This window comes from Protopterus annectens, chromosome 1.part1 (assembly GCF_019279795.1).
Source record: "Protopterus annectens isolate FY-2018-M chromosome 1.part1, PAN1.0, whole genome shotgun sequence".
Lineage (NCBI taxonomy): Eukaryota > Metazoa > Chordata > Ceratodontiformes > Protopteridae > Protopterus > Protopterus annectens.
In genome coordinates this window covers 1,970,775,586-1,970,847,674 of record NC_056726.1, presented here as the reverse complement: position 1 = coordinate 1,970,847,674, position 72,089 = coordinate 1,970,775,586, and the positions used below count along the sequence as shown (strand labels likewise).

Here is a 72,089-nt window from a genome sequence, read left to right as displayed (position 1 = left end):
TGAATGTGAATGGCCTTATAGGTATAGACAAAAAGGTAAGAGTATTGAATTATATTAATAAATGCAGAGTACAAATGGCAATGCTATAGCAGACACATTTGGAAAGAACTGAACATGTGAATTTGATAAAAAAATTATTTCAGGCTGGATATTCAGCAGAATGTCAGGAACAAAGGAAAAGGGGGTAATTATACAAATTGCTAAAGAAGGTCCAATAGTCATAGTAAAGGAAAATATAGTAATGGTAGATTTGTGGTATTAAGGGGTTACTGGCAAGGGTGAAGAATTATGCTGGCATATATTTATATTCTACTTAAAACATAAAATAAGTTTAGGAGAAATGATCAGCTTTCAGCAGGGAATATTATAAATATAAATAAATAAATAAAATAAAATAAAAACAAGAGAGCTTGTAGAGGTAGTAGAGATATTTTGGAAATGTTATGAAAATATGTATAAGGCAGATGTACAATTCAAGAAATGGAAATATTTATGGAAGACATAATTAAGTATACCATGTTAGAGGTAGATGAGGTTCAATAATTAACAGTTAAGAGGATGAGATGAGATAGAAACAGTGATGTATAATTAATCTGCAGGAAAGTCTCCAGGAATAGATGGTATTCCTATGGGAGTCTGGAAGCTAGGAGGGAAGAAAGTGAAAAGAATGTAAAAAGTGTTATTTAACAGTATTGTAAAATGAGGAGAAGCACCAGCTTCCTTGAAGAAAGCTGTGGTGGTTGTGATACCTAAGAATGGCAAAGATCCATCAGATCCAGCTAAATACAGGCACATTTCAATTTTAAACCATGATTATAAAGTGTTTATGTCTATAATAACTAAAAGCATGGCAATATGTTGTCAAAATTGATAGATATGGATCAATGTGGTTTTGTGGAGAAGAGTCAAACATCTGACAGCATTAAAAGAAAAATGATCTAGAGAGAAGCCAAATGTAAAAAATGCTGCTGCTTTTGTTGGGTCTTGATTCAAAGAAAACATTCAACACAGTAAGTTGGGATTTTATGAGGAGGGCAGTGGAAGCATTTGCATTCCCTGATACAATTAAAGGTTAATTAGGAGAGTATATGAGGGACATGAGGCAAAAATTAAAGTTGGAGGGTTCCTCTCTGATATGTTGTGCTGATCAATGGAATCAGGCAGAGTATCCTATTTCCCCTTTGTTATTTGTGTTATATTTAGAGGTATGGGTAAAGAATATAAGGGACTCTAAATTTCAAGGATATAATTGATATGGTAATTGAGAAATGTTTTGCAAATGATATTATTTTGTACCTAATAAAACCAGAAAATTACATTTCAGTGTTGAACATTATGCAACAGTTTCAAGTTTTTTTCAGGATATAAAATTAATGAAGACAAAATAAAGACTGTAGCTGTGAACCATGTAAGCACATATGAAGTGTTTCATCAATACTCATATTTATGGGGACACAGTAAAATGAAGTATTTAGGAGTATGGGTTAAAATGATTCTGTTATGGCAATTAAGGATATGTGGGAATAAATTAACAATAGATAATACAAAAACTGAGAATCTGGAAGCTCATGTTCCTTGACAAGGATAACAAGATACAAGCAGTGAAAATGTTTTTAACCCTTTAGTTTTGTGTGTGCATGTATATATATATATATATATATATATATATATATATATATATATATATATATATATATGCATTTATAGGTCAAGCATACGTTTATCAACCAGAGGAGATGGTGCAGACAGTAAGTAATTTAGTTTAGGATTACCTGCTTTAAAGGGATATCTTAGAACTAAAAAGTTAAGGCTCATATACATAACACAAGCAGAAAGCTATAATTCAGAGTGGAAAGGGGTGGTAATGAAGCAGGAGAAATTTCAGGAAATAAGTAGAAAGTGAGATTTTTTTGGATGTAGATCCTTAAAGAGAATAACAGCAGCTATATAAACTATTATATTCATAAAGTAGCAGAAAGTATTCTAATATGCCAACATAAGAATGGAGAAAGGAGATTCTGGTGACATGGATAACTGCAATTAAGGGTACAGAGAATTTGCAAGAGGAAGCTAGAATTTATTGGAGAAAACATGTAAAGAAATCATGGCATTAGGAGCAAGCGACTACAGAGAGGAAACACTAGAATGGGAGCAGGCCACGAAGACATTTGGACTGCAGGGTATAAACTGCCTTCCCTATCAGGGATTGATATCAGAGTATAGGAAAAGAGAAAGGGACTGGGGAATCCTAAGTGAATGACCTGCTCTGGTAGAGTTTTTATTTGAATCTAGAGCAGAAGCTGCTATTAAAAAAGGGATTATTAGTAGGGCATAAAAATGTTGGAAGGGTGATGGAGAAGAAAGAAGTAACTTGATTCTAGGCAGAATTATTGGATGTGCAAATGGATGGAACTAAGGAAATGATTTTTTGAGCTGGGCTGCAGGATCAGAATTGCCTAACGATAGTAAGGCCTTGTTAAGTTTAATTCTGGTGACTGCCAAAAAAGACATTGTTAGAAAATGGAAATCAAAGTGAATATTGTACAGAAATAAAATAACTAGAAGCAGGATTTTTAGAAATGGGTGGGAACAAATTGCATAGAAAAAAATGGAACTTGTGGGAACAATACATGCAGAATAATGCTTTGGAGAAGGAGTGAGTTTTAAGGGAAGGCAGGAATCTGGCAATATATGTGATGTTGGACTAATGACAATTATATAAATCAATGTATAATGTTTGTAACTGTGAACATGTTAACATGATTTGTTTTCTTTCTGTTTGCCTGTGTCTTAAGTGATAATTCAATAAATGTGTTAAACATAAAAAAATTACAGCTACTGCAGTTATTTATACTACCACGGGTGCTATGTCTGGCACAGGTCATTTGGGGCTTATTATAGGAGGATTTCCTAAAAAATGGCAGAGGAAATGATGAGGGATTACATAAGGGGAGGGGAAGTTAAGTGTAGCCTGAAAATATGTTGTGTATGAAAAAGGGTAGAGATGGGGCTGCCAGATCTGAAAAGCTGTCAGTTAGGTTTAATCATGAGGTTGTTGGAGACACAGTACAAAACAGACTGGAAAATATGGACAGGGAAGGAAATGAGGAGCTGAGTAGAGGACAGGATTTGGTGAGGGTGCTTTAGGAATATCTGAGGGAGTGGTTGAAGCCTAGGTTGTTGAAGTCGTGGCTGGTAACTTCAAATCAAAGGGGGGCTGCAGGAGACAGCTGAATGGGTGGGCCCAACATGAAGGGGTATGGCCAATTAAAAATGGGCAGAGCTATGCTCAAAACCACAAAAACTGGGACTTTAATTAAATTTGCTGCCTGGGTGCCAAACCATCATTATGAGAGTCCAATCAAGACAAAATGAAGTGGAGAAGAAAAAAAATATTTAAATGGATTGGCTACATGACAGCTTACTTAATATCTAGATGGAAACAAAAAGGTTCTGAGGCATGAAAAAATAATTACTTTTTAAATACATTGCTGGAATGCGAGTCAGAATCAAGTATAAAAAAACAAGCAGCACTCAACTCAAACCACTTCTCCTTGCACTACAGTTCTAATTATAATTTATATTCAGCTTTATAAAAGTACCAAGTAACATGATGAAAGTAGCAATCTCTGTGATACCCCCACTTGTAAAAATGTTTCTTATCCAAAAAAGACCTGCTGCCTGACAACAACTATCTACTTGGTTCATGGGGAAAACATGATCAAAGTAAAAAAATGAACAGCAAACAAGAAACAAGCTCAAGATAAATTGCTTAAAGGATTACTGCACAGGTTATAGACTATACATGATAGCTTGACATTCTGTTTAGTTTATGGGTAAAGCCTGCAAAGATGACTGCAAGTCTTCAACAAATGTAATGAGCTTCTGAAAATACTGTAATCCTGTCTTTTATTACAAATACTGTCATATGCATTTCAATACCTAAGGCTTATACGTTGTCTAGTTATGTAAATATTCTCTGCATGGCAACAACAAAAAGGCTTTCAATGTCGATAATTATTTAACAGTATGCTTATTAAAGCTTACTTGCATCTTAAAATCTCAGACAAGCTTACCTGATCATCATTAAATTATTGCTACTTAAACACAGAGCAACAGACACTGCAACAACATGCATTTTCTGAATAATAATAAGCATAAATCTACAGTACAGAAATATGACAGAAAACCAGAACATTCTGCAAAATCAAGGACAGATGAAAAGCCACTGTAGTACTTGTGTCTACCTTGGATGGGGGGATACTCTGCACACTTACACTGCATAACTGTTCCTTGCCTTGCTTGGATACATCCAGAGTCACTATATGGGGGAGTGGGGTACAACAAGTATGCCACAATTTGAAATGTCTCTGGCTAATGGCCCTGACACATTTGTTATTTCTCTCAACCTCAGAGCAAGAAATCTGGACAAAGCCATAAATAGAAGTGGGAGAAAGGCCCAAAAATAAGGACAATTTTTAAATATTGCTCTTATAAACTTAGAAAGATAATAGAATAGTAGTTCTTGCGTTAGTATGAATTTTCTGAAGGGTTTGAAATCTGAAACTCAAATGAATGTCATTATTTTCTAACTTCAATCTTTAACAATTTGCAGCTAATTTGCCAGAAAACAAAAATTTTATGAAAAACGGACCAAAAATGTGATGCAAAATATAAAATAGCCACACAATACAGCTGGGAACCTGTCAAAGAAGGGACACTTTTTAAAATATTAGTACTGTTAAGTTGAGCAGCTGACAAAGTAAGAGAATCTACATGCATTTCTGAAATAAAAGTATTCTATAACTCTGATCATTACAATTATTTATTAATTATAAACCCTCCATATTTTCCTCCAAAATTGCCATTTTGCTGTGGGATTATTAGGGGGAGAGCAATATTTTGAGCCAAAATTGGAGACAGTTGAGAGGTTTGGATATACCTAATTCTATAAAGTGATTTATTTGTGCATGCCTCCCAACCTCTTAATGCAGGAAATCTGGACAAGGACAAATATATTGGGGGAACAAACAAACAGTACTAAAAATTGCTCTTGAATAAACTTAGTTGATAGAATAACAGGTATTGCTTTAGCATGCATTTTTCTGAAGGGTATGAAGTCTGAAACTCAATGTCTGTCATTATTCAGTGACTTAATTCCTAAATGATTTGCCAGAAAGCCACAAATTTTATGAGGAAAAAAACAAAAATAAGAAGCAAATATCTACTCATTCTGCAAAAATCGGGACAATTGAGAGGTATAGTTCAGCCAGGGCTGTCTTTGAGTTTGCTTCCCTTCCACCCTTGCAAAATCATGGTTGAATAGGGCCTCCCCCTGCAGCCATTCCAATGTTCTTACTTGGCTATTTCACCCCATTTACCATAAACACTGTAATGTGCATACTGCTTTACTTCTATGATGATTTGGACTTTGTTTTAAAGTTTTATTTTACATTTTACAGAACAAACACTAATAGACATCTGCTAAACAAAGCAATACAGTCTCACTTTGAAAATAGACTTAGCATTAAACTTCTCTGCCCTTGAAACTCACATTCATTGAAACAGCATTGAAACCCACATTCAAAGAAAATACATCTGGCCAGTGGCAAATAAAGATTAACTTTGGGCTGTTTTCAAATCATAGGCCCCTTGCACACAAAACATACCCATGTTCTTTGATACACCTTCCTTCTTCTTTCGGCTTTTCCCAGTTAGGGGTCGCCACAGCAGATCACCTGTCCACTCATGATTGGCAGTAGAGTTTTACAGTGTCGCGTTGCCAGCCCAACGCCCAACCTTCCACTGAAGGCACACACATCCACACACTCACACCTAGGGCCAATTTAGAGTATCCGATCCACCTACAGCATGTCTTTGGGATGTGGGAGGAAACCGGAGCACCTAGAGGAAACCCACGCAATCACAAGGAGGACATGCAGACTCCACACAGAAGGCACCTCAGCTGAGAATCGAACCAGAGAACCTCTTGCTGTGAGGCAGCAACGCTAACCACTGTACCACCGTGGCTTGTATTAAATTACATTCCTTGTATAATACAGTACAGTTGTTAGAGGGTATTTTAAATTTATTGTTTTGAACATTTTTCCAGTAAGCAATAAAACAAAATGCATGTACCAATAATGACAAAACTGGCCAGTTCAGAACATTTCCATCATAAAAGTCATCTAATTCCACATTAAAGAGATCTGTAACTAATGAAGAGGTTGCTGCTAGCAAACAACTTTATATTTCATTGTTTCATCTGCAAATAAAGTGCCTTTTGCCCTTGAGGAATAAATTGCCTATGTCACATTAAAAAATGATAAGCTAGTAATATTGCAATAGGGAATGGATGGCAGACTGATAACAGGTTCATAGTTACTAGGTATCTCCACCAAAGAGGAGAGTCTCAGGACTGCAGCATCCACCTCCTTCAGGACTGTAGCATCCACCTCACTTAAAAGTACAACACAGTACAGTATCAGCAATCCATCTGCATACTGTGGGAGTAGAACCCACAGCCTTCTGCATCAAAAGCAAGCATTCAACCTGTTATGCTATTAACAATGCAGACTCAGCATAAGCAACACTAAACTTCTTTTTCCTTGAAGCTCTCAGCTCCTTCTAAAATCCATTTGACACTCAACTGTATCGCTCAACTTTGCAGCACAAGAAATCTGTAAAAAGCCAAAATTTATTGGGGGGGGGACAAAAGCCCAAAAACCAGGGACACATTTTAAACATTGCTTGTATAATCTTGGAAAGTTGCTAGAATAAAATGTTGTGTTACCACCATGTGTTTCACTGCCAAGTCTTGGACCCAGGACCCTGAACACTGCAGTCAGAGCAAAATACCACTATGCCAAATCAGCTGCTTCATGAAAGACAGGAGAACTGAAACTTAAATGACTATCATTTAGTGAACTCAGTTCTCACCATAGCTCTCAACCTTTTAGCACAAAATACCTGGACAAAGCCAATAATGGGGGAATACATCCTCCAAACATATTCAGTAAATTTAGTTCTCATCACAGCTCTCAACCTCTTACCACAAAACCTGGACAAAGCCAATAATGGGGGAATACAGCCCCAAAAATAGGGACAGATTTCAAATCTTGATCTTATAAACTTAGAAAATTGCTAGAATAAATTTTGTGTTACCATGAATTTTCTGAAGAATATGAGGTCTGAAATTCAAATGTTTGTCATTATTTAGTGAATTGAATCCTTCACTGATTAGAAAGATCCAGAAAACCACAGATTTTATGAGGAACAGAACAGAACAAAAATATGAGGCAAAAATCTGGATAGTTTTCACAAACGGTGGTAGAGAGGGAATTCAGGGTCTTGCTACCTGTACCCAAGGTACAGGGTCTGAGCCTGAATAACTCTAGCCACCAGCTGTGTTTAACTGGGGCATTACACACACACACACACACACACACACACACACACACACACACACACACACACACACACACACCTTTGTTCCTGGTGGAAATGAATATTCCCTTGCAGCAGCTTTGTTCATGCCAAATCACACACACAACATAATGAACCTTGAGATGAATATTCCCTTGCAGCAGCTTTGTTCATTCCAAATCACACACACAAAATAATGAACCTTGCAGTGAGAGTTGAGAGAGAACAAATCAGTAGCCATCCACATCATGTACGTGACTACAGACGTGGCAGTCCGATCCCCTTCCGCTTTCTGTGGTTACAAACTGCATAGACCTCTGAGCATCTGTACATTGATGCCTTTTCTTCTTAATCTGGACTGGTTTAACAACAGTCTGGATTTACAGAAACTAGTCACCAAGCACACATACTCAATTCCGGGACTTTAACAGTCAGTCGGACTCGCAGCTAGTATACTAATTATTTTATTTTGTAAAATTATTTTTCTTTCTTTTTACAGCTGGGAGGCTGCATTCCTGCAGTCTGATAGCATGAGCTGCACCTGGGTTGTTGAATTATTGGCAACGTTTTTTAGATGATTATGACAGCATCAGGACCTGAAAAAATGCAAGGTACAAAGCCTGCCTATAAAGGGAATAGTGAGAGATAAAAAAATCAAAAGAATATTATAGAGCTAGAGAAAGAGGCAAGGAAGAGTTAAGTAGTTAAGTACTTGTAGTAGTTACTGGTGAGGAGTGGGATAAAAACATGGAGGGAATTGAAGGAGAAATATATCCTACTAGATGAGCTGGAATGGGGGAGTATAGTGGGATAAAGGTAAGATGGAGGCAATTAAAGGGGAAGCAAGATGGTGAATGAATTGTCAGAGATATTACTGGAGATAGATAAAGGGAGATAAACAGGGTTCTGTAAGGGAATTATAGCTTAGGGATGTAACTTGCTAGCAGATAAGGAGAGGAGAGAACTGGATAGCTTGAAGAAAATTTGGGAAAAGGAAATGCAGGCATGGATTTGGAATAAGCAATGGGAATTCATCTTAAATCTGCCAAGATATGTTACAAAAGCAAATAGATTTAAACTATTTCAATGGCAATGCCAGCATAAATATTTTTATCTGCTGGCTAGATTGGCAAGGATGTTCCCTGAAGCTGTAGGCAATTGCTGGAGGTGTGAGACAATTGAAAGAGAAATCTGGAGATACATATATTTGGTCTGCAGGAGGAACAGAAAAGTATAAACAACAGATGCAGGCACTCTTGAATGAAATAGTTAAGAAAGGAATTAGGCTAAATAAGGTATTATTTTTACTGGGCTATAGCAACAAAATCCAGAAGAAAATAGGGACTGCAGCACTTTAAATGAAACAAATGTATCAGTGGTTGACAGAAAGCAGTACTCGATAAATATAAAAAAATGCATGCATACATGTGGTCATAGAGGTTACTTGTCAGAGTTTAATTTCATTATTTCATCTTGAAACATTATTCCTAAAAACACACAAACAATTGTTATAAATTTGTTGTTTAATCTATTTATTTGTTAACTTGGTAAAGGAACTGTTCCTTCTCAGATCCTTTTCAGTTTATAACCTTGACAAAAAGGGCATGTATATTACACACACACATACACACACACACACACACACACACACACACACACACACACACACACACACACACACACACACGCACACACGCACACACGCACACATGCACACACGCACACAACCAAGTACACACACAAGCTTACAATAAGTAAGAGTGTGTGGGTGTGGAAGAAATGCATGTTTGTGTTTTTGTTCAGACAGAAAAAAGTGGGACCTGAAGGCAGTTTGCCTTTTGTGCAGCTATTGTGTTTAGCAATTTAAATGCAAGTGTGTAAAATGCGTATTTCTAACTGTATGTGATGCTGTTATATTAGTGCTCAATCAGTGGCATAGTCGATATTTTGTGAGTGAGTATGTGGTGTCTGAGTCTTTGTAAAGTCAACCATTTCTTACACAATTACACACTCACACATATATTTATACAAATGCACACACACATAAATATAGGTTCAAATTCTGTTGCTATGTATCATGGGCTACTTTGACTTTAAAGTTGCCCCATTATGTATATGCATGTGGGGAACTGATGAGAATTTTTTTCAGAAAATAACAAACATCTGACTGTGGTGAATAAATACCATATCCCCTTCACAGCCTGGTTGCTTTTTTTATCAGACAGTGCAGAGACTGTGAACAGAAGATGTAATTTTGTATATTCTGGGCTAAAGCACATGAACTCCATCATAATAATATATGGGATGTATGTGCCACCTGTGTGGCTGCCAGGCATTCATAATGCAAAAGTACCTCTGTTCTTGGAGAGAGAAAGTGCACTGACCCAGCCTTGTAGAGGAAGATGTCACTGACTTTGTCATCATTTTACTTGTAGTACACAGCAAGAGCAGTGTTTAAAGGAGTCTGCCCTCTTTGTAGATTAAGAGCCATTAAAAAGCATGAAGCATTCCCTGAGTAATAACATAGTTTTCTAAGGTATGCAAATAATGACTGACACATAGCCAGGCTATATTATCATGCCTTAAGAACAGAGGCAACAGAGGCCAGCACAACAGATCCTTCAGCATTCTGAAGGTCCATCTGTAATCCCTCTTCATAGGTGAATACTAATGATAACTATTCTGAAGTGCATTTTAAGCTTAGCCAATAATCCATGGTCAGAATCAAATGCTGTGCCTTATGTCTATGAGGAAAGGACCTTAACCATTGTGCAAACCCACCAGAACATGTCATTGAATGGTGGGTTTAGGCTAGCAGAACAGCTATACAGCTAATGACTTCATGAAAAAAATACTTAAACTTATACACCTGCATGCAAGGAAGCTTATGCTGCCTAAACTCGTTGGGACCTTACTTAACAACTGTGTTTGTGTACTGGTAATACCATATGACTTGCATTAAACTAAAAGATATTCTCAGCAAGTTAACTTGGTTATCAAATACTAAATAGGTAATTAAACACACGTGCACACACACACACACACACACACACACACACACACACACACACACACACACACACACACACACACACACACACACACACACACACACACACACACACACACACACACACACACACACACACACACACACCAGTAATAATATAAAATAATATGTATGAGTTTTGCCAATTAACCAGAATGACTAGGGGGAGATACCAGGAAACTGGACCACAAAGATAAAAGTCATGTACAACCTACATACAGATAGTGACTGGAGATCAATACTAAACCTGATACCCTGGTACTATTTGCAGAAGAGATGTTACCTGAGTAACCATGCTGCACTCCTTCTTAGTGCATTATATGTAAAATGGTGGTAAGCTGGCTGAGTTTATTTGCATTTAAAGCTCTATGAAAGTTTTTAAATAAACCTCAGTAATGTTCATATTCACTGTTAGAACATAAGATATTTAGAGGTGAAGTATTAATGTCCCTGTGCGATCTCCCTGGAAGTGCCCTAATATGAGTTTTGCCAAACACCTTGGGAATGTAAGAGTCAGATAAATGTCTAAACAGAAAGTGTGTTTTCATATCCAGTCTGACTTTTTCTACCTCTGATGAATTGCTATGCTCCCACTATTCCTTTCAGGCACACTAATTTTCCATGTTTTAGGGAAAATCCAAAATTTGGACTCTTCAGTTATTAAAAGTCATATCTGCCTATTTGGATAGGAGGGTATATTCCTGTGAATTATAGCAAACCCATCAAAATGCAAAATAAAAAAATATATACTTAAGATCAAAACATTATATTGGAAGTTGTCTCTCTAGGCTTACAAAAATGGTGGTTTAACATTGTGACTGGGTTGTGTTTGCCATGTCAACAAATGTAACTACCTATCTGTTCAAAGTTCTGAGAGCCAAGCTGTGGCAGTGTTTAAATTAAGAGCTTCTCGATATTGTAGGTGCCTGATGCTGAGACTGAAGTGGGAGGGTTACTGGGTCAGACAGAAAACAAATCAGCTGTGTCTTAAAAGTATGGTGTTTAACACTGGTGGATAGGTGTGGGTCTAAACATAACCCTTTGAGTTTAAGTCTATTAGTCCATCTAGGCTGTGCAAAATGGAAGAACCTTTGTGTATTCTTGAAAATCCCCTGAAGAATCATTCAATGTGAGGGTAAAAGTGTGCCTTGGATCAACTTATGAATGATTACAAACCATGGTCACCCCACGTGTGTGGCATATTATCACAGCTGGGGAAGAATTAATGGAGTGCTTAATGTAAGAGTCATTGTTATATTTATGTTTATCTTTATTTTATATTTGTTTTAGGATCAACCTTATGGTCATTGTGAACCACTGGGAAGCACTGATATCCATAATGTATGAGGCAAGCTTTTGTGTGCTTTAAATAAAGTTGTGAGTAATTTCTAACTATGAGCCATCCACGTGTGTGTGGCATCTTAACAAGACAAATGAACATTGAGATTTAGATTATGTTTAAAAGGCAGTGTGCTGTTCAGCTTCTAACTTGTAATTTATAACTGCTAGCCATCCATGTGTGTGGGATAAGGCAAATGAAATTTAACTTTTGTGTGGAAGAAGGTTTGCCGTCAAGCTTGTAACATAATCTGACTGCCTAACTTATTTTTAAAGGTTATTGGGAGCTGAGGGGAAATTTAAGAATTATATACGAAGGTATGCTTTTGGGGGGGGGGTGTTGGAAGGGAAAACGATACATTATTAGGGCAAGCAGTCCTCATGTCCATGGCTAACAAGTACAGAGACAGAGGCAGCATACATTATATGGAGTGTCTGTACACGAATAATTACATTTTAAAATCGAGGGATTACATGTGAAATATGGTCATGTGGCAATGTGTTATCATTGGAAATAAAGTTAGCAAAACAGTTGGAGTCAGAGTGAACAGCTAATTATTTTTCTATCTAGCTGCACAAAAATTGGCAAAATGAGCGCTTACAAAATCCTCACTACTACTTTCTGGTTTCCAGTGAAATAGGACTAACATTATCGAGCATTGTGTGTGCATCTACTTAGGGGAGGGGGAATAAAAAGTAGGACCAGAGACAGGTGGTGGTTAAATGTTGCAGACAAGCCTGGGTACAGAACCAAGTAATATAGAACCAAATAAAATATAGTATATAGGAAGTGAGGTATCTTGCCCTGCATACAGTCCATTAACTATATTAGGAGATTCATGCCAGTATTAACTAGGCTGAATTACTACTATTACTACTCCTACTAATAAAAGTAATCATCATCATCATCATCTTCTTTCGGCTGTTCCTGTTAGGGATCGCCACAGCAGATCACCTGTTTCCATTTCTTCCTGTCCTCTGCATCTTGCTCTGTCACACCAACCACCTGCATGTCCTCTCTTACCACATGCATAAACCTTATCTTAGGCCTTGCTCTTTTCCTGTTACCTGGTAGCTTCATCCTTAGCATCTTTTTCCCAATATACTCAGCATCCCTCCTCAGCACGTGTCCTAACCAACGTAATTTTGCCTCTCTGGCTTTGTCTCCAAACCTTCCAACCTGGGCTGGCCCTCTAATATACTTATTCCTAATCCTGTCCAACCTCGTCACACCCAGTGCAAATCTTAACATCTTTAACTCTGCCACATCCAGCTCAAACTCCTGCCTTTTTGTCAGTGCCACTGTCTCCAACCCATATAATATAGCTGGTCTCACTACCCTCTTGTAGACCTTCCCTTTCATTCTTACAGGTACTCGTCTGTCAAAAATCACTCCTGACACTCTTCTCCACCCACTCCATCTTGTCTGTACTCTCTTCTTCACCTCTCTTCCATACTCACCGTTACTCTGAACTATTAACTCCAAGTATTTAAACTCATCCACCTTTGCCACCTCTACTCCTTGCATCCTCACCATTCCCCTACCTTCCCTCTCATTCGTACACATATATTCTATCTTAGTCCTGCTGACCTTCATTCCTCTTCTCTCTAGAGCATATCTCCATCTCTCCAGGGTCTCCTCCACCTGTTCCCTACTCTCACTACAGATCACAATGTCATCTGCAAACATCATAGTCCACGGGAAATCCTGTCTGATCTCGTCTGTCAACCTGTCCATCACCATTGCAAATAAGAAAGGGCTCAGAGCTGATCCTTGATGTAACCCCACCTCCACCTTAAAAGCATCTGTCACTCACACCGCAGACCTCACCACTGTCACACTACCCTCGCACATATCCTGTACCACTCTTACATACTTCTCTGACACTCCTGACTTCCTCATACAATACCACAACTCCTCTCTAGGCACCTTGTCATATGCTTTCTCTAAGTCTACAAAAACACAATGCAACTCCTTCTGACATTCTCTGTACTTCTCCATCAACACTCTCAGAGCAAACATCGCATCTGTAGTGCTCTTTCCTGGCATGAAACCATACTGCTGATCATTAATCATCACATCCCTTCTTAACCAAGCTTCCACTACTCTTTCCCATAACTTCATGCTGTGACTGATCAATTTAATCCCTCTGTAGTTACTACAGCTCTGCAGATTACCCTTATTCTTAAAAATTGGTAGCAAAACACTTTTTCTCCATACCTCAGGCATCCTCTCACTTTCTAAGATTTCATTAAACAATCTGTTTAAAAACTCCACTGCCATTTCACCTAAACACCTCCATGCTTCCACAGGTATGTTATCTGGGCCAATAGCCTTTCCATTCATCATTCTCTTCATAGCTATCCTTAATTTACCTTGTCCTCCCCCAGCTGCTGTGCTCCCTTGCTCCAGCATCTGCACCTAATACTTGTGCTCCTGCCTTCCCTGCCTAAATCTATTGAAAGTACCCACCTGGATACCCGGGCTAAGTACCACCAATAAATGGACAATTCCAACCTACCTGAAAAGGCCTACCACTCCCTGAATAACTTCCATTACAAGGATTTTTTTAAAACATAAAAGTATGTGTACTGCTCTAACACTTGGTAGTAGTTAAATTGACTATAACTAGGTCGCAGTACGCTTCCCTGCTAGGACAGCCAGCAGCTTCAACTCTCCCCTCTCTGCTGCTTGATTTTCCAACTTTTCACTACAATTTTCTCCTATCCCGACTGATGTTACCTCTCTTTACGTGATATCCCCCTTTCAGACCTCTACTGCATTAAACTGACAGGCCTCTAGGTGGCACTCCCCTACCTTCTTACTGTCTCCACTTCTGTATCCACACTCTCCTGTCTCGCCTATACTGCTCCTCGACATCTTTCATCTACTCCCTCCACTGTCCCAGGACTACCTACCATTCTTTACTTTCAAACACCCTTTCTCTGCCCTTTTTTTTTTATAAAGCCCCTATCTTCTATCTCTGTCCTTCATCTACATATATACTTCTCCCTACACTTCTCTGCAAAACTTACCTTGACTATCTCTCTTACTGATAGTCTTCCTCACTCTCTCCTCCTTCGGCTCTTCCTGCTCCATTCGCCCTGTGGGCTCACTCCGCTCCCCTACCCTGCCCCCAGTTTACACCCGCCCCCAGCACCTCTACATTTATTCCTAAACAGACTCCTCCCACCAAATCTACTATCCAATCATAGTCCTCATCCTATTCCCCTCCCCCTTATTCTTTCTTCAATCTACTATCCAGTCATACTCCTCTTACTATTACCCCCCCCTTATTCTCTCTTCAAAGTATACTCCTCCTCTTTTACCTCTCCCACTACAACTCCTCCTACTCCAATTCCTATACCTCCACACTCTCATTCTTCCACTGTCCTTTTCTACAATATCTAACTCTCTCTATTCACTTAGACCATCCCTTCTCAATTAGCATACCACCTTATTTCTCTCTCCACTATACATTAAACTACTCTGTCCTAACATGCCATACCAAATCCCCTTTACTATCCAATCCCCCAGCTCACTTCTCATCTTACTAATACCTCTGTATCTTGCTACTTCTTACTCCCATAAAGCTCCTCCATTCCTCCCTCCTACTCAAACTATCCCTAACACCCAACTACAATCTCTCCAACTCTCTCACTTTCACTCCATATCCTCCTCCCTTATTCCACCTAACCCACTACACCTCTTTTATCCCAAACTATTCTCTACCTCAACCAAAACACTCTCTCTGAAACCTCTACTAACCCCAGACAAACACCTACTATACAAACCTTACAGACTAAAACTTATCACCTCTAATGTCCTTGCCTTATCTGGAGACATTCATCCTAACCCTGGCCCTTGCCTCAGCACAAACCATCCTTTCCCTCCACCCTCTTCTTCTCCCACAACAAATAACACTTCCCCCTTTCTCTTCTCCTCCCACTTCCCCTCTCAGCACTCTCAAGATCTTCACTATCAATGCCCAGAGCCTTAACAACAAATCTCACCATGTACAAGCCTGGATTAATCACAATCAACCTGATATCCTAGCCATCTCTGAAACATGGCTAAAACCCCATTTTACTGACTCTGAAATCTTACCTCCTGGTTACCACATCCTCAGAAGTGACCGTTTAAACAAAAAAGGTGGAGGCTCTGCTCTAATCTACTCCAATCTTCTCTCTCTAATTCCTCTCCAAATCCCTACCCCCAAATTAAAAAATTCTGAAATCACTGCAAGCCTTCACCGTTTAAATAAACATAAAAATATCTGCTTCATTTCTTTATATATCTCCCATGGCAACAATATCTCCACCCTTGAAGATATTCTATACTGGGCCTCAACTGAAATAAAATAGGAAACCTGTATTCTAGGCGATGTCAATATCGACTGGAATAAAATCAACACGCCATCCCCCTCACTATCCATTAATCTTTTCAACTTCTCCCAAGTAATCCTTTCAACAACTCACCCTAACAAAAATGACCCCCCAGGGTCCATCATAGATTGGATTCTAGTCTCCCATCCAAACAAAATCACTCTATGTGACACTATCCCTGACACCTTCAGTGATCATCTCCCTGCCTTCATACATCGATCAGCTACCTCTATCCAACACCAACATCTCTATGTTCAAACTCGCAACCTCAGCAACTTCAACCCCTTAATTTTTTCTAACATCTTTAAACAAATTAACTGGCAACCCCTAAACACTCTCCCACTTGATAATGCTGTTGAGCATTTTAACTCTATCTTCATAAATACTCTTAACTCCCTAGCCTCTCTAAGAAATAAACGAATCAAAGCTAATTCTGCTCTTTGGCTGACCAAAGAAACTAAACAAATTATGCATCACAGAGACAAATCCTGGAAGCTCTATCAGAAAAATAAACTGTCCTCTGCCTTGCTCCAATGCACCCAACTCCGCAACCAAGTAAAAAAAACTTATTACCAAGGACAAAAAAAAACTACTATAATAAACTTCAGTCCAACAATAAGAACCCAAAACAATTCTGGAAATCGGTCAACTCCCTTCGCCATCCCGGAATACGAAACAATCCCTGCCCTGACCCTAGTTTAACTGACAGTGAACTGAGCTCCCATTTCAACACCTTCTTTACTGAATCCATAGCTAAGCTAATAAACATTCCCAAATAAGAATCCACCTAACTCCCTCTTCACAACAACCAGCAACCCAAATAATAATCCCCTTAATTTCCATCTCATATCTGTTTCCACCATTTTTATAAAAAAACTTCTATCCAAGCTAAAGCCATGCTCTAATGCCCCTGACAACATTCCCTCCTCCTTCCTCAAACATGCAGCTGAAGGTATTGCTCTCCCAATTAGTATTCTGATTAATAGATCATTAAATGAGTCATACATACCAAAACTCTGGTGTTCAGCCTACATTCTACCTCTTCACAAAGGAGGCAAAAACACCACTATTTCTAACTTCTGCCCCATTGCCCTACTCTCTCCAATATCTAAAATTCTAGAAAAATGTGTCCATCTCCAACTTTTGCCTTATCTAATTCAGAATCACCTCCTAACACCCTCCCAGCACGGCTTCCATCCTGACCACAGTACCATAACTGCCTTACTATCCTTCCTAAAAACTGTCAATCAAGCCCGAAACTCTGGACTCATTGTATCCACAGTACTGCTAGATCTTTCAAAAGCCTTTGACACCATCTCCCACACTCATCTTCTCCATCATCTCACTAACCTTAATCTCTCCCCTAATACTCTATCCTGGTTCTCCAGTTACCTGTCTGACAGATCACAAGCTGTCAAATGGAAGAACTCCTCCACTTCCTTCTTGCCTACACCTACTGGCGTTCCTCAGGGGTCCATCCTTGGACCCATGCTTTTCAACATCTTTATAAATAACCTTCACACTGTCATCCCTGACACCACAGTCATCCAATATGCTGATGACTCTACCTTGGTCTGTGCCGCCCCCAATTTTTCTGAACTACTGATCAAAACTCAATTAGCCTTTTCCACTACAGAGAACTGGATGCACCAAAATCACCTTTCCCTCAACTCCAATAAATCGAAAATATTAATTTTCCTCCCCTCCAAGGTTTCCTCCTTGGACAAAAACACTTTCAATGTCCTAAGCCAAACTAACACTGCCATTGAAGTGGTCCCCTCTGCAAAACTCCTTGGCATTAACTTAGATGAACACCTCAAATTCGATCTTCACATACAACAAAACATAAAGAAAACCCACCAAAAGCTAGGTATGCTATATAGGAACAACCACTTTCTTTCCAACTCCTCTAGGCATACTCTGGCAATCACCTACCTCCTACCTTCCCTGCTATATGGAGCCCCTCTTCTAACCAATCTGTCTGCTACCAACACCTCTAAGCTCGAAGCTTGCTATAATAAGATCTCTAAATTTGCCACCAAATCCAAAACATCAACTCACCACTGCCTCAGCCTACAATCTCTGAACTGGTTAGAACTCCCCAACCACCTAGACTATCTACAACTAACCACTGCTCACAAGTTAATATTCCCCCCTGATAAATGCCCAGCCCTAAAAAACGTCCTTCCTCCATACATCCCAAACAGATCACTGAGATCTGACCACCAAAACCTAATCTCCATCCGCAAACCCAAACGTCCCGCTGGCCAGCTTCTACTCTCCTTCTCCCTAGGTAAAAAATGGAACTCTCTGCTCCTTCACTTAGGACTATGCCCCACACTGAATCCTTCAAGACCCAACTTTTCCTTCACCTATCTTCCAAATGGAAATGCTCCTGCTTTCACCCCACATAAAAAACTGGGTTCCCACTAGGCTCTCCTATCTCCCACTCCACTATACTCTCTTACTTATTCTTATTGCTCCAAAGATCCAGAACTAGCAGACTCCAAGCATGTAAATATTGTAATCATCTGGGGAAAAAATGTTTAACTTTGTAGCTTCTATTGTATTGTATTCCTGATGGAGCTTTTTCTCACCTTGTATTTTAACCTTTATTGTATTGTATGTCACTTTGTAATCTGATTTGTACTTTAACCTTTATTGTATTGAATTGCTGATGGAGCTTTTCTCCCCTTGTATGTTGACCTTTATTGTATTGTATTGCTTATGGAGCTTTTCTCCCCAGTCCTCCACGAAAATGGGCACTTCTTGGCCCAGTGGACTTCCCTGGTAATCAAACTGATAATAATAATAATAATAATAAATAAATAACTTCCTCCTTGCTAATCCATTGTACTTCATGATTCACTATCCCTACATCATCCAACCTTCTCTCCCTCTCATTCTCTTCATTCAACAACCCCTCAAAGTACTCTTTCCATCTCCTCAACACACTCTCCTCACTTGTGAGTATGTTTCCCTCATTATCCTTTATCACCTTTACCTGCTGTACATCTTTCCTAGCTTGGTCCCTCTGTCTAGCCAATCGGTACAGGTCCTTTTCTCCCTCCTTAGTGTCCAACCTTTCATATAACTCTTCAAATGCCTTATCCTTAGCCTTCGCCACCTCTCTCTTTGCCATGCACCTCATCTCCTTATACTCCTGTCTACTTTCTTCATCTCTCTGACAATCCCACTTCTTCTTCGCCAGCCTCTTCCTCTGTATACTCTCCTGTACTTCCTCATTCCACCACCATGTCTCCTTGTCATCCTTCCTCTGTCCCGATGTGATACCAAGCACCTTTCTAGCTGTCTCCCTTACTAGCTCTGCTGTAGTTACCCAGCTATTTGGTAACTCTTCACTGCCACCCAGTGCCTGTCTTAACTCAACCCTGAACTCCAACTCACAATTACCCTTGTTCAATTTCCACCATTTGATCCTTGGTGCTGCCCTCACACTCCTCCTCCTCTTCTTGATCACAAACGTCATCCTACAAACCACCATCCTATGCTGCCTAACTACACTTTATCTGGTCACCACTTTAGAGTCTCCAATCTCCTTCAGACTGGCACTTCTACATAAGATATAATCCACCTGTGTGCATCTTCCTCCACTCTTGTATGTCACCCTATGCTCCTCCCTCTTGTTAAAATACATATTCACCACAGCCATGTCCATCCTTTTCGCAAAATCCACTACCGTCTGACCCTCTGCATTCCTTTGTTTAACACCATACCTACCTATCACTTCCTCATCTCCTCTGTTCCCTTCACCAACATGCCCATTGAAATCTGCTCCAATCACCACTCTCTCACCCTTGGGTACAGTCATCACCAATTCATCCAATTCACTCCAAAATTTTTCTTTCTCATCCATTGCACACCCAACTTGTGGAGCATATGTACTAACAACATTCATCATTACACCATCAAATTCTAGCTTTATAAACATCACTCTATCCAACATTCTTTTCACCTCCAAAACACTCTTAGCATACTGTTCCTTCAGAATAACTCCTACGCCATTTCTCCTCCCATCCACACCATGATAAAACAATTTGAACCCACCTCAGATACACCTAGCCTTACTCCCCTTCCATCTGGTCTCTTGCAAACACAATATACCAACCTTACTTCTGTCCATCATATCAGCTAGCTCTCTCCCTATACCAGTCATACTGCCAACATTCAAAGTTCCAACCCTCACTACCACAGTCCTAGCCTTTCTCCTCTCTTCCTGCCTTCAGCCATGCCTTCCGCCTCTTCTCCTTCAGCCAACAGTAGCCCAATTTCCACCAGCACCCCATTGGCTAACAGTACTGATGGCGGTCGTTGTTAACCAGGGCCTCGACCGATCCGGTATGGAAATATTTACTGGTGACTGCATGAAATGATTTGGCAAAGTTTTACGCCGGATGCCCTTCCTGACGCAACCCTCCCCATTTATCTGGGCTTGGGACCGGTACAAAGAAATTCACTGGCTTGTGCATCCCCAGTGCCTGGGTAAATAAATATAAAAGTAATAATAATAATAATAATAATAATAATAATAATAATAATAATAATAATAATAATAATAATGATAATAAAGAGAAAATAAAAAAGAAACAGTATGAAGTGAGATGACCTAAAATTGAAAATTAGGGATTAAAAGAATGAATCACTACCTTAGTACCTTTTGAGTCCATATATACTTGAGGTCCTGGGAAACAAAATGACAACTGAACATTAAGCTTATTAACTATTGACTCCATATTGACCTAAAGTCCTGGGGAACTTAGGGATCCAGAAATGTGTTCTAATTTCACAGTATAAATGATGGTCTAGTTTTCTTAGAGTTAGTATGCATTTAATAGACCCTGATGTGTTTAGGCCAGGGTATTTGTTCACTTGGAACCTAATTTGCCATTCAAGTTCCAGTTTTTCTAGTCTGTCATTGGTTTTGCCTTCATATGGATCTCCGGTTAGCTGTTCGATGATGAGGAAGAAAAATGTGTGGCCTGGATTATTGTTTGCATGCTTCACTAAAGCACAATTGGGTGAGTCCTGTCTGTTGTTTATGTAATGCTTTGCAAACTTTTTAAGTTTATTGATAGTTTTGCTGATGTAAAAAGCCTGGCATTTTTGGCACTGTGATTTATAAACCACAAATGCGGTGCTGCAGTTTCTGTAGGATTGACATATGTAGAATTTTTTTTTGTTATAAGTGCAGTAAAAACCATCTTTGCCACTCATATATTGGCAATACTCACAATAAGATAGACTACAAGGAAAGGTGCCTCATGGAAGCTCTGGGGTTATTGGGTTGCTATTATATTCAACAAAGTCATGAATGTTCCTATTCCTTCTGACAGGTTCATACTAGGCTAACTGCCCTTGCGAGCCATTTTAAACCTAACCAATTATCCCTTGTGAGACTCAAACTCTGCACGTTGTGTTTGTAAGGCAAGCACCTTAACCATTAGGCCACCCTAGGTTTAGGTGGAAGTGTTTTGCTGAGAGTGTTATTATCCTGGGTAATAATGCAATTTTCAGTGATGGTTTTCTTGACCTCTTGAAAGTCCATACAATACCTCATAATCATACTGATGTTATGTTTTTGCCCTTTCATTGCTGTTTTTCCTGAGCTGCCTGTGGGGTCCTGGGTTGTGGAGGCTGATGTTATCAGGAAAGTTCAGATCCATGGTTTTGTTGAAAATAATTGGGTCTAGTATTCCTTTAATAAGTTTTGAACTGTATCCTCTGATGAGAAAGTCCTTTTCTAAGTCTACGATGTTCCTAGTAGAGTCATCCAGTTCTTTAGATACCTCATGCCATCTCAAGCCTTGGGATTTGATGACGTTTATTTTAGTCTTAAAGGGATGCATGTTATTTTGGTTCAGAAGTAGGCTGACTCTGGATGGTTTGTGGCATAAATTGTTGGTAATTTTGTTTTTAACAGATAATTTGTTGACTTGAACATCAAAGAAATTTACCGTTTCTTTATTGTGGTTAGTGGTGAATATGAGGAACGGGGTGGATTTGTCATTATATTGTAAGAACTCACCAAGTTGGTTCTCATTTCCATTCCAAATGATGAAAATGGAGTAATACTTCTAATTTGAGATGTAAATTGTTCCCATGGCTCTTACAGGTAACCATAGAATTTTTAGTTTTACGTTTTGATTGTTACCTCCTCTGCCCACAACCGTCTTAGTTATTAACATCCTTATGAGAACATGGTATTTTGGCTTACTAAAATTATATCTACAGTTTACTGTATTAAAACTCTCATTCTGCATTGCTAAGTTTCAGCACTTAGAATCTAGGTCCATTCTGTGCATATATAAACAACCTATATTACACATTGAACTGATCACAAAATAAACAGTCTCCTTTTGTGATCAGTCAAGAACAAAAAAAAAACTAATCCTACTTTCAGGTATACTTTGTCTGAAAAGTAGTGCTGTTAGGGAAAGAATTTTCATAAAATAATTCTTGGGATTAAAAATGATTACAGCAGGCTCTAGCCAATTCTGATTCAAAAACTACCCTAGCACAGTTCTTTAACTCGAGGAGGTGCAGGATCACAAAGAGTTCTCTCTCTCTCTCTCTCTTTTTTCTTTGTCTCTGGCCTATTGTAAATGTAAATGAGGCATTCTGTGGAGAAGCATATGATAATGAGTCATGTGCATGCCCTGGAAATGACTGCAGTAAGTGACTTATGCAGTTGAACGATTCATAGAACTACTTGTCCACATAAATCATCACCAACAGCTGCATTAAATAACATGACCAAAAGCTCACGGTTACCCAATGCTTTCAATGGGCGAGATCATGCTAGAAGTAAGTGCAGATGAGTTTACTGAATAAGTATTGTTGGGGGGTGCATGCGTATATGTGTGCAGCTGCTTGCGTGACTGTATGCAGTGTTATGAATGGTCTCAGGTGAGTGCGTGTGGGTTGGGGATAGCTGTTTGAGTGTTCACAATAGGGGGTTAGACTGAGGAGAGGCAGGGTAGGTGTGCATGTGCTGTATGAGTGAATAGGAGGGTTTCCATGTATGTGCCTAGGCAGTGTATGGCTGCCATGCCTGTAAATTCTCCTTGCCTAATGACAAAGTCCTGCAAACCTTTAGGGGACACTATAGACACTGGGAATTTTTAACTATTACCCAAGTCACATACAACAGTAATATAATTACAGGTTTTGCAGTGCAAACATTTTATGAACAATAAGTATGAAACTCTAACATCTGGCATTTGTTGACTGACTACAAGCATTGCATTTGTTACTAAGAAGGACAGTAGAACCATAAGAGACAATGTCACAAATGTTCTGTAAACTCAGAGACAGGCAAAGATAGGAAGGTGTCTGTGTGTGTGTGTGTGTATGTGTGTGTGTGTGTGTGTGTGTGTGTGTGTGTGTGTGTGTGTGTGTGTGTGTGTGTGTGTGTGTGTGTGTGTGTTTTGAATGTGGGTATGTGCATGAAGGAATGAATAAGGGGGTGCCTCTGCCAACAGAAAGCATGGGCCACTGACAATGATCACCACAGCAAAATGCAGTAATCGTGTAGTGATTCAGAAACATACAATTTAGCCAATAATGGGTTCTTTCTTCATTGCAGCTAATGTGTCCCTGAATTACAGGTCTCTGTGATTGCATTAAAGGGTCTTTTCTAGCGTAGCTTTACCAAATGTAGCTGAGCCATTTCTGAAAGCTAAATGCCAAAAAGTGTATAGTCATACCCTTTGGCAAAAACAACGTGCCCACAAATTACCACATAGGTGGTAACCCATTAAGTACAGAGAAAGTAATTAGGGATCTGGGGACCCAAGTTGATAGCAATCTCTCCTTTGACAACCACATTGCCAAAGTGGTTAGAAAGACCTTCTACATAGCCCACCTCATCATGAAAGGATTCACATCTAGATCAAGAGAGGTAATCGTGCCCGTTTATTCATCCCTCATCAGGCCCATCATAGAATACAATGCCCCCTTTGGGATGTACCTTACCCGAAACCTGCAGCAATTAGAAAGACCCCAAAAGTACCTCACCAGGAGGATCAAGGGACTCAAACAGATGCCATATGCTGCTCGGTTCAAAAAACTCCAGCTCTACTCAGTTGCATACCGCCTACTTCGAGGCGATCTATGCCTGACAAATAAAGCTATGTCCAACCCAGAATTAATGGACATGCTCCACCTCAGTAAATCTAAATTCCTTAAAGCCATGCACTCGAGGGACTTGAACCTCAGCATAGAAATAAATAGAACATGCTGGAGGGACAGATTCATAACCAGAGGCTCCCTTCGCTCTGAAATAGAATTCCAATTCATGTTAGGCAGAGCACCTCACTGACTCTCTTCAAGAAGAATCTTGATGAGTGGATGGGGGATCGTAGGTTTGTCCCGGGGATTACTTCCGTGTCAGTATTAGACAGAGGCACAGTAAACTAAACTTTAAAAAGGGCACAGTATACTCAAATCAAGGGGTGGCGTAAGCCAAACACAATCGGGCTAGGCTTATAAATGCCCCAGGGCAGATAGCCTAGTATGAACCTATGAACCTATGAATTCTGGCCAAAGTGTAAATAAAGTGCGCATGTGTGTGCATAAATATATATATATATATATATATATATATATATATATATATATATATATATATATTCTGGTGTCATTCAAAGGGGATCCAATGTCTGTCTGCCTGGGATGACATGCTGGACAAGCCACGCTGCTTCGCAAGGGACGGCTTGCACTTGTCACCCCTGGGATTCCGGATTTTGGCAAAGGCTCTTGCCACCCCCATAGTGCCTTTTTTAGGCAAGGCTCAAATTCTAAACCTACCACCCTAGAACAAAACAAAGAAAAAAAAAACTAAGGGTAATGCTGCTCAATGCCAGAAGTCTCAACCTCAAGATGCACGCACTCGAGGCCCTTCTCAGTATGGAGAACATCGATGTCTGTGCTGTGACAGAAACCTGGTTCAAGGCTCCTGAGAGCACCCCAGCACTATCAGGTTTTACCTCATATCATGCGTTCCGCCCCAAAACCCGGACAATACCAAGAAAGGAGGAGGGGTATCCATATTCATCAAGGACACCCACACCTCAAGATTGGTGGCATCGCACGATGCATCGGAAACCATCCAGGTGGAATTAACCATAGGCAAGACTGCTCTGCAATTTGTAGCATGTTACAGGCCACCCTCGCAAACTCAGGAACCTCATATGGCCTTCCTGAAAACACTGGAGGATAAATGTATCTCCGAACACCATCATACTAGGTGACTTCAACTACCCTAATATAGACTGGGAACACTACTCAAGCCCAAACACTCTAGCCCAAAAGTTCCTGGAATTCATAAACTCAAATGCCATGGAACAACTAGTCACCATCCCCACAAGAGGAGAAAACATACTTGATCTCATCATCACGAACATGGGAGCACAATGTTCAACGCCAGAAGTATACCCCTCACTGGTGAGATCTGATCACAAACTAATCTCGCTGGAGGTCCTCATCCCGCCCCACCGAAATGAAAAAGACCACAGTAAAGAACTTCTCGAAAGCCGAATTCACACTTCTAAAGACTAGTGTGGTCTCCTTTAAGGCCCCTGAGCCGGTGGTTAACATTACTCAAACCGCTGAATCACTTACAAATGCCTTCTACCAGCACCTGCAGGGCTGCATGGATCAGGCAATCCCAAGCAAAACAAAGACTCTTTGTACCAAAGGCAAGCGTCCAGTCTGGTGGACCCCAGCCATAAACAAACTCTACAACAAAAGGAGAAAGCTACTACAAGATAGAGCAAAATCCTTAAAAGGTAAGACACCGCTGATCACTATAAGTAAAAAGCTAAGAGCTCTCATAAAATCATCCAAAGCTAATTTTGAGAAAAAATAGCTAAGGACTCTAAAGACAACCATAAGGCATTCTTTAGCTATGTCAGAAACCTAGGAGGAAACTCCCAGATATGCTCAGAATTAGTTCAAAATGATGTGAAGATTACTGATCCTACAGACATTGCCAACATACTGGCTGACAGGTTCAGTGCAAACTCCCCCCCCCCCTAAAGGAGAGATATCTATACCAAATGATTGTAGCCCCCCAAACATCTCTAACGCCCAGGTGAGAACTGCTCTCTCCAAGGCAAAGAACACAGCATCCATGGGACCTGATGGTGTCCCCGGCTGTGTGCTCCATGAACTCAACGAGGAATTAAACCCACAGTTAGGACAGCTGTTTAATCTTAGTCTCACCTCCGGATACGTACCCAGGGAGTGGCGCACAGCGACTGTGGTCCCACTCCACAAAGGCGGTGCCTCCACCGACCCTGGAAGTTACCTTCCCATTAGCTTGACAAGCCTTATCTGCAAAGCCATGGAGAGGATCATAATGGATCTCATAAATAAAGACATAGGGAACTTGCAGACTTTGGATCCAATCCAGCTTGGCTTTGTCAAAGGCAGATCATGCCTTCTAAACTTGGTTGACTTTTTCGAAACAGTCACCAAGGCCATTGACGAGGGAAAGGCAGTCCATACAGCCTACCTAGACCTGGCGAAGGCTTTTGATACAATACCTCACTCGGGTATCATTGAAAAACTCATCAACTTAAATGTAAACCCATACATTACAAGATGGGTTGCAAACTGGCTGAGTGACAGAACCCACAGGGTCAGAGTTGCTGGCGCCATGTCAGACTCAGAGCCTGTCACAAGTGGTGTCCCACAGGGCTCAGTCCTGGGCCCACTCTTGTTTGGCATCTACTTTTCTGAAGTGCAAGCAAACACAGGAGGGTTATGGCTGGCAAAGTTTGCAGATGACTGCAAACTGGGTGCCGTAGTTGAAAACACATCCGACACAGATATCCTTCAGAAGGGTCTCACAGAAACGGATAACTGGTGCCAGAGCCATGGCCTAAAGTTAAATGCCAAGAAATGCATAGTCATACCCTTTGGGAAAAATAAGGTTACCCCTAGCTACCATATAGGTGACAATCCCCTGAACACAGAAGAAGTTATTAGGGACCTGGGAACCCAGGTTGACAGTAGCCTTTCATTCGACACTCATATTGCTAAAGTAGTTAGGAAGACCTTCTACATTGCCCACCTTATCATGAAGGGATTCACATCTAGATCAAGGGAAGTCATAGTCTCCCTATACTCATCACTCATCAGACCAATGATCGAGTACAATGCCCCATTCGGAATGTATCTGACCCGACACTTGCAGCAGCTGGAGAGGCCACAAAAGTTCCTCACCAAAAGGATAAAGGGTCTCAAAATCTGTATTATGCTGCCCGACTGAAAGAACTCCAGTTATATTCAGTTGCTTACCGCTTGCTCAGAGGTGACCTATGCCTGACATACAAGGCCATGTCAAACCCAGATTTGATGAACATGCTTCATCTCAAAAATCTAGATCCCTCAGAGCCACAAGGGCGGAGACTTAAACCTCGACGCGGTTATTAATAGGACGTGCTGGAGGGATAGATTCATCACCCAAAGACCCCTATGCTGTGGAACAAAATCCCGGTTTATGTGAGGCAGAGCACCTCACTGGCCTTGTTCAAGAGGAATCTTGACCAATGGATGGGAGATCGCAGATACACCCCAGGGGTTACCTCAGTGTCACTGCTTGACAGAGGCACAGCAAAATAATGGGCATAGTTTCTCCAAACTAAAGGGGTGGCGCAAGCCACAAAACTATGGGCTAGGCTTATAAATGCCCTCGGGCAGATAGCCTAGTATGAACCTATGAACCTATATATATATATATATATATATATATATATATATATATATATATATATATATGTAGCTATAGATGTATATGTGGAAGTAATACATATAGTAAATAGCTATAGATATGTATGTGGAAGTATACACCCAATCTAACTCACCACTTCCCAAACTACATCTTCAGCCCAATACCAGGAACCTGAAAAAGTGGCAGCACTTAAAAGAAACAACCTTAAAACCTCCATCATTAACCAAAACACTTCAACAAATGACCATGAGATAACTATAGAAATAGATCTCAATCACTCCTCCTCATTGGCAATTATCTTGGGCTACATCCCACCTACTTATAACTCCATTAAATTCAAAACATGCCTAGAACTACATTTCTCCAACATACCAAGTCCATGTAAAATATAATAATTATGGAAGATTTAAATGTTAACCTCCCAACAACCATATCTACCAAAGTTACAGACACACTTACCAACATAGGCCTCTCACAGATAATAAAAGAATCCACAAGACCCAACATACTCTCGGGTAATCACTCACATTTAGAACTACTCATAAATAACTCCAGAAACTTGATATCAAATATTAACATTCACCCTCCAACATTGAGTGACTATTCCCCTCTCTCTTTCACATTCTTGTCTGAAATGCTAAACTAACTGCAATTCTAATCTCATTCAGAACAAAGTCAGAAAAAGAAAGTACAGACATCCTAAAAGTGGAATTCTGTACTTTCTTTTTCTGACTTTGTTCTGAATGAGATTAGAATTGCAGTTAGTTTAGCATTTCAGACAAGAATGTGAAAGAGAGAGGGGAATAGTCACTCAATGTTGGAGGGTGAATGTTAATATTTGATATCAAGTTTCTGGAGTTATTTATGAGTAGTTCTAAATGTGAGTGATTACCTGAGAGTATGTTGGGTCTTGTGGATTCTTTTATTATCTGTGAGAGGCCTATGTCGGTAAGTGTGTCAAAACAGCACTATCAATTAATTGCTTCCACACAACTAAAATCCCTTTGCAAACCTAGAGACACAGTATGGATGAAATGGAAACAAACTCCCACATTAGAAAACCAGAGCACATTCATTAACCTTTGAAACCTAGACATCTCCCAGCCCCCTGCTTGTAAATAGTCACTCAAGCTCCTGCCTACACGTCCATAGATTCATAGATTGTTCCTAGGTTAGTGACCCAGGGAACTTTCTAAGTGAGGCCAAGTTTTCCTGAAAGAATAATGACATCCTGTATCCAAATAGGATATTGAGGGCCAGGCATTTTAAAGCTACCTCTGTGCATAAGGGCCAAGGGTACCAGGCCAGGTGTAAATTTCCTGTTCCCCATCCACTCGTCTAGGTTGAACTTACGTTGGGTAATAGACAAACTCAGCTTCTCATGGAGGGGGATCCTGTTCCATAGGAGGGGCAGTCTCTGGAAGATTCTCTCCAGCATGTTCTTTTTAACTCACAGACAAAATTCAGGTCCCTAGACCTTATATTTCTGGTAATGCTTGACCTACAAATATGCAGTAGATTCAAGTCTGGGGTTTGTGGATACCTTGTAAGCCAGGCCATCCCTCGGCAATCTATAGGAGAATGAGTAGACAAAAGGGGTCTATATCACATTATCAAAAACTGAAAATATCGAATGGCTGAAATGTCGAATATGCCATTCAACAAAATGTTTTTGTGAGATTGCGGTACAGTGAGGATCAGAAAAATTTCCCTTTCCTCACTATAGTGCGATCTCGGAGCTGGAATATATAATTAGCGGGGGGTGTGGGGGGCACAGCCCCACACAAGAATGGTTTCGATGAACGGCATATTCGACATTTCATCCGTTCGATATTTTCACATTTTGATAATGTGATACAGACATGACAAAAGGGCTTCAAGATACTCTGTGTAAGGCAGGTTTGTTATGCCTTGTATTATTTTTGTAAGGACCCTCTGAGGTCACTCTAGTTGGCTATGCCTGGTCAAGTACATACCTAAGGGAGCATTGTACTCTATGCTTTGTCTGATTAGGGGAAGAGTGCAATGGGATAATGACCTCTTTGGACCTAGACGGTAAGCCTTTACTTATAAGCTGAGTAACAAAAAAAGGATTTCCTCACCACTGTGGACACATGGTACTCAAAGGTAAGGCTACTGCCTATGTGGGTACCCAGATCCCTGACCACTGGGTCAACTCTTAGGGGGCATATTATCAACATGGTAATTAGCTGGGATGGTTGACTTCTAAAAGGGTACAATTATGCATTTCTTAACAATGAGTATAATGCCATACCTTTGACACCATTTGTTAGATGGGACTTCTTCAAGGGGAGTCAATGATAACCCACATTTTGCAATTATCTGCACACTTAGTCAAACATAAACCTTCAGTATTTGCTTCCATTTCAGAGAAATAGATGCCAAAAAGGAACACACCCAGTACTGAGCCCTGAGGAACTCCTCTAGTGACTGTCCTCTTGGTGGAGCTGGCCTCATCTATTTTGACCTCCTGGGTCCTATCTGTAAGCAAGTTGGCTATCCAGTGGGTGACAAAAGGGTTTATATCTAAATTAGTGAGGTTGTTTATAATGCCTGAGTGGGGTATTTTATCAAATGCTTTGGCCAGATTGAGGTAAGCTGTGTGCACAATCTTGCCGTCATCGATTGCTTTTGTGACCCTCTCAAAGAAGTCTAGTAGATTTAATAGGCATTACCTTTAACAAAGGTTGGCAATGGCCTCCAGTTTAGTGTGAGTGATACCATTTACATTAAGTTCCACCCATTGTTGCATATTTCCTCCGAGGTTACGGACATAGCTGTCAAAAGCTTTGTGGTTGTCCTTTGCTTGAGAAACTATTTTTTCTTTAAATTTAGCCATTGAAGTATTACTTTACCCTTTTAGCTGCTGGTTTATATTGGTCAGGAGGCTTTTAGTATGTTGGGCTTTGTTCCTCCTGCTCTTAGCCAAGAATGTTTTTTCTTTTATTGTATAACCCATTGATATTGTGATTCCACCAGGATGGCTTGTCTTTTGAGTTTGTCTTAATATCAGTGGGCATGGTACACTCTATACATCTATAAGTATGGCTATACAGGGATTTATAAAAAGCTCAGCATATGTTATGGTGTTTTCTGGGTTTGGGGGTGCTTGGAATTTAGCCAAAATGTCACTTAGTAGAGAGAGGTTAACTTTGGAATAGTTCCTATAGGTTTTGGTTCACTGGGTCCCCGGATTTAATTTTTATTTCAAGAACTATTACCTTATGGTCAGATATGACAAGCAAAGGCATTACATTGGGTGATGACCATTGCATCCTATGTCCATCAGTACAAGGTCAATAATGTTTCAACCCCTGGTAGGAGAATGAACCAATAGAGGGGTAGTTGAGATCCTCCATGAATATTGTATTGGGTTGAATGGTGAGAGGCTCCAGTATACTGAGATTGAGATAGGTAGTACGAGTTTCCTGGGACATGATGGGGGACCTATAGGCTGCAGGAATATGATATAAGACCTATTAGTGAGTTACACATGTAGGAGTTCTAGTGGGAAATACATCTTAACTTGTCTGGATGTGAGGTTGTTTTTAATATAGACTGATACTCATCCGCCTTTAGTTCCCTGCTGTACAGTAGCTGGTCTGAAGGTGTGAAAGACATTATAACCTTGCATTTTCAGGATACTCTCCAACTTTAAACCATGTTTCTGTTACAATACAGATGTCTACACTCTCCAGGGATAGGAAGGTTTGCAGGGAGTGGAGTTTCTTTTTAAGACTTCTAGTATTAAGCAGTACCACCTTCAGATATTCCTTCATAGATTTAGTTAAGTTGGGAAGTTCATCAGTTTTTCATTGCCTAAAAAAGGCATTATGGGGGTGGGAAAGGTCTTCATCAATATCCAAATGCCTAGAGGAGATAAGTACAGACCTTCTCTGGCAAAGCAACAAGGTCTGTCAAGCATGTCTTCCCAGGCTGTTAGATATTGTACCCACTTGGTTTAATACCAAAAGCTAAGCCAGTTATTCTTATCAATCATTTTCTGTTGGCAGCGTGGTATCATCCTTGGAGAAGGTAGTATGCTGCTCAGTGCTAGGTCATAAGAGACATAATCAGTGAGCTTGATCATGTCTTGCTTCATATAGTGAAAGGAGGTAAGTCTCAGGTCATTAACACCCAAATGGACTATTAGAGCATCATAGTGGTTCCTGGGCTTTAATGACTAAGTGCCTGTGTGACTTGATCGATCATAGCCCCTGGAATGGCAGCTAACTGTGAATCTTTCCTTACTCGGTCTGGTGAGGGGGATATCAGTATGCCTCACTATAGAATCACCGGTAACCAGAAAATTTGACTGTGTGCTGGTTTGCCTTAAGGACTTAGCAGTATTGATATTGGATACTGTGTATGGTGCTTTAATGGACTGTTTACATGACAGCTGAGGACCCTTTTTTTTGATTGTGCTGGCAGCAGGTCATAGTGTTTTAAGAAGGTTACCTGAAAGTGCCTCAGCATAAGTAGTTTTATGTTTAGGGTCTTTACACTGTGCAGTAGATGTGGCGTAAGTGTCATTGACAACATCTATCGGTTTAGTATTGGTTGTATGAGAGAGTTCTGCCTCCAAAGTCAAAGTGTATTTATACCGCTTGCATATTTTATATGTTTTATTAAGAATAAGTGGGCTGTCAGTGTACATGAGGCAAGTGATACAATGCCTCAGAATACTCATCTCAACCTGACTGGCCACAGAGACAGTCAGGAAGTGCATATCCATACCTACTGCTCTACTAGGGAGGAGCAAGGGAAATTGCTGAATAATTCAAAAAGACAAGGAACTTGATGAGCAACTCTCAGCTATGTGCAAACTAGCGCTAGTAGCTAAAAAAAATTTGTCTAGACATTATGGGTATTTTACGGGAAATTTACAATGTGAGAGATCAGTATCTACACAGATTACAAGGGGGAATTACACTGCAAGATACTGATGAGTGCAGAGTTCCCTGCTAGGCGATGGTACACAGTGAGAAGCAGTTCTAACCAAATACTGTAAAAAAAGGTCGAAGTGCAGATATTCAACACAGAAATAATTAAGGCAGCCGTGACAAAAGCAATGCAAAAAACATGTTCCAAGCAGTGATTATGTTCATAGAAGTCTTAGCTTGCTTGAAGGTTATGAGACAACCGTTGTAGAACTGTGACACTTAAATAGCAGAGGAGATTCAATAAAAATAACAAAAACAAGGCCCTGTGGCCAATCAAAAACAGCACACTCTTATTTCCTTTACACAATCCTGGACTAGAAAATGACTCTACTCTCACTAAAGTGGAACCAAGGCAGCTCTAACTAAATACTATAAAGAAGGTCACAAGTGTAGATTTTCAAAACATAAACACTCAATTAATCCAGCTGTGACAAAAATAATGTGAGAAACAAGTACCAAAATGGTGGATATGGCAATGTAAGCCTTAGCTTTTGTAGAGTTTAACAGAAACCAACAACACTCTTCTCAAATAGTGTGGTCACCAAATGCCTCACAGCTCATAAAATAATAGGCACAATAAGGCTTCAACAGCAATTCCCCACTCAAAAGGGAGGAGGCTACCATCTCATCCCACAAGAGTGTAGACTACAGACCCTCTTAATGTAGAATAACTGGTTTGGAGCCCAAGGGCTTAAACCAGAACTGAGACACTTTTAGAATAACAGACACAATAAGCCTTCAGCTGGCAATTTCCAACTCAGAAAGGTGTAAGCTACTTTCCTTGTCACAAGACCATAGACCACAAACCTTCCTAGGGTAAGATAACTAGTTTGGAGCCTGAGTGCTTAAATCAGAGCTAAGAGGTTTAGAATAACACTTACAATGTAATCCAGCTAATAGCAAACAGTAATAAATGCAGCAGATTACAAAGGAGCACTTTACGAATATTCAGCAAAAAACTAAATAAAATAGGAAAAAGTAGAAATAGAGTAAAGTTAGCTGAATAAAGTGCAGTTTTTGTAAGTAAGTGGGAAGGTAGGAAACAGAATATAATTCAAGTTTAAGAGACTAAGGGGGAGGACCTTCCCACATGATCTTTTAGTCCTCAGTAGAATGAACTGATGAAGTGAGGCTGGGAGGAGTGTCTAAAGTCAGCTTTACAGTAGGAGAGGCCAACTCAAAAGACACCAAATTTAAAAGGACAACAGGAGCAGGACAGGTAGGTGTGAAAAATCAAATTCAGACAGAAATCAGCAATAGTCAGGCAGAGACAATGAGTTACATAGCACTACAGCTAAATAAAGATGCCATTAAATATTTGTAGTTAAATGAGGAATGCTATTTCTCAGCTCCTCCACTAATTAGCTGGATGTTATTCACTGTCTGGAGAAGAATTATCTTCTAACTGACCCTAGCCAAGACCTCTTAAAACTGAAAAAAAAAAATGCAATATGAGTAATAATAAAAAAATGGAAATCACCAAACCTTAAATTAATAACTCCAAAAATCAAATGCAAACAGAGATAGCAAGAGTCAAGCATGGGGACATCAAGTCACACAGCAATACACAGTTCTAAGGGTACACCAGAACTTGTCAGAAATTTGGAATGTATGGCTAGGCTTAAAAAGGCCCCAGTGATCATTAGCCTAGTACACACCTATGAACCTATAAAAAAGCTACAAGGTAATGCAAAGGTAACTCACTCCAAAATCAACAACGTAAACTGAAACATGACACAAAACAGTTCTGGATCCTAGTTAATAATATTACAGGCTTAAAAAAGCAGAAAAAAATAACTGAAGACAATTATCTTCCTCCAACTTCATGACCACTCCACGCCAATGAGTTCCTAACACAATTCAGCACTCTCAACCCCTCAAATAATGCCAGTTATTCACACCCCCCACCCTACACTCCATATTCTACCTCTATATCACCACCATCATCACAAAAGAAATACTGAAATTTATGGACCAAATTTCAACAGATATCCCCCTCCAGATGTAATGGTCTCATTGTGGTTTATTCTGTTATGTAAAGACTGTGTAAAAACCTCTGCATGACTCAAAACTATGTTATCTTTGAATGAAACACGACACAACTGGACCTATATGCAGAGAAACAAAATTAAAGGATGCTAAAGACTTCCAGCTCATATCCATACAATCAACTCTTAGCAAGCTACTAGAAAAAATATTTATATAACTTGCCAATTATATAAATATATTCAGACCTGACCCCCTATCAAAACAGATTTTGGTAATATCAAATCACTATGACAGCCTTATATACAGTCACAGATGGCATACTTCAAGTCATGAATAATGGCAAACTTACAGGCACTATATTCATCAGCCTCACAGAGGCCTTTGACACAGCTGACCACAGCCTTCCCTGTCGCAACTGGTGTAAATTCATATCCACAATACAGGTGAGCTTTAGCAGCATATACACTAAAACTGAAATGATACAGAAAAGATTAGCATGAACACTGTGCAAGGATAACACAAATTTGTGAAGTATTCCATATTCGGGGTTGACAGTTGGCATAGTGGTTAAGGTGTTTACCTCCCAGTCACAAGGTACAGGGACTGATTCCCATCTTTGAAGAAAATAGGCTAGGCTTAAAATGGCTCACAAGGACAGCTAGCATAGTACTTCCCTATGATCACCCTACTGTTTAACTCTCTACTCACAGCTGAAATCAGTTCTAACACCCTATCCTGTTTCCAAAATGAAATTTAAAGATCAAATTGGTAAGTCCACCTCCAGCACTCCCTCCTCACCCAATGAGTAGCCCCAAGGCTCTAACCTTTTGCCCCTACTTTTTTCTAACCAACCTTACACACACATCCATTATACTTTATACCAATGACATTACAGAGCTCAAGCCTCACACACTACTGTTAAAAAGCAACTGGAGAAACACTTTTCCTCCATCTCCAACTCGCATACAAACAACAATTTAGTCTCTAAAACAAAAAAAAACAATGATCTTTGGGACAAGACCCTAACACTCCACCATCCTGCAACATTGGGCCAAACCAGATAAACAACAAGAACAAATCAGGTATCTGATTCTAACAAATTTTAAACTTCCAAAACCATAACAATACTCCCATGTAAAAAAATCAGCTCAGTTTTCCCTAGAAGGTAAAAAAATTCCATGAGGAAATGGATCTTACTGGAACAACTTGAGTACAGCCTACCTGCCATTATCAATGCATCAATGAAAACACTTTTCTCCCTCCAAGTCACAGCTAATCCCATCTGTAAATGAATTATCTTAACACACCAAAGACGCACCAAAGACAGGATAATTGCATAAGCCAAGCTAAGACTAAACTGCTGCAAATAAAACAAAAATGTGCTCTTCTCCTATGCTCTCTTACATACATATTAATAAACAACAAGGCATTCTACCTTTTTGCTAGAACACTCAGCTGGAAAAAAAGCAGCCTCAAATCATGAAACTGCATAAATGTATCCATTCCAAAATACAAACTTCACTTCACCAAACACAGTTTCTCCATAATGGTATCTCGAACCTGGGAATTGATCCCTGCAGACATCAGAAAAACAAGTTCCTTCCCCAAATTCAGAAAGGAACACATCAAGCTCCAATTCAAAGATGCCACATGCCAATCTTTTTCCCCAGAGCATAACCTGATAGCCACCTGTTTCTCTCCAAACACAAACTGACACACATTTTGTGACTCACAAGAATAGACATCATCATCAACCCTCTTTTTTCCCGATTTTCTACATGAGGTTGGGGTGTTGGGTCAACTGTAGCCATCTCTCTCAGTTCAGTGCCATTCTCCCACTTTCTTCAACAGTTATGCCTAACTGTCACAGGTCTTTTCCCATACAGTTCATCCATTCCTTTTCTGGACACCCTTGTTTCCTTTTGCCTTCTTCCAATCTCTTTGAAATCATCTTCACCATGTGCAAGAACTAACATAGTCTATTCTTTTTAACCTTCCCTGAAACTGGAGCTATTTTGGATTCTGCTGTGCTCTGGTGTCCTCATTTCTTCACCCCACAGTGTACATCCTACCACCAATATCAGGCACTTCATTTGCCTCACCTCTAGTTTCATTAGCTGCTCCATCTTCACTGCTCGGTTTTCTGTGCCACACATTAGTAGTGGTTTCACCACAGTTTTGTACACATTTCTTTTCAGCTTCTTTGGCATGCTTCTGTCACACATTACCTCTGTGCCAGTTGGCTGCAGATCCTGTGAGTCTAGCTCCTCATTCAGGCTTTCCTTTTTCTCAGCCACCCTTCCCAAATACTTGAAGCTGTTAATGTGTTCCACTATTTTCCCTTCTATCTCAATTTTTATCTTCATCGGATTTCCCCATTTGCTGCCATGACAGCTGTTTTGACCATACTCAGTTTCATCATGTGTGCCTACAGTTTTGTATTCTATTTCCCTATCATTTGATAAAGTTATTGTTCAGAGTCTGCTTACAATGTTACTTCATCTGCATACAGCAGCTTTGTTGATCTGTCCTGTCTGACATTTGCTGATTTAGTCCACAGCAAATATAAACAGCAGCATGCACAACTCTGAACTGTACAGATTTTCACAGAATGCTCATATTTTTACCGCATATTTTTACTCTGTTCCTCATAAAAATTGTGCTTTTTTTGACAAATCACTGGTATGTTCTAAGGATTAAAGTCACCAAATAATGACACATATTTGAGTTTCAGAAAATGCATGCTAACACAAATCCTGTTATTCTAGCAACTTTCTAAGTTTATAAAAGCAATATTTAAAATGTATCCTTATGTTTAGGCCTTTGTCCCCCCATTATGTCAGTCTTTGTCCAGATTTCTCGGGTTAAGAGGTTGAGAGGTATGAGGAGCAGGCTAAGAGCTGAAACCTGGAAAGGCCGCAGAAATACCTCACTAAAAGAATCACAGGCCTGAAGCAGATGCCCTATGCTGACCACCTTAAAAAACTCCAGCTATACTCTGTTGCATATCATCTACTCAGAGACGATCTCTGCTTAACATACAAGGCCATGTCAAACCCAGAGCTGTTGGACATGTTACACTTAAAGAAATCCCAATCCCTCAGAGCCACACGCTCCAGGGATCTAAACCTTGTCATCACAATAAACAAAACATGCTGGAGGGATAGGTTCCTGACCCAGACACTCCCCAGACTCTGGAATAGATTGTCCATACATGTCAAGCAGAGTGCTTCTTTGGACTTCTTCAAAAGAAACCTTGACGATTGGATGGGAGAAAGGAAATTCACCCCGGGGATCACGTCAGTCACCCTGCTAGACAGGGGTCCAGGGAAGTAAATAGTTTGGGAAGAAATAGCCAGGGAATTGTTATGGCTAGGCTTGTATAAGCCCTAGGGCTGATAGCCTAGTACCAACCTATGAACCTATGAACCTGATGAACACCCGCCACTACTGGAAACCCCTCTGTGAGTCCGAACACTGTTCATATGTGGGCCATTGGGTCCCTATTCATAGGCTGTACTACCAATGTTACTGGGACTTCAAACCTTCACAGGACTGCCAAATCAGGTTTCTTGGAATCTTGTCATATTTTGTCTCCAAGTCCAGGAATGACCAGTTGGACTATTTCCTCATCTCTAGCTTTTTCTCCACCATCTATCTCACTACAGACATTGGGTCACTTGTGCTGCATCCTGATCTGAATACAAACTACTCATCTCCCAGCTTACCTGCTGCTACTCGCGTATTTATTAGTCCCACTCTCCAACACTTTCATGCAGTCTGAGAGGAGTTTGATATCTCTGTACTGCCCCCAGTTGTGAATGTCCATTTGTTCTTGTACACTAGCATTAGAATGTTTGTAACCAGTCATATGGAATTCAGTTTTCTCTCCATACTGCTATGAGTACCCTCTGGAGCCATTTTTCCTGTAACTAACCCAACATTTTGATCATATCTGTTGTGACTTCATCTGAACCTTACAGTGCTGGCTCTTCTTCTTCTTCCTTCGTAGACTGTGTCTGGGGTAGTACAGATTATGTGAAGTTTGCTTCATTTATAAGCTGATGAAATTATGTCTAACATCTGCCTTTGATGTCCCATGGACTGGTGAGCAGGTTGTTCCTACCATCTTTTATGAAGGGAGTCACATGACTATTTTCTTTATCTTTTTGTCTTTGCCTTGCAACTTGAGAGATCTTATTTGTGTCTTCTGATGAGTCACCTTGCAGGAGCTGGTAGAGTGCTTCTAATGCCTTGTTCTTTACTGTTGTGACTGCTGCTCTCTTAGCCTCTTTGTTTACCAACTTGTATTCCTTCTTAGCTTGGTCCATCTTTTCTATCTCCCGATTTTTCCTGGAATCATTTTCTTCTTATGATAACATCCTTGACTTTTGCATTCTACCATCAGCCTTCCTTATGTACCTTATTTCCATATCTAGCTAAGACACATACTGGTTGTATAGTCTTCAGACATGCTGTTTTAAGACACTGCCATTCTTCTTCAACTCCACCTGTTTAGGTTCATAGGTAGGTACTAGGCTATTGGCCCAAGGGCCTATATAAGCCTAGCCAAAAAATGTACCCTGGCTTTCGCCACCCAAGAAAATTATTTTCCTGTGCCCCTGTCGAGCAGAGCCACAGAAGTAATCCCTGGGGTGAATTTCCCATTTCCCATCCAATCATCAAGATTTTTCTTGAAGAGTACTAATGAGGAGCTCTGTTTGACATAGATACATAGTCTGTTCCAGAGTATGGGAAGTCTCTGGGACAGGAATCTATCCCTCCTGCATGTTCTGTTTATTGTGGTGACAAGGTTTAGGTCCCTAAAGCGTGTAGCTTGGAGGGATTGGGATTTCTTTAAGTTGAGCATGTCCAACAGCTCTGGGTTTGACATAGCTTTGTATGTTAGGCAGAGATCGCCCCTGAGTAGGTGATATGCGATGGAGTAAAGCTGTAGTTTTTTGAGACTGTCTGCGTAGGGCATCTGTTTGAGGCCAGTAATCCTCTTTGTGAGGTATTTCTGTGGTCTTTCCAGTTGTTGTAGATGTCTTGTGAGGTACATACCAAAAGGGGTGTTGTACTCTATAATGGGTCTAATGAGTGATGAATAGAGGGGAACAATGACCTCTTTTTTTCTGGATGAGAATCCTTTTGTGATGAGATGAGCCATGTAGAAGGATTTCCTGACCACTTTGCCGATGTGATTATCAAAGGAGAGACTACTGTCCACCTGTGTCCCAAGGTCTCTTATCACATTTTTGGCATTAAGTAGACTACCAGCTATGTGGTAGTTCATGGGTACAGAGTTTTTACCAAAGGGGATGACAATACACTTTTTGGCATTGAGCTTCAGGCCATGGCTTTGACACCAGGTATCTGTCTCAGTGAGGCCCTTTTGTAGTTTGTACACATCGTTAGGAGTTTTGATTATGGCTCCTAGTTTGCAGTCATCTGCAGACTTTGTTAGCCAAAGACCTTCTGTATTAGCCTGCACTTCAGAGAAGTAGATACCAAACAGGAGAGGACCCAGGACTGAACCCTGTGGTATTCCACTTGTCACTGGTCTGAAGTCAGATTTGGAATCCTCTACTTTCACAGTGTGGGTTCTGTCCATGAGCCAGTTGGCAACCCATCTTGTGACATAGGGATTTATACCTAGTTTAGTGAGCTTATCTATAATTCCAGAGTGGGAGATGGTGTTGAAAGCCTTGGCAAGATCTAGATAAGCTGTGTGAACCATTTTACCCTTATCTATGGCTTTGGTGACTGCTTGAGTTTGTAGATTACCAATGTCTTTGTTTATGAGTTCCATGATGATACGTTCCATGGCCTTGCAGACCAGGCTCATCAGGCTAATGGGGCGGTAGTTCCCGGGGTACATTGTGGCTCCCCTTTGTGGAGTGGGATAACCGTCGCGGTGCACCATTCAGTGGGTACAAAGCCTGAGGTGAGGCTATGATTGAACATGGTACTTAGGAAGGGTGCCAGTTCATTCTGTAGTTCATGTAGAACGCAGCCTTGGATATTGTCAGGCCCCATGGATGCTGTGTTCTTGGCTTTGGAGAGTGTGTTTTTTACCTGTGCAGCCATGATTATAGGAACTTTGCATTCTTCCGGAATAGAGATGGGCCCTCTAGGGGGTGAGAGGGGGGTAAAGTTAGCACTGAACCTATCTGCTAGGATGTTGGCAATATCATATTTAGTGCCATTGTGCTGTAACTCAGAGCAGATCTGAGTGTTCCCACTGAGATTATTGACATAGCTATAGAATGCTTTGTGGCTGTCTTTAGAGTCAGTGGCAATTTTGTTTTTGTAATTAGCTTTGGAGGATTTTATGAGGGATCTCAGCTTCTTACTGAGGTTGATCAGTGAGTTCCTCCAGTCATGGGATTTTACTCTTTTTTTGCAACAGTTTCTTTCTTCTGTTGTAGAGTTTGTTTATGGCAGAGGACCACCAGATTGGCTTCCTTTTTTTGGAAGATACCATCTTGGTTCTATTAGGGATAGCATGATCCATGCACTTGTGTAAGTGCTTATAAAGTGCATTTGTGTTGGATTCAGCAGTCATACCTCTATTGTCCGCCTGCATGGGTGTCATGAAGTTTGCCACTTCTGTCTTAAGAAGTGTAAAGATGGCTTTGGAGAAGATTTTTACTATGGTTTCCCTAATTGGGGGTGGGGGTGGGATGTGGATGTCTAGGCTGATTAGCTTGTGGTCGGATCTGACCAACGAGGAACTGACCTCTGGTGTGGAACACCGGTTTCCCATGTTGGTAATGACCAGGTCTAGGATATTGCTGCCCCTTGTGGGGGTGTGAATAAGTTGATCGAAGGCGTTGGAATTTATGAATTCTAGAAAATGTTGAGCAAAAGAGTTGGCACATGAATAGTTTTCCCAGTTAATGGTGGGGTAGTTGAAATCGCCCATTATTAGGGTGTTGAGCTGTACCCTAATACTTTCCAGTGTATCAAGAAATGAGGAGTGGGAATCCTGGGGCATGGTGGGGGTTCTGTAGCAAGCTACAATTTGGATTGCGGTCTTGCCCAGAGTTAGTTGCACTTGGATAATCTCGGATGCATTATGCTGTGCAACTAGCCTGGAGGTGTGGATATCCTTAATGAATATGGACATGCCTCTGCCTTTAGTGCTTCGTTCTGGGTTAGCTGGCCAAAAGGTATGGTATGAATTGTAGCCTGGTAATGCAGGGGTGCTCTCTGGAGCTTTGAACCAGGTCTGTGTCACTGCACAGATGTCAATGTTCTCCATTTTAAGGAGTGCCTCGAGTGAGTGCATTTTGAGGTTTAGACTTCTAGCATTGAGTAGCATTACCCTCAGATTTTGCTTGTTTGTACCTGTTACAGTGGTGAATTTGTCATTTGAACCTTGCCTAAAAAAGGCACTATAGGGGTGGCAAGAACCTTTGCCAGTATCCGGAATCCTAAGGGTGACAGCTGCAGACCATCTCCGGCAAAGCATTGTGGTCTGTCGATCATGTTGTCCCAGGCAGACAAATACTGGACCCCCTTAGAATGACACCAGAATCTTAGCCAATTGTTGAAGTCAATCATTTTGTCCTTGTACTGTGGTATCATTCTGGGTGATGGCAGGATGCTACTCAAGGTTAGGGTCATACCTGCCTGGGATACAAGATCGGAGAGCTCCTCCATGTCTCTTTTCATGTAGTCCAGGGAGGTACGCCTCAGGTCATTCACACCATCATGGACAATGACATTGTCATATTTGTACTTATTGTGGAGTGACCTGAGCGCATGCGTTATGTGGCGGATCCTGGCACCTGACAGGCAGCTGACAGTTTCCTCTTCCTTTTCTTCCTGAGGTGCTAGAGTCCTAACAATTTCTTTGAACTCCTGTGCTTTTACTCCATTCAACTTCCAGGTCTTCTGCCTAGTGTCTATTGACCATAGACCCTTCTCTAACCACTGCTTCCAGCTACCAGTGATTTATGCTGTGGGATGACTTTGCAACCTCAGATTCTACCCCAGTGCCCTTTCCTAACTAAGAGGATGTCTACCTGAGTTGCATGTTGTCCACTCATATGAGATCTTGTGATTGTCTCTCTTGCTGAACCATTTGGCCACCGTTAAGCCATTTGCCAGAAAGAAGTCTTCAATATCCTGTCTTTTATTCCTTTTGTCCCACCCAATAGGATCCTGACGCTCATAATATGTTCTGTCTGCCCTGTATGAGCATTCAGGTCCCCCATTATCAACATCAACTCATGTTGTCCTGCTTTATCTAGTAGGTCCTGCAACTGCTGCCTGAATGCACTATTTTCCCTGCTATCACAACCCTCTTGTGGTGCATAGGCAGAGATTATGAATAGCGTCCTTTGCTTACACTGGAATCTAACTGCTATGAGACTGTCACTAATTCTGATGACATCTCTTACTGCCCTCAGAAGACTCTCTCAATACAATTCAAACACCATTTCTAGTTTGTGCTCCCCATGCATAGTAGGCTCTAGATCCCAAGCCAAGTAGCTTTGTTGTACTGCCCTTCCATCTTGTCTACTGGATACATAGATTTCCGGCCTCCTCATTACCATCATATCATCCATTTCGAAGCTGTATTCTGTCAGTGAGCCTATACCAAGAGTAGCAAACCTTAGTTCTTGTTTGTCAACTTGATTGGTTTTGCAACCAACTTTCACTCAACAGAGCTATCTTAGGTAACCTAAGCTAGGCATCTGGACACCAGCCAGCCAGTAGCTTACTGACCCAGGGATAATTGGGTTTATGGTTGGTACACACAGAAACATAGTCCTCTGCCACCATTAGCACAGGTCCCTGGTATAAGCCCGATCTTCAATGCACTTATCATGGGCAAATAAATGCCCATGCCCATTTTTTTGGTGACATTAGAAAATATGAATAAATCCTAGAGCCGATTTTAACACCATCAACTTGCTAGCTCGAAGACAGCTCGCAGTCTGTGATCCATGTTCTCCTACATAAAGGATATTGCACATCGCAGTTGATACTGAAAGCTCTTGGTCTATTTAACTCTTTCCCTGATGGACACCACTTAGATTCTGTACTGCTGCCACCTCTATTCATTTTTTTTTAGGGGGGGGGTCTAAGGTAGACACAGGAAGAACAATCAAACTCTACACAGGAATTGAAAACAAGTCAGGATCGAACTGTGAACTTTTCAAAAGGGAGACAAATCACACGTGAAAGTGTTTTTCTTACTATTTAGTTTTGTAGTAATTATGCTCTCATAATGTAAAGTGGGTTCTTTGCTTCTAAAATATAGAGTTTTCACTTTAGTTTCTTAAATGGAACTACATTTATCAACATTAACCAACTTTTATTTGTATTTTGGCATGCTGAGCAGCTGCCAGGTACATTTGATTCTGAGTCATGTGGTCCTACATTTTGATGATGCACTTGTTGTAGTGTGTAGTGAATAGACTTGTTTTCTGTAGTTAGCAGCAGAGTTCTTCAAAGTCACACAGACTGCAGCAGAATCACTCAGTCACTCAGATAATCAGACAATAAAACAATAACTAACTAAGTGCATTTCTGTTCAAATAAGAAATAATGAAAGAGAAATTGAAACTAAGACGGCTAGCAATGAGTATAATGGTTGGCATGCAATGTAATAACACAGATATAACTATATAATAAGTAGTTTTCTAAGATGGGATAGCCACGATCATAAGTTAGGTTTGCACTTTCATAGGCATTTACTTGGCAAGCAACCAGGAGACTATCACAAATTCTCAGTTGCCCAGAAGAGCTGTTTAAGTGACTTCCTCAAGGTCACAAAGTAGGCAAATGGAGGAGGGAGATTCAAACCCTGTGCCCTTCATACAGGAAGCAGCGAACAAGTCAAAACTTTAGCCCTCTGTGCTGTATCTGGGTTAATTCATCCACATCTATAGCGTTACTTGTGCAAGGCCCCGTATGCTACGCACTTTTTCCTTTTCCTCTGTATGGAGATTGCTAAACTTAAGTTTCCCCTCTTTCATATCTAACTGCTTAGTGCGCATTGCAACTCTTAGGACATTAACCCACTTTTCCATCTTACCTTTAAAATCTGCAATATCTAGTCCAAGACAAGAGCTATTGGACAGCCCATATTCTGCCTCTCAGTAGTCATCTTGGAATTACAGTTTCTGTTTTGCCCCTGGTGAGAGAAGGAGTAAACGGACATTTTTTCCTGGAGACTGGTGATCACCAGAAAGCCTAATAATTGCTTCATAGGTGCCAGCTTGGAATTTCTGCTTATATTTTGATCCTTGTGAGAGAAAGAACAGAGTGCATTGATTTCTGACTGTTTCTGGTTAGACAGTGAGTGTCTGTGTTGGCCCTTCCTGGCTGGTCTGGTTGCTATTCAAGACATCTACCAAAAAGATTACAACAAGCCTACAGAGCCTTGCATCATCTGGAACAAGACTGTCGATCACCAAACAGTCTTTGGCCTGTTTCTCATCTTTGGATTGGTGTTACTGTTTTGCTTCTGGTGAGAGAAGAAGCAAAGGAACATTGTATTATAGCAGAATGAAGCTGTGGTGAAACCAGCACTAGCAGCAGCCAGACAGTAGCCAATCAGGCAAATCCTCTTTTTTCATCATTCTTGACAATGATAATCCTTTCTCTTCACTAGTACGGCTTAATTAGCTGTTGTCTAACCCAACTTCAGAATATTTCCCCAAATTCTTTATCCATAAATCATCAAGGCCTGCTTATTAGTTTCCCCTCCAGTGTTTGGCAGGGACCTCTATAGATGCAGACACCTTGAGGTGACATTTTACCTGTAAAAGTAACCTTGAAATTTTGCCAATACCTAGTTGCACAGAACAAGTAGTTTGCCATGACAAACACTGCTTCCAGAGTTGCAAACCAGACAGATACCCCTGACATTACTTTATATTCCCACTGCAACTGTCTAATCAATAGAAAAGAGACTGTTGCCATGGATATACATTTTCCTACTATCTCTGTTGCCAACTTGGTGGATATGGGCATCCTGAAGCAATACAGAAATTGCCTCATGTTTATAGACAACCAGCTAATTCTTAAACAAACTGATGTGGTATGTGAAAGATGTATTTACAGTCACTTGAGGCAAAGCTCTCACATGAAAGCACTCCTAATGTCAATCATATTGTCAGTAGAACACACACTGCACCCATTACACACAGTTTAAAGCAGACATGTAGACCTACCTATGCTTAGGCACTTAAATGTAACCTTCCTAAACCCCAAAGACATCCTAGATGAAGTACACATAACAAATATCATCAGCAGCTCCGAATGCACTCTTTCAAAACTACACCTACATCAACACGTAGAGCTACATCTCATGGGCCCTCTACTTCTAAGCCCATAAAACAAACCACCACACAATCCAACATTCTGATTATTGGTGACTCCATTGTGACACATAATGATGTTTGGCAGTGTTAAACAGATCAAAAGGTTAGGTATAAACCCTTATATCACCCAGTGAACAGCCAGCTAGTCCACAGACAGGACCAAGGAAGTTAAAACTGGGGGGTCCACCCCTACAAAGAGGCCAATCACAAACAGAGTTCCCCATGGATTGGTCCTGGGACAGCTCCTTTTCAGCAGTTACTTCCCTGAACTCAAGGTGAATGTCAATGGTCTCTGCACATAATTTCAAATTAGGAGCTGTCATTAAATCCAATAATGACACAAATGTTCTCCAAAATGGCTGACATGGACAAATGAATGGTGTCAGAGCCATGGACTAAAACTAAATGCCAAGAAATACATAATAGTATCCTTCAGCGTTAACCACTTCTGGTAAATATCATATTGACAACACACCCCTAAGAGTTGACCCAGTATTAAGGGACTTGGGGACACACATAGGCAGTAATCTAGCCTTTGATCATCACATGCCTACAGTACTAAGGAAATAATTCTATGTTGTGCAATTTATAAACAAAGGTATGGTGTCTAGGTCCAAACAGGTCATTATTCCACTGTATTCAGCATTCATCAGACCTATCATTGAGTACATTGTCCCCTTTGATATGTACCTAACCAGGCACGTCAAACAAATGGAACATCCAAAGAGGTTCCTCATTAAAAGAATACAGGGTGTAAGTAACATGTCCTGCGCCGACTGCCTCAAGGCTTTAACCATGTATTCTGTCTCCTACAGGCTTTTGAGGGGAGATTTATGCATGGCACACAAGTCATTTTCAGATCTTACCCTGAGGAACCTCCTGCATATCCATAAAACAAACAGCACCAGAATTACCTATTCTAAAAACTTAAACCTTGCCTGAGATATAAATTGGACCTGCTAGATGGACAGGTATGTACCCCAGAGACTACACCTTCTCTGAAACAGACTCCCCATCCATGTGAAGCAGATTCCTCCATAACCCAATTCAAGTGTAACTTGGACAATTGGATCAGGAACGGGAAATTCATCCCTGGTTTGGCACCTATGTCTCTAATGAACACAGCCAACCTATAAATGATTAATTTCCAAGCTCATGTTCTTCAGAAAACATAAAAAATTTAAATATTTAGTCTTACTCTAACAAAAAAAAAAACTGGGTCACTAAACACTCTGCTTTCCTATGTTTACAGTAATGCTAAAAAAATCATATGCTCCCATAGGAAAAAAGTTGTTAAACAATTACAAGCCAGCCACAGTTATTTATTTGGTTGTCCTGGCAAATCTGTTGTTCCTCTGAACAATCCCATATACCCATTAATATCTGGTTGATGCACATACCACATCATGATATTCTTTTAGAAAAAACACATTTTGTTTAAATTTCTCCAACCCCTTTTGCAGACTTGAAAGTGCATCCATCTTTCATTTATAGAGAAGCTCCTTTCAATATGCCAGCCCAGATGCCATTTCTTTGTTGAAGATCCAATCAGCTTAGCAGGTGTCTGTGTTGTGTCTCTTTCTGGTTGGCAACTTACATCACTTCCATTATCTCTTTTCTGCAGGTAGTACAAGAGACAGTGCAACAACTCTTTTTCCAATGCAGAAATGTGTTTGCTTTTGAATAGCATTTTGGGCAGTTAAAGAATTTGTTCTTTGGCTGGGTATATATGTGTATGTGTGCATGTGTGTGTGTGTGTGTTTGTGCGTGTGTGTGTGTGTGTGTGTGTGTGTGTGTGTGTGTGTGTGTGTGTGTGTGTGTGTGTGTGTGTGCGTGTGTGTGTGCGTGTGTGTGTGTATATGAGCGTGTGTGTGTGTGTGTGTGTGTGTGTGTGTGTGTGTGTGTTTGTTTGCATGTTTTTTAAATGTTTAGTATGGAAGGGGTCTGATGCAGGTAGCTATTGTACTGTTTTTAAAATAGTTTTTCACAACAGCACTGTCTTATATATGTGTTTTCCTCCAGATATTTCAGTTTGGATATTTTGGTGTTATGTGACAAAGCTGTAGCTGCTTTATATGAATGCATGAATCTAAAGCCCATATCATGGGTATAATAGATTGATCTTTTTAGTAAACTACACTGGCAAGACTTTACAGAAGGACATTGCAGAATACCCTGTACTTTTCTCAAGCATTCTGGCTTTAACTGGTGTGCCTGAGTAATTTTACATATATCCATGACTGTCTATCTTTCACAGTAGTGCAACTCTCTACCCTTAGCTTTTTCATTCCAGTGATGTATGCAAACTAAAGTTTGTTTTTTTTTTCAAATATGTTGACCAAATTGCATTTGTTTTTCCTTGTATTTCTCATACTGTATTTTCCTCCAAGTTTTGGAATAAATTTGCTTGTACTTGTCCTGAGGCTGTATCAAGCATGCCTTGGATTTCAGTTCAGATGCACTCCAGATCTTTGGATAAAGTCACCAAACTCTGAGCAGCTCCAGTTAACTCTCAAAGCAGTATAGAGAAAAAGGCATATTCAGGATAACCAGAGAATAAGAATTCTAGTTCCAGTTTACAAGCAAAAAGCAGATGCTCACAACTTTGGGTAGTATAGGGGTATCAAACTCCAATCACACTGCATGAGAGTGTTGGAAAGGGTGACTGATAAACAAATATGCAGAGTGGTAGAAAGTAAAATGGGAGATGAGCAGTTCAGATTCAGATCAAGTTACAGCACAACCAACCCAATGTCTGCAGTGAAACAGGTAGGTGAGAAGAAGCTACAGATGAGGAAAGAGTCCAACTGGACATTCCTAGGCTTGGAGAAAACATATGACAAGATCCCAAGAAAGATGATTTGGACAGTTTTGTGATGGTCTGAAGTCCCAGAAACATTTGTAGAATGAGTGCAGGCTATGTACAAGGACCCAATGACCCCAGTGGGAGTGGGTGTGCATCAAGTTCAGCTCTGAGACTACTGCTCTTCATACTGGTTAGGATCTATACTAGTAAACAGGTTGGAGAGGACAGATCAGCAAACTGCTGTATGCAGATGACATGGCATTGCAGGCAGAATCTGTACAAGAACTGTAGCAAAGGATAGGGGAAAATAATGCAAAACTGTAAGCACATGGAATGAAACTGACTACAGATAAGATAGTTGTAGTTGCAGCAGATGGGGGAAATCAGAATCTGAAAACTGACACAGAAAGGAAAGTAGTAAAATGAGTTAACGGCTTGAAGTATCTAGATGAGGTGGTTGAGGAGAAGGGAAGTCTGAATGAGGAGGTTAAAACTAAAACTGGAGGGTCTGCAGTCAACTGACACAGTATCAGGGGTAGTATGTGACAGAAGAATGGCAAAAAAGATGAAGATGAATGTGTACAAAATATGGCGTGACCAGTACTATTTTATGATACAGAAACAGAGAGAGTGAAGGTAGAGCAGTTAAGGAAGCTAGAAGTGATGTAGATAAAATGCCTGAAATGGATGGAAGAATGCACACTCTGAGACTGAAGAAGAAATGAGGTTATAAGAGCAGAATCCCAAGTAGCTCCAATTGCAGAGAAGGTCAGAGAAAACAGGTTTTGGTAGTTCAGGCACAAGTGCATGTGTCGCTCATCCCTCTCTAACATGGATGACAAGCAGGGGGGTAGTTCGTTTATATGATTTAATACATAGAAATACATCAGGGATGGATAACAGCATCATAAAATATAAAGAAACTGATTAACAGACAGACCTTACAGACATACATGCTTACATCTCAACAGCTTACAACAAAATGGCAGTCAGGCTCGCACGTGCTCAGTATTTATAAACATGTGCAAGCCCTTGGATAGCTTCTTAAAGGTACATGCACACACATCGATCTACATGCAGGATAGAAAAAGATAATCTGGTGAATAAGATTTGCTGCCAACAGGAAGAAGGAAAAAAGAAACTATAGAACTGAGCAGCAAAGAGATAGATGGGCTGTGTGAGAGAAGACCTGTGACAGTCAGGCATGACTGATGAAGAAGGTTGGAGAATGGCAGTGAGCCAAGAGAGAGAGATGGTGACACTTATCATGACAACTCAACCCCATGTAGAAAATGGGATAATAATAATGATGATAATGATGGTGATGATGATGATGGTTGCTTATAAGAAATTAGTGTTATAAGATGAGTTTAGTACCAGAAGTGAAAGACCGTACTCTAATCTTGGGATACATACAGGGCCATTCATGATTTACTACTGAGGTAAGGTGGCTGGAGAAGTAGTAACATACTTTTAGCTAAGTCAGTAATTTCTGCTCTGTGCACTTAGTGTGTTTAATGAAATTTAGGGTAGGGTTTAGAGGAAGACTTAGGTAATAGTGAGGAGTAACTTGGGGTATTTTGTTCATGCCTGCATCCAAAAAGAACAAGTGATACTGAGGACAGACTGAAGTGCGCAACGAGTTCAGGATACAAGAACATATGTCAATTTATTTACTTATTTATTCATTTGTTTATTTGTTTAAATCTGTTAAATGAGGTAGAGCCCCAATTAAAAGTGAGTGATTTCACTTTCAGCCTGGGAGCCCATAGAAAGTCAGAATTACATTTAATGACAGATAGTAAGAGTGTAATGAAACTATACATCAGTAGAATACAATTGTCATCAAGCAAATATGGGGAGAATATATATCGTTGTAATATGCATTAATTACAATAAAGTCAGAGATTTCACACTTAGTATATGTCAATGTGATAATTAAGAGACATGTTTGTATAATAATCAGGTGTGTGTTGCAGTAGTGGGAAAGATAGGCTATGAGAGTGAAGTGATGGATGTTAAGGTTTGGGAATAGTTGGGAGAAGTTATGTTAAACAGGAGTATATGTATGTGAGAAGCACAGATCAGTGTATCTGACTAGAATAAGAAAAAATGTTTTAGGAGTAAAACTGACAAATAATGAGGTGATATGATTGGATGGGAGGAAATTACATTTAACTGAAAATAAGAGAGGGCCTTTAGAAGACTCTTAAATTTAGGTTAAGTATAGATATCTTTTATTGTTAGGAGAGCATTTTCCCAGAGTGCTGGACCTAGAATGGAGAAGCAGTGATCAGTACAGTAGAGTTTACTTTGGGGGTTTGTATTGTGGCAGAGTGGTTATAGTTTCTGAGGCTAGGCAGGGATGTCTGATTAGTTCATCTGTGAGAATAGAGAAGTTTTGGTTGGCTAGGAAATTGAAAGCTTGTGATCCTAGATAAAGAACAATCCTTTTTTGAACAGGGAGCCATATTGCTTTTTCTGGAGTTTTACAAAGGTGTTCATTGTTTAGTGGAATGGGTACTAAATATATAAATGTTATTAGTTATTGTTTGAATGTGGGTGGAGTTTGTTTTTCAGGCTGAAACTACAATTTGAGGTTGTGTTCAAGTTGAAAGAGCAGACTGCCTTTGCCAATGGCTGTTCCAGTGGTTTTGGTTTTAGAAGGAAATGATTGGCCCAAAAGAAGAGGGAATTAACCTTTTTTTTCTTATTTTGAAGCTAAAGAAGGAGTAAAGCCAAATACTGAGGCATTTAAGAGGCAGCATTTTCATTAAGAATGTTATGGTGGTCGTAGATAGCAAAATGTTTGGTGTTTTTTTAAATTTATATTTGGTGTCAAAAACCATTGTTTTGATCTTGCTTGAGTTGAAAAGGAAGGTTTTGATGGTGGTCCAGTTGCTAGGGTTAGGAAATCTGTTGGCAGACCTTTATGGAAGTTTATGGTGGCACTTTTTAATAAACAAGAAACTGGTGGGTTACAGGGTTTTTTTTTTTTTTTGGCCTGGTATTGCTGGAAACTACTACCCAGAGCCGGAGCTGGGTGTGGAAAGGTGAAAGTCAGGTAGTTTTCCATTTAGCTGGGTTACTTCTTGAGGTGAACACAAGCAGGAGTTTTTTAGTAGGTGCAGTTGCACACTTTAGTTTGTGTGGTGGATGTTGAAAAATAGCAGGAAGAACTTAAGAGTTAAGAATTATATACAAAAAGCAGAAAAGTAATTTGTTAAGTGATCTATTTTAATAAGCAAAATGTTCATCTGCTCTGGAGTTTGGACATTATTTTTCCCTTTACAGCTCTTACGGCACAAACTCTAGCTATGCCACTGACTAACCTGTCCCTGTACCATGTTTATTAGCGTGAACTCATATACTGACAGTGAACTGAAATGTCAGAATCATGTTAATGTGTCTGTTAAACTAAGGCCCCAATAGCTGTCTCTGTACCGCAATAACGTTTCATTTATGTTCTTACTAAAATTCCCAAAGGCTCATTAGGTTTGTGATTTTGTTATATTTATCACCAGTAAGGGAACTACTCTGACACAAACCTTTCAACTGTCCCTGATTTTCAGGGATGTCATGGATTCTGACCTCAATTTTACCTCTGACCCTCTAAATCCTTTCTAAAACTGTTGTCTTTTGGGGAAATGTTGTGAATTATTTATAGTTAATAAATCATGACAATAATTAAGAGTTATAGACTTTTTTTATTTCAGAAAATTAATATTAATTAGCATTCTCTTATTCTGTCAATATCTTGGGATAGCAGTACAAATACTTTAAAAAGTCTCTGATTGTTCACTATTATTTCTGCAATTGTGCCTGATCCTATTGAGATTTGTCCCTGATTCTTTGAAAACTATATTCCAATGTATTTCAGGTCTGAAATAAATCTATGAATGAAAGAGTCCATTGAAACTTATGTTTGTTGAGTAAACAACTATCCCTTCTTCATTTGTTTACTTACCAATCAGTGCATTTTGTCAGTGTAGAACAGTGTGTGTGTGTGTTGTACCTTTAAGAAGCGTTTCATGGACAGCACGTGCATATAAATAGCAAGCACATGCTAGCTTCAGTGCCATTTTGAGAGTGCAGCCAGAATGTGAGCATGTATGAGTGTAATAGCTAGTTTGTTTTTAAGTTTACCTAAGTTAAAGCTATTAAGCTTCAATCCTGATGTGTTTGTACATAATAAAGCTGCTTTAACAGAACCCACAGAAGTTCATCTGTTTTATCCTGACCAGACGAGAGACATGTTGTCAGAACCGGGATTCCAGAGACTGCTTTTCAGAGCTAAGAGGTGTAGAGTTAACAGTAAAGGTAAACTAAGAGAACCAAGCACAAAAAAGGGCCAGAAGCAAACCAAAGGTAATGAAAACTTGAATGAACAATCTATTTATTAAAAAAGATAAAATGGCACATTACAAGGGCACAGAACACATTATTAAGCAAGTGAGAGGCACAGAAAGTTTATTAATTAACCAAAATGTTTAAAATTAAGATTTTTTGCTAAAATGATTATCAGAGAAGCACATATCTTGTGCCCAGGAGACTTATTTTGCAAAGCTCAGTTATTCAGAGCCTTGTTGTGCTATTGGGCATAGTTACAAATACTGGCATACATTTCAGGCATATGTATATGTGCGTGTGCTTGTGCATACTTGCAAAAACCTTCACTGCTATGTGTAAATATGCAGATGCATTTCACAGACCGGGACCACTTGTATTTGATCAGAATATTGCAGAGAATTGGAGAATATTTGAGCAAGAGTACGATACGTTTACATAAGCAACTTATTCTGACAAAGATGCATGCAACAGGACTTTCATATTGCTAAACCTAGCTGGGTCAGAGGCTATTGAAAGAGAGCACATATTTGTTTATCTACCAGCAGTACATGAAGGAGAAGGGGCAAACCATCATATTATTGTACAGGCAGAATCAAGCAAAGACCCCAAGTGTTTGAAACATGAAATTCAGGGAAATGTGTAACCCCCCCAGACAAACGTTACATTAGAGAGGCATTTGTTCTACACAAGAGATCAAAAACTAGGAGAAACTTTTGCAGCTTATATTACTGACCTGAGAAACAAAACTAAAACGTGTAGGTTTGGTGACTTAAAACATGAGCTGATAAAGGACAGGCTTGTGTGTAGTATTAATAGTGCTGCAGTGAGAACAATTTTGGTTTGTGACAGTGATTTAATGCTGAGTAAAGCTATTGAGATTTGTCAAACCCATGAAGTTACAGAAAGGCACATAAGTATGCTTGCAAGTGACAAGAGCATGGTTTTAGCAGGCTCCAGAGCAAATGTAGACAGCATACAACACAAGGCTAGCAGAAGCAGGCCTAAGCACATGGCAGCTGTAACCCCTGTGAGTGTGGCAGGTAAAATCTGTAGTTTTCCAGCAAGTTCTAAGACTAGTCCCATGAGAAGGACATGCTCAGTGCAGTACAAGGGTGAGTCAGGAAAACAAAAATCAAGCTTTATTGTTAACTGTCGCAATTGTGAATTGTGGTGCCTATCATGAGTCTAAAAGAGAAAAGTGCTTAGCATTTGGTCAGCTATGCCACAAGTATAAAAAAAATGGAACCATTTTCAAAAGTTTCGTAAATCAAGTAAACTTCACACAGTCACTTAAAAAAGCAAGTTGATCATATAGACACCTGCAGCTCTACTCTCCATGTAAATGGTGTGTCATTAATTGGTGAAAAGGTTGATGCAGTAAATTTATTGGCAAAACATTAAGTCTTTTGTACTGTTCAGATCAATGGTAAATCCACAGAGCTCAAAGTAGACACTGATTCAAAGTATAATTTTATGTCAGCAGACATATTTGCTAAGGTGACACCTGGTGAGCAACTTAAAGTGGCCAGTTGTGCAAAACTTGTTGCTTATGTTGGTGAAGAAGTTCAAATCAAAGGCTCAATAGTGCGTTCATGTTATTTGGCTAGGAACTGCTCCAGCTTGGTATTCTATGTAGTCCAAAGACCTGTGCAGTCATTACTGGGTCTCAGAGACAGTCTGAGAATGAATCTGCTTTCCTTTACTAAAGAAAATTAATCATATGAGCACATATCCCAGTTCCAATTTTACTGAAGCTATTTTCTCAGAGTATGCTGATCTTTTCGATGGCAAGTTAGGCAAACTTCCAGTTGTGTATTCTATGAAGTTAGACCCAGATGTCAGTCCAGTGGTCAGACCAGCAAGAAAAGTTCCAGTAGCTATGCAGAATAAAGTCAAAGCTCAGTTGGATAAAATGGTGCAGCAATGTGTAATTTGCCCATTTACAGAACCAACTGAATGGGTGTTGTCCATGGTAGCAGCTCACAAAAAAGGCTGAGATGAAATCAGAATATGTATTGACCCAAGAGATTTCAACAAAGCATTAAAGAGAACTCTTCATCCTATGCGTACAGTCGTGGAAGTCACAACCCTAATACCAAATGTCACTGTTTTTCCTGTCTTGGATGCAAAAAGTTAATTTTGACAAGCAATGCTTGATCGCAAATCTTCAATAGTGACTACTTTCAGTACCCAATTTGAAAGATATAGATTCCTCATGATGCTATTTGGAACAAATTCTGAAAGTGAAGTCTTTCAGCATGCAATGGAGCAGATTTTTTCAGGTTATTTTTGTTCCATAATAGTAGTAGATTTATTGATTGGAGGCAATGGTAAAGCAGAGCATGACAGAAACCTTAGTTAAGTTCTAGACAGAGCATGCGAAGTGAACTTAAAGCTCAATCCTCTGAAGTGCAAATTCAGACTACCAGAAGTTATTTATGTAGGTCGCTTATTTACTAGCACTGGCTTATGACAAGACCCATCCAAGCAAGCAGCCATTCTTGAGATGCCAGCACTGGATAATGTTCAAGCTCTACAATGTTTTCTTGGTATTGTCAATTATTTAGGAAAGTTCATACCAGACTTCAGCATACTGCTCAACTATAAGGATTTCAGAGTCGTTTCCAAGAAAATTAAAGGCTTTAAGTAATTCAGTTATCCTGGAAGTTTAACACAACTTTCTTTATATATATTACCTATGTCTCACTTTTCAAGCCATGAAAGAGCAAATCCTATTTTATTTCTTGTTTCTTTGTGGATCTATAAACACCCATGTAAGGTTTGAAATCCACATCAACAAATAAGCAAGACTCACTGGAGAGGTAAGTTCCTAATTTAACGTATTCCGGTTTATGGAATAAGTTACCATTACAGGTCAAAAAATTACCCTTAAGACAAGTCTTGATGATTGCATGGGTAGACACAGATTTACATCAGGGTATCATGTACAGCATTGTTCAGTTTGGGAAGTAAAAACTTTTAAATATTTCTAGACTTATGTTTTTTTAATCACTGGTCTAGTATTGTTCCTATGTCCCTTTGTGAGTCAGCAGAAAAGTACCCCATTGTGTACATCTTTCTGTGAACTGTGTAGGACTTTGGTCCACTGTTCTGCAGCATACCAGCTCAACTCCATGACACATTTACAAATGTGACACCCTTAGGCATTTTTCCTGTTGATATGATATGATTTGAGAACAAATCTCTCAAATGCTTGTTTCTGTTCAGCAGGGAAACCTCAGAAGCTTGCATACCATATTTATAAATACTACTTTATATGCTGCCTTTTCACGATATGTAATTGTTAAAGTGATTTGATCTCTCTATTTTACATGTCTTTGAAAGCTTCACTTTAAAACTTAAGCATTCAGTGCAACATAGTAACAATGGTTACAGAGTGAAAGCTTTTCATTTCTGAGTTAATTATAACAAAATGGTAGACTACTCAGTTTAAATAAATCTTGAATGCATTAATTTCTGTTTAAAATGTAACACACACTGATAATGCACATAACAACAATTCATCTGTTGTACCGAGTACATAGTTTAGACAGTATAAATGGTGCAGTGCAGTATAATAACAAAGTGATTAAACTGCTTTTTATATATACTATAAGCTCCCTACACACACTATGTAACGAGTCATAGTAGGAATAAATCGAAGAGACACAAAATGCTGCTAAACCTTGTGGCACTGACTAAAACCGCACAAATCAGTAATACTCTAGAAGTACACTGCACAAACCAAATCTTGTTTCACCTACATTGGGAAATCAAGTAAGAATACTGAAATTATGTCTGAAATGCTCAAGAGTTTAAATATGACATATAGTATGCTGATAGGATCAGTAGTGAGTTTTATTTTGCAATCTATATCTTTTAAAAAGTGTTGTTCTAAATGTAAAGGAGATAGTTTCTCAATTACCCTTTTGTACATCCCTTCCAGAAACAAACTCAAGAGCGAGCAGATACCTGCTGATTAGAACCACAGCTTGAATTAGTAAAGGAGAACCCATGCAACTAAAACTTTCATTGCTCATTATTTCAGAAAGGCTTTAATCATTTGCAAAGATATTCTCAGAAATCCTGGAGATGTTGTACCTTGTAATGGAGCTCCTTGTCACCACAGCTTAAAATGAACATGTTTTCTCACACATAGAAAGAAAGTGACTTGCGAAACAGTAACAGTGAAAGACGACAGTGAGTTAATGATCACAGATAAGCCACTGGTGCTAAACACTCTGCAATGGATCTGAGCAAACCTCTTATGTTACTGACCCCGGACAATATCAGACACTAAAATAGCATCAACATTTTGTTGATAAAATAGCTTAGGAATTCATACCTAACCTGTGCAGTATTAGCATTCTATCACATCTAATAACCTTCTTAGCACTACTGGCAATGACTCAATGGTCACCCTATGTCCCATAAGAAGCAGTGCTTACTTGTGGTACAGATACTGTGCACTGTGTGATGGAGCAAAAGTGCATCTGCATAGCTGAGCAACATCTCTTGCCTCAGTGGGTTGACCTTCCTACACTTGTGTCAAGTGGATGAGATTTTAACTTATCTAGTTTAATTCCCTAATGTTGAACTGAACTCCTCCTTGATTGTTGTTACTCATAAGAAATAATTGCCAGTGAAGTTTCCCTTTGTGCAGTGGTAGTGATTCGACTTATGTGGGCTTTTCTCCATGGCTGTGTGACCATGGATTTAACAGATATATATATAAATATATATAAATATATATATATATATATATATATATATATATATATATATATATATACACACACACACACACACACTTACATATATATATATATATATATATATATATATATATATATATATATATATATATATATATATATTAATATATACTAAAGGTGATGTTGGTGGGTGCAGATGGAGTTGTAGTCCCGCAAAAAATGCTTTTCATTATGCCAGCTGAATGTTGCACAGGGAGGTCATCCAGTTGCATCAGTGGCAACCATAGTTTGGGAGTGGATTTGTATCACCAGTAGGGTTGGCTGGGGTGATAGGATGAAGGGTCCGACAGTCATCTGTCCTATACCAGGAGTGGGTGAGGAGAAAACCTGATACCTGTGTGACCTTTCGTGGAGACCAGGAGCCTCACAGGACATCTCAGACTAACACAAGAGTGCAGGGATTATCCGGACTTCTTTACATGAGCTGCCCCCATAGCTAGGGACATTGACTGTCCTCTGCAGAATGACAGCTTCCAGGCTCTAAGTTCATCAGGCCCTTTCAATCCCTTGATCCCAAGGCCTAGCAATAAGTATCATTGAGGCTGACACCCTGAAGAGTCATATGGCCCAACCAATGAAAGGTCATTCCAGAGTACCTGACAAGGAGTCACTGGGGGATTCAGGGATGCAGGAGCATTGAAGTCAAGAAGGACAGTCTGAGTTTGTACAGGTTTGGGAGGGGATTAAAGGGGAAATAAAAAATTGCTTTTTTTGTTACTTTCATTGACCTGAAGCTTCAACCAGTGTGTTTCATCTCATTGAAGCTACAGGAAATTTTACTAGGGAAAATGTATGGGAGCTCTGTGCTATATCTTGGTATTCCTTCTGATACACCTTGATTTTAATAGTGTATTCATCATAACATGGTGACAGCCCATGGTCAGGAAGAATCGTGGTGGGACTGGGAGTCTAGTACAGAACAAAACAGCATAGTTTCAAAATTTCACCTTTGTAGTCATAATTTGTATTCTCAGAGAAATGTCCATAACTAATTAAAACCATGTTTTAAATACAAGGGTTTAATAAAACTCTGTGAAATTAGTTTGTTATTAAGCACACAGATTATGTGCACAATTATATTCAGTACAATTAGAAATGAAAATACAAAGAGTACTACTAAAAACATAATCCAACTAGCTACCATACTCCTTAGCATATGGAGGGCTAGTTACTATTCAGCTGTCTTTTCAGTGGAAATCTATTACATAGCAGTGTTGCATCTTCTGTTCTCCAGACAACAGCTGCGGTGTGTCATGTTTTCGGTAAGTGTGCATTTCTTCCAGTCTATTATGACAGGAATACATCTGCTGAGTCAAGCAGCAGTCCAGTGTCCCATTAGTGTCTGCAGTGTGCTGGCCAGCATTGTAGTGCAGTATGCCATTAGTGGGTGCAGTGTGCTGGCCAGCATTGTAGTGAAGTGTGTAATTAATGCCTGCAGTGTGCCTGCCAGCACTTTGGTACAGTGTGCCAGCAATGACCCAATCAGATGTAGCAAATATTTTAAAATATATTAAATTATGCATGCTGTACATTTTGTTCATTTTTTATGTTGTGGGTTCAGCATGAAAAAGTCTGCTTGGATCACTGCTCTACCCTGGACAACAAGTTAAAATAAATCAGTACATACATACATATATACATAAGTACATGCATACATGTATACATAAATATTTTTTCTAATAAGCAAGCAAGAGGTCAGGTGAATTGATAGTGTTTCTAGGTAGCTATTGATCCAGTGTGCCAGTAATTTTCCAGTCAGCCAGCAATGCATTGAGTCAACAGTGCCTCCTACATGCAAGCCAGTATTCCAATTCAGAGTTCTAACAATGCCTCCAGTGTGCCAGACAGTATTCCAGTACATTGTGCTAGGCTGCTAGCAGTGTCTCCAGTGTGCCAGTCAGTATTCCAATACAGTATGCTAGCAGTGCCTCCAATGTGCCAGACAGTATTCCAATACAGTGTGCTAGCAGTGTCTCCAGTGTGCCAGGCAGTATTACAATACAGTATGCTAGCAGTGCCTCCAATGTGCCAGACAGTATTCCAATACAGTGTGCTAACAGTGCCTCCAGTGTGTCAGGCAGTATTACAATACAGTGTGCTAACAATGCCTCCAATGTGCCAGACAGTATTCCAATACAGTGTGCTAGCCTCCAGTGTGCCAGACAGTATTATAATACAGTGTGCTAGCAGTGCTTCCAATGTGCCAGGCAATATTACAATACAGTGAGCTAACAGTGTCTCCAGTGTGCCAGAAAGTACTCCAGGCAACATTCCAGTCCAATGTGCCAGTAAGATCTCCAGTCAAATAGCACTCTTTTGTATCATTGTTTTCACTAGTAAGCAAATAGTCCCATGCACCAGTAGAATTTTCAGTTAGTCATCAATCCAGTTTGCAAATAGCACTTCCAGTCAGTCAGTATTCCAATTGGCCTGAAGTAAATTATACCAGTATAATATTTCTTGTCAGCCAGTGTTATCTGTGACAACAATGTGTCTAGTAAGCCATCTGTTCAGTGTGCCAGTAGGGTCTCCAGTCAGTCCACCATTCAGGTACATGTACTACCTTCAGTCAGAAAATAGTCCAGTATAACAAAAGTATCTCCAGTTAACCAGCAGTCCAGTATGTTGGTAGTGCCTGCAGTCTGCCAGAAATAAAGTATGTCTTGTGATGTCTCTTCTATAGTGAGAAAAGAAAGTATTTTGCAGAGTCATGTACGTTTTCTTATTCCTATATAGTAGATATTTTGTTTTTAATATACAGCATATGGTATTTATCAGGCATTGCCCATCTGTGATATTTCATTGCTATAACTATATGTTTTGTTGTTGGAAGAAAAGAAAAGCAGTTGACACAAAGGATTAAGGTAATGACTTGTTAGGAAGCCACTTCCTGTGATACAGGGCTTGAGTACCACAGCCTTAGTTTGCCTACCATGTGGCCTTTAGCTAGCCACTTAACTAGACAGAGCTTTGGAACAACTGGGAATTGCCTAGAAACTACCTATGAATCTAAGGCATGTCAGAGGCACCCTCATTATCTCACACATTAGTGATGTATTTATTTAGTATAAAAGTAGTATGTCCTAGAATATGGCAGTAATATATGCTATGGGATGAAAACTACAGCCCATGATGACATCTAGACTAACTGATGTCCCTCTCTATTGAAACTAACACTTTTCTCTTGGGTGACTTTATCTATATTCCCCTTAGCTGAGAAACCTACACTACCACAAGTAAGTATGTGTAAAGATTTCTGAACTTTATTAATACCAGCTCTTTAGACCAAATAGTTCAAGTCCCAACTAGGAGTTCAAAAATATTAGATCTAGTTCTCACCAATATAGCTCTCACAGTGCCCAACACCTAGTGTCAGCAGATCAATGGTCAAATCTAACCACCATTTAGTAACGTCCACTATGAGAGTAACACTTTAATACATTTTCCTTCGGACTTTAGAGACAAAACTAAGGCAAACCTTCACCTGAAAACTTATTACTGATGAGATTTAAACAGCCTCCTCACCTTGATGACCACATCTTACATGCTGCCATATTTATGAATTATTTCTATGCCCACCTTAAAGCATGCATTGACGTATCAGTACCCATATAGTACAAATCCAATGCCAAGTTTAGTAATAAACCACAAGTGGTGGAACCCTAGAATAAACAAACTATTCAATAACAGGAAGAAACTCAAACCCTTTAAGAGTGAACTTAATACCCAATTATCTACAGGAAAACTCAAAAAGATCAACAAAGAACAAAGAAGCAAAATCAAATCCTCCAAAAGCAAGTATGAATTGAAAATTTCCAATTATGTCAAGGACAACAAAGCTTTTGTCAGCTATGTCGGAATCCTTAGAAGTGATGCCCAACAATGAACAGAGCTAATACATAATAATAATAATAATAATAATAATAATAATAATAATAATAATAATACTCATCATCTGAGAAAATAGCCAACATTTCAGCAGATAAAATGAGTTCATGACTCCCCTATCTCCTACTACTGTTCCCCAGCATATTAGCATTCCCACGCCACCCCCAACTGTTCACTTCAGAGCAAGTCCTAAGTACTATGTCCAAGTCTGAAAACACTAGCTCCTGAGATTGTAACAGGCTGCCTTTTTGTCAGCACCAGACATTGTCTCACTTGCTCACTACTAGGCTTATTCAGTCTCAGCCTCTCCACTAGATTTCAACCAGAGACATGAAGAACTGCTGTAGTCATCCCACTCCATCCATAAAGGGGGACCCACTACTGATCCTGGCAACTCTAGACATACAAGTTTCACCAGCCTTAAGTGTAAAACAATGGAATACATCATTGTGGAACTTATAAACAAGGACATATGCAGTCTACAAGCCCTGGACCATACCTCTCAACTGCCCAGATTTTTGCAGAATGTCCAGATTTTTGCCTCAAAATTTTGGTCTGTTCCTCATAAAATTTGTGGTCTTCTGGCAAATCATTGGGATGATCTGTGGAATTAAATCACTAAATAATGACTTACATTTGAGTTTCAAACTTCACATCCTTTTACATAATGAATTTTAACATACCCCGTTATTCTATCTACTTTTTAAGTTTATAAGAGCAATATTTAAAATCTGTCCCTATTTTGGGGCCTTTTTCCCCCCATTATGCCAGGCTTTGTCCAGATTTCTTGGGCTAAGAGGTTGAGAGGTATGCTGGCCTGGACCCAAGCCAGTCTTGGTTTGGTAAGGGCAGATCCTGCCTTATGAACTTCGTAGACTTCTTTGAACGAGTCACTAATGCATTATACACAAGCAAATTGACTCGCACAGTGCATTTGTACTTGACCAAGACCTTTGATACCATCTCACATTCTGAAATTATTGATAAATTAATCAAACTAAATGTAAACCTATTACCCAATGAATAACAAACTGGTTTACTGACAGAACCCCATCTATTAGTGTTGATGGCAAGTGCTGCCTGAACCACAGCCCAAACTAAATATCAGGAAATGCAGTACTGTGTCCTTTGGCAAATCTGGACACCCATGTACCTACCACATAGGTAACACACCTTTGAAAACTGACTCAATCATTAGGGACCTACTGTAGCTACTTTCATTAACAATGAGCTATCATTTGGTCACACCTAGCCAGACTGATCACCAAGGGTATTCCTTCTAGGTTTAAGGAAGTTATCAGCCCTCGCTACACCTTACTCATTAGACCCATAATAGACATAATGCCACCTTTGGTATGTTCTTGTTTAAGCATATGACTCAGTTTGAGATACTGCAGTGTTTTTTCACTAAGATAATCAAGGACATGTCTTCCTTGAGCTACTCAGACTGCTCTAAAGCATTGTCTCTTTTTTCTGATCCTTACAGACTCTTGAGAAGGAACCTCTGTCTATCCAAACATATTTGAGGGATTTGATGATATGTGACATCCAGAGCATCCACAAAACATAAACACCCTAAATACCAACTCAGGAAATCTAAACTTTCAAAAAAAAAAAAAAATAAGACCTGCTGGTGAGATATAGGCATCTCCAGAACATAAAGCAAAGTAGCTCCCTCCTTAAGCATAACCTGAATGAATGGATGGGCAATCATAAATGCACTCAGGTCTGGTCCCTCAAGCCCTGAATGAAAGAGGCTTAAACTAGGTATTCATGACAATGGTTACTTGCAATCTGGAATCTTGTGGCTAAGCTACAAATGATTCACTGGATCAATATCCTACTGTCACCCTATGAACTTATGAATGTATGAACAGATGAACCCTCTATATGTTTATATCATTTGTTACTGACCCGTCACTAGAAGCAGTGTGCCAGAAAAGACTGACAGCTTTAAGACTGCCTACCAACAAGTCATCAAATGAGTCACCTCCACAGAATCTACAGGCTGTGGTTGCTGTGCAAGGAGCTTGTATATCACATTACTTGCATGGTCACTCCCCACTTGTCTGCAAGTAGGGTCAGTACCTTTAGTCCCTTCTTTTGTGTCACATCCTACCCTGGTTTGTTGATCCATCCTCCCCCTACCAATGCCCAGTCCTATGTCTCTGCATCTACCTTTCTTGTTTTCCAGCCATATGGGTCATACCCACCTCTGTTTGTTGCATTTGTTCAGTGCATCTATTTTGGCTATCATTGCATTGCTGATGTATGCATCTCACCCTTATCTATTTTTGATCTATATGGAAATGAGAAATTACTCTGCAAAAATATCATACCACTCCCTATCTTGACTACAGCTTCACAGACTGTCTTCATTGCCTTACCTCTTGTATTTCTTTCTGCTGACTAACATACTTTTTATCTTTTTCCTTTCAACCCAGTTTGGCACCTTATTGAAATGTTGGCACTTTCAATGCCAAGTGTGTACACACCACAAAAAAAGAATGGAACTGCAGAATAGCAAATCACTGATCTTGTAAACTTATTTTTTGCAGGGAAAAGCCCCCTGTACATCCAATGGCAGCCATGGACTACACTTTTCATAATACTGTTTTATTCAAGTTGAGCATGAATTAGCACTATCACAAGGAACTTTTCTTAAAGTCATTTTATATCATGTCCATTTACTACTGAAGAGTTAATATATCTGTCAAAGGTGAATCAGCTTGTATTTAGGACATCATATACTGCCTCTTTTTTAGCCATGATATTTGAAGGGCTAGAAATATAGTACAGCATGGTGAATACCTGCTTTATTTAGGGAGTGCATTGATTAGGTACTGCAAGAAATCCACATATAAATATCATTTATAACATGTTTTGTGGGATTCTGGTATGTTCATAGGTTTAATGATTTATATTAGTATGATAATCATGTTCCTCATTTTTCACCTAGCCTCAAGATCCCATCTGTCAGTATTATACAACATGAATAGCTAATGCCTAATTTTTTCCCATTTCAATAACAGGTTCAGGGTTTTTTTTTACCCAGGATAGGGGTGAATTTACTTTTCCCCATCCATTCATCCAGGTTATGCTTTAAGAAGGTCAGTGAGCTTTGCTTTACATCTAAGGGAAGTTTATTCCAGTATAGAGGGATTCTTTCAGAGAGATAACCATCTTGCCAGCAGGTCTTATTTATGCTGCAATAGAACTTTAGTCCCTTTGAGTGGGTGTTGAGTTTTTTTTTTTATTTTACAGATGTGTAGAAGGTAGCATAGGATGGTTCTTTGAGATTTTGTAGGTTAATCAGAGGTTTCCTATAAAGGAGTCAGTAGGCAAAGGGAAGAGACAAAGTACTATAAGGAGGTCTTTGTAGCACAAGGAAGCCATGCCCTTGACTGTCTTAGTGAGTAAATGCTGTGGTCTTTCCAGAAGAGGCTTACGTTTAGACAAGTGCTTACAAAAAGGGGTATTATATTCTATAAAAGGTCTGATAAGGGAGGAATAGAGAATTTGGTAACTAGAAGATATATTCCTAGTAATCAGTCTGGCAAGAAAGAAAGAACTTTCTAATGACAGTGGATACTTGATCATCAAAGGACATGTCAATGTCAGTGAAAATGCCCAAGTTTCCTAATAACACTACACAGATAGGCTAAAAGCCCTGTCCCTCTACTCAATCTCCTACAGACTCCAAGAGGTGACCTCTGTCTGATATACAAAGCAATCTCAGACCCCACCCTAATGGGACTGCTGCATTTCTGCAAATCAAGCTCCACTCAAGTAACCCACACTCGTGACCTCAGCCTGGTCTGTGACATCAATAGAACTTGTTGTCAGGAAAGATTTGTGTCCCAGAGACTGTCCCTTTTGTGGAATACACTTCCTCTCCACGTAAAGCAGAATACCTCATTAAGCCTTTTTAAGCGCAACCTGGATAAATGGATGGGGAATAGAAAATACACCCCTGGGATTCCACCTGTGCCTCTACTGGACAGTGGCATAGGGTGCTGACTTGTTGGAACATGGGCTAAATCCTTGGCCTCAGGGCCAATAGCCTAATAACTTCCTATAATCCTATGATCCTATGAACTATCACAGTTTTCAAAGGTGTGTCATCTATGTGGTAGGTACACGGGTGTACATTTTTGCCCAAGGAAACCACACCACATTTTACCCTGCAATGCACTAGAAGTATCAAGATTGTTCTTAAGGACACCAAGTTTCTTCCTCTTATTGTATAGCATGCGTATACCAGGGTTCCACCATAGGGTTTATTCTGGCTCCTGAGTGCCAACAGACCAAAAAAAAAAGACCAAAAACCTAGGAAAAGAGATAATCTTGAAGATTACTTTTCTCTTTTAAACTTCTTATTTACAAGACGATAAGCCTTCCTGCACCTCCCATACCCCCAAACTTATATATACCAACTCCAAGATCATCATACCTCAAAGAAAAGGGAATAGTCTGGGAAATGGCCATCTCAGACTTAGTATATGTAAGTCCATTTTTTTAGCCATTTAGTCTCCCCTTTTTCTGGACTTCCTCTAGCAGGTCCTGAAATTTCCAATGGTTACCATTTATTCCTGAACTTGGCATTGTATTTGTGTCTGGGAGGAACTGCTACATCAGTACATGCTTTTAGGTGATTATAGAAACTGTCCATGAATGTAGCAGTGTGTGAAAAGGTGTCATCAAGGGGAAGGTGTGCTTAAATGTCATTAGGTCATCAGCCTTAGCATAGTCTCAGAAACAGAAGAGATTAATGGTAAATCAGGCTTTACCCTCTTAGTGAATATTATTAAACTGTAGTCAGGTCTGAAAGTGATGGGCAGCTACAGGTATAGAACATAATGGGGTTATATTGGTGAGGGCTGGACGTAATACCGTTGATGCCCTAGTCAGGACAAGAACTAGCTGGTCTAAGGAACTAGCATTTATGAAATCTGGGAAATGTGCATACTTATTTGTGGTAGTGTAGGTTTCCAATTTAGTGGAAAGATATTTGAAATCCCCTGGGAAACTAGGTTCTATGGGTGAGATGAAGATGTCATTATTATGAAAGTACACCTATTCTCTTTGTCACCATAATTTTTATTAATATTCTGTACTATTTTTTAGAAACTGTTTTAAATGAATAACATCCTATTTAAAATGTAAAAAACTGTGCTTAAAATTCAACTGCAGTCAAAAGGCAGCATGTCCCCTATCAGTCAGTCCTTGTGATGCCCTTTAATTTGACCTTTATAGCTCCACTAATAAAGAAAATAACATTGCATCTGTTTTTGTAATCTTTCTACACAGTATTTATGTTTCCTGTGAAGGTGTTATGGCTTTTTCTTTTGTTGTTTGTTGCAGCATTATTTTATGTAGTCCAAAGGCAACAGGCTTTCTCCATGTAAGTTATAATTCACTATAGGTAGTACTACACAAGTTGTGGTAAGCTTATTAAAGCAGAATTAGAACATCTCTTAAAACAAGCTGCAGAAAAAAGAAGTGATCGATAAAGTTTTCAATACATGGAAAACAATGAATTTATCAAGCAGTATAACATAAAAAGTATTATAAAACACATACAAACCATCAATCTCAAGCAACAGAAAAGTATCATGTTAAACACGTTTCCTGCTTTTTAGTTATATAAAAAAATGGCAAAAGTTTTAAGTCCAGGATCTATAAGTATGAGAACCTGAATAGTGTCTGAATGTGCAAAAATGTAGATTTAATTAGACTAAATTTGTGATTACTGTCTCTCAAAGTAATCCCTCTTCTCTGAGGTATGTCAATCTTGGAGTTAGAGTACATAAGTAGTGAGAGTGTGGAGGTTCATGCCTGCATATTGGGGGTAAAGGAGGCTGCTCCCCTGCAAAAAAATGTAAAAAAAGGTTGTTCTGTAGTTTAACCTATTTTTTTAATTCTGGTTCACTAAAAAGCAGCAAATAAAAACATATTTGTAAAGAAAACATTTACTTATGTTAAATTAGTTTAATGCTTGCAAGTTCAAATCCATATTCATTTTCTGTGCTTTAGAAAATAAATTATGTATTATGGCTGCAATATTCAAACATTAAATGGTAAAAAAATATTAAAACTATGTTTTATGTTTATAAAAATAAAAAAAATAATGTTTAACTGTAATAAACTTCAATAATTTAGTTATTGCATTAAAACAGTTTTAAACATTGCCTGTGTTGCACATTAATCATATATGTATATATTAAAGGAACTATTTTTCATCAAATATATACATAAAACATTCATAATACAATAAATTAATTAATAAATAAGCATATTAAAAAGAAAAGCCTTTATCCACTTTATAAGACCATCATGGTATGAGAGGGCATTGTTTATTGGATGACAACAGCATCCGTAGGTGTATGATACTCAGCTTTCATTCTCATGCCTTATTGCATACCTCAGTGTGAAGGGATACTTGGTCTTCAGTCTTGTTGCTAATAATAAACCTAAATGTGCCATTATGGGTCTACCATAAACTGTTGACTACACAAATAATCAACAACCAAAACATTGACTGTGTGTAACACTGAACTGTGGAAGTAGTTGTTTATCTGAGATCACAGAACAGCGGAGACAGGGGTTTTGCCCCTTCCCCCACTATAGTGCAATCTTAGAGCTGATATGTATATATGCATATTCATATATAATTAGCAAGGGGGATGGGAGGGTGCTAGCCCCCCCCCCTGCAAAAATATGTTTTATGCTTTATTTTTATCTTTTTTGATGTTCTGGACATTCAGTGTTGTCTGGTCAATGCTGTGTGTCAAATATTTGTGCAGTTGACATTATGATATAATTATGTACATTTATCACACAGCAACCAAACTCTCTCATGCCTTGCTGTTTAATTATTTGACAGCTCAATATAACTTGTGTAAGAGATTTAACAGTGGCAAGTTTTGTGTTATAATCAAATTCACAGAGTGATCTAGCTGAACACCAAGATATTTATGAACTGTGACATGTTTTATGTTTATGACCAAGAAAGGGGCATTAATAGCTGAGACAATAGCATTTGAAGTCTGCATATGCTACCAAATAACATGAATTGAGTTTTATCAGAATTAACCCTTAGACTATTTGTCAGTTATGACCATACCTTATTGGGGTCCTTCTGTAATACATTCTGGGAAGTATTCACAAATGTAATCCACAACTGCACAGGGTTGCTACATGATATAAATGACAAAACAGAGCCACATGCAATTCTCAAAAGTCACATTACTCCTGGGGATATCTGTATATACTATTTCATACCTGGATGAGTCCAGGTATAAATAAATAGGCAAACACATTTAGTCCTTTACTATCTTTGATGCAATCATGGGAATTGTGGTGCAAAGCATATAGGTAAAGCTGCCATTTAGGGCATTATCAGTGCACCAAAAACCTCCAAAAACAAGGCTGCTCCAGTTCTCACAATGATGGCAAATAGCCCAAGAGCCAGGAACACTGAAATACTTTTGATGGACCAATTATTTCAGTGTTCCTGGCCCTAAGGCTATTTGCCATCATTCTGAGAACTGGACAAGACTTGTTTTTTGAGTTTTTAATTTTTTGGTGTTGAGGATCATCTCTCATTTCTTTGTATTTTGTATTTATTCATTGAGAGCATTACCAGTGCATATTAAGTAGCCAGTAATAAATGTGATGTCACTAGTGGCCCTAAAAACTAATATTATGCTCTGCCAAACATACGCCTGGGTATTATGCCCCCCACTCTGGGCCAGTAATCAAGGAACCTCAATCCTCACCACTGACACTGGACAGGAACACTCATTTGGAACAAATATGGATACACTCAGTATTTCCAGATGCAGCTGTCTGCATCAAGCACAATTTCCCTTAAGAGCACACAGGGAACACACAAGGTCCGGGGTCTGGGTTTCTCTCTCTCCGTCTCTCTCCAGGTCCCTAGTAAGGTTCCCAAATGGCACAGCTGTAGAGTTAAGTCCTCAGCTGAGTGTCCAAGCCAAGTCCCCTATCACCCTTTCTGTGAAACCAGTGCTTTATGTCCCTGCTCCAAGTAGCTGACACATGCACACACACACACACACACACACACACACACACACACACACACACACACACACACACACACACACACACACACACACACACACACACCTGGGAAAGGCTGGCACAGATTTACTAGCTATGCCCGCTTCTTCCCAAACTATAAGGTAGATACACTGCCATCAGACACCCCAAAGCCAGCTATTCTAAGGCTCTTGTAAGGGTACCTAATTATACTGAGTGAAATTAATATTAATACAAATGGTAATGTTGACCAAACAGCCAGGCTTTCAGGAGTGGCCACAGTATCACCAATAGATAATAAGTATTCTCAAAGGTTAAAATATTCTTTACAGGACCATCCACAATGAAAAATGTAAATATATTTAATAATAAATAATAAAAGAACATGAAACTTCTAAATATCTATTGGTCACTGGAAATATTAAAAATAACACAGGTGGGCAGGCTCACATAGTTACAGTAAAACAATACTTAACTAATCTCACTATATTTTTCTGACTGTTCTAAAGAATTATTATTCCCTAGTTACTTACTAGAGCAAGGCAAGATGAAGTAGGTAAGAGATCCTTCTTTGTCAGGTTACAAAAACAGAGTGCCATGAGACTTTAGTCTCACCTAGCATTAAAATATATTTTTCCTAGATTACAGGATGACATCACATACATCTGGTCATCTGACTTCTGGCTCCCATGTACCCTCACTTTCACTAGAAGCTGTCAGGATTTAGCACATAGGTGTCAATAATACATGCACACAGAGCTGCTACAGCTCATAGAAGTCATAAAACCATAAACCAATTCCACTCTTCCTACAGGAGCTAATAAACCATACTTCTTATAGATAATGCACCTCTGGCTTCATTCAAAACTGTGAGATAACATCTTTATGGCATAAGTCCAGTAATTTAATTTCTTACCATTTTCCAGAGTCAGGTGGATTGAGATTAATCTCTTCTCTTGCAGTATCCTCCTTTAAAACATATACATTTAAACAGCTACAATAATACCTGTATATTTATTTTTCTGTCCAGCAAGGCACACTGTTGGTACAATTTTAACACAAGCAGCTTTACAAATACATTTTTCAACACAAGCATCTGTACAAATCAGTTTGATATACAAATTACATATAATTCTTTACAAAATTCCAACTAGTTATGCTGCCATATATTACACATCCACTGCCCTATTTCTTCTGGCACAGCTGGCAATACCTCACATCATCACCCTGGTCAACATTATCAGTATAACAACATCCATTGCATATACAATATATATATATATATATATATATATATATATATATATATATATATATATATATATATATATATATATATATATATATATATATATATATATATATATATACATATAGATATTGTCTCTCTCTCTCTGTCTCTCTCTTTCTCTCTCTCTCTCTGTATATATATATATATATATATATATATATATATATATATATATATATATATATATATATATGCACACACACACACACACACACACACACACACACACACACACACACACACACACACACATCACATATGCACACAGCCACTTTGAGCCTCCATCAGAGTGCACACCCATCACAACAACACAAAATACAGTAAGGCAGCCAGATTATATGAAGTCCTACACATAGTGACTTAGTTGAACTTCTGACAATGAAAGCTATTGTAGGACTGAATCCCATACTAAAGTTACATGCAAATGAGTCCTGCTCCAAAAATACACAAAAAGCCAGAAACCTTTAAAGTCATTCATTGTCATGACTGCATAGTCAAGAATACTTCATGGTTAGCCATTGTTTCCTTCACTATTGGAACTCCTGCCCAAATAATAATATGGTTGTGCCCTGCCCTTTCTTAAAGTCAGTACTTCACAATACATCTCATCGACCTCCTTACAATTATACTCATCTCTCTTAAAAAACCCTCCTTAGGG

The 72,089-nt window shown here is 39.5% G+C and overlaps 1 pseudogene; it reads left to right on the top strand.

Annotated features, from left to right (window-relative positions):
- Window positions 1-35,354: 35,354 nt before the first annotated feature.
- On the top strand, window positions 35,355-35,455 carry LOC122817311 (annotated as a pseudogene).
- The last annotated feature ends 36,634 nt before the right edge of the window (window positions 35,456-72,089 follow it).